General features: G+C 43.9%; 1 protein-coding gene across 3 annotated transcripts; it reads left to right on the top strand.

The window, feature by feature from the left end:
- The first annotated feature begins 8,955 nt into the window (after positions 1-8,955).
- On the top strand, positions 8,956-49,922 carry LOC136623227 (odorant receptor 131-2-like). Of its 3 annotated transcripts, none has more exons than XM_066598159.1 (2): positions 8,956-8,979; positions 46,847-49,922. In XM_066598159.1, the coding sequence occupies exon 2, from the start codon at positions 46,853-46,855 to the stop codon at positions 47,789-47,791; it is 939 nt and encodes a 312-aa protein (XP_066454256.1). In that variant the 5' UTR covers positions 8,956-8,979; positions 46,847-46,852; the 3' UTR covers positions 47,792-49,922. The 3 variants fall into 3 exon arrangements, with proteins under 3 accessions (XP_066454256.1, XP_066454257.1, XP_066454255.1); XM_066598160.1 differs by lacking the exon at positions 8,956-8,979 and adding an exon at positions 12,448-12,507; XM_066598158.1 differs by lacking the exon at positions 8,956-8,979 and adding an exon at positions 12,839-12,896.
- Positions 49,923-52,240: the final 2,318 nt, after the last annotated feature.

Below are 52,240 nucleotides of genomic sequence, written 5' to 3'. Positions count from 1 at the left end.
CAGAAAGTGATCTTCCTAGTGAGGACAGCGATGTGTTGCATACAGGTACCCTGGCACACATGGCTGACTTCATGTTAGGATGTTTTTCTCGTGACCCTCACATTAGACGCATGCTGGCCACTACGGATTACTGGGTGTACACACTGCTCGACCCACGGTATAAGGAGAACCTTTCCACTCTCATTCCCGAAGAGGAAAGGGGTTCGAGAGTGATGCTATACCACAGGGCCCTGCTGGACAAACCGATGGTAAACTTTCCATCTGACAGCGCTAGCGGCAGAAGGCGCAGTTCCGAGGGCCAAGTAGCAGGGGAGACGCAGAGATCAGGCAGCATGTTCAGCGCATGCAGGAGAACACTCTCCAAGGCCTTTGCCAGCTTTATGGCTCCCCAGCAAGACTGTGTCACCACTCCCCAGTCAAGGCTGAGTCGGAGGGAGCACTGTAAAAAGATGGTGAGGGAGTACGTAGCCGATCGTACCACTGTCCTCCGTGACGCCTCTGCTCCATACAACTACTGGGTGTCAAAGCTGGACACGTGGCACGAACTCGCGCTGTATGCCCTGGAGGTGCTTGCTTGCCCTGTGGCTAGCGTCTTGTCAGAGAGGGTGTTTAGTGCGGCTATGGGAATCATCACGGATAAGCATACCCACCTGTCAACTGACAGTGCCGACATGCTTAAACTCATAAAGATGAACAAAGCAGCGGTACCTAAACAATCTTTTTGCTGCAACCGCGGATAAAAGCACTCTTCTCTATCACTGTAAAAAAGGGACATTTACCTTTGTCAATCTGTCTATGATATTAGTCCTCCTCCTTCTGCTCCTCCTCCTAAAACATCCTGTCAGCACGCTGAACTGCCAATTTTTCTGCGGCCCAAAAGGCTCATATAACTTTTGTCTAACAATATTTCGACTTTTCTAACTGAAGCATTGAAACTTCAACATGAACCAATTTTTTTAACAGGGCTGCCTCCAGGTGCAGTTACCAATTACTAAAATAGTAATGGGTTTCACCTGCCCTCTTGGTTGAGCAATTTTTCTGGGGTACATTTGTACTGTTGGTACAGCAATTTTTTGGCCCCTCGCCTACACTGTCATCCAAGTAATTTTTCTGGCCTTCGCCTACACTCATGGTACACCAATGTGTCAGGGGTTGGCCTACACTCTTGCTACAGAAATGTCACTCGGGTCTGCCTGCCTATACTTTTGCCACAGTAATGCTACAGGGGTCTGCCTATACTTCTGCGACAGAAATGTTACTTCGGTCTGCCTATACTTTTGCTCCTGAAATGTTACAGTGGTCTGCCTACACTGCTGCTACCGACATGTTACTGCAGTCTGTGTATACTGCTGCAAATGAAATGTTACTAATACTGGGCTATGCCTATAGTGCAGCTACAAAAATGTTACAGGGGTCTGTCATACTGTTGCTACTGAAACGTTACTGGGGTCTGTGTATACTGCTGCAAATGAAATGTTACTGGGGTCTGTCTATACTCCAACTACTGAAATGTCACTGGGCTCTGCCTAAACTGTTGCTAATGAAATGTTAATGGGTTCTGGCTATACTGCTGTAAATGAAATGTACTGGGGTATGTCTATACTGCTGCAAATGAAATGTTACTGGGGTCTGTCTATACTGCTGCAAATCAAATTTTACTGGGGTCTGTCTATGCTGTTACTACTCAAATGTTACTGGGTTCTGGCTATACTGCTGTAAATGAAATGTTACAGGGGTCTGTCTATACTGTTACTACAGAAATGTTACTGGGCTCTGCCTACGCTGCTGCTACTGAAATGTTACAGAGGTCTGTCTATACTGTTACTACTAAAATGTTACTGGGGTCTGTCTATACTGCTGCAAATGAAATGTTACTGGCGTCTGTCTATACTGCTACTACTCAAATGTTACTGGGTTCTGGCTATGCTGCTGTAAATGAAATGTTACTGGGGTCTGTTTATACTGCTGCAAATGAAATGTTACTGGGGTCTGTCTATACTGCTGTAAATGAAATGTTACTGGGGTCTGTCTATGCTGCTGTAAATAAAATGTTACTGGGGTCTGTTTATACTGCTGCAAATGAAATGTTACTGGGGTCTGTCTATGCTGTTACTACTCAAATGTTACTGGGTTCTGGCTAAACTGCTGCAAATGAAATGTTACTGGGGTCTGTCTATACTGTAAGTACCGAAATGTTACTGCGCTCTGCCTACGTTGCTGCTACCGAAATGTTACAGGGCTCTGCCTACGCTGCTGCTACTGAAATGTTACAAGGGTCTGTCTATACTGTTACTACTGAAATGCTACTGGGGTCTGTCTATACTGCTGCAAATGAAATGTTACTGGCGTCTGTCTATACTGCTGCAAATGAAATGTTACTGGGGTCTGTCTATACTGCTGTAAATGAAATGTTACTGGGGTCTGTTTATACTGCTGCAAATGAAATGTTACTGGGGTCTGTCTATGCTGTTACTACTCAAATGTTACTGGGTTCTGGCTATACTGCTGTAAATGAAATGTTACTGGGGTCTGTCTATACTGTTAGTACCGAAATGTTACTGGGCTCTGGCTACGCTGCTGCTACTGAAATGTTACAGGGGTCTGTCTATACTGTTACTACTGAAATGTTACTGGGGTCTGTCTATACTGCTGCAAATGAAATGTTACTGGCGTCTGTCTATACTGCTGCACATGAAAGGTTACTGGGGTCTGTCTATACTGCTGTAAATGAAATGTTACTGGGGTCTGTCTATACTGTTAGTACCGAAATGTTACTGGGCTCTGGCTACGCTGCTGCTACTGAAATGTTACAGGGGTCTGTCTATACTGTTACTACTGAAATGTTACTGGGGTCTGTCTATACTGCTGCAAATGAAATGTTACTGGCGTCTGTCTATACTGCTGCACATGAAAGGTTACTGGGGTCTGTCTATACTGCTGTAAATGAAATGTTACTGGGGTCTGTTTATACTGCTGCAAATGAAAGGTTACTGGGGTCTGTCTATACTGCTGTAAATGAAATGTTACTGGGGTCTGTTTATACTGCTGCAAATGAAATGTTACTGGGATCTGTCTATGCTGTTACTACTCAAATGTTACTGGGTTCTGGCTATACTGCTGTGAATGAAATGTTACTGGGGTCTGTCTATACTGTCAGTACCGAAATGTTACTGGGCTCTGCCTACGCTGCTGCTACAGAAATGTTACAGGGGTCTGTCTATAATGCTGCAAATGAAATGTTTCTAATACTGGGCTATGCCTATACTGCTGCAACGGAAATGTTACAGGGGTCTGTCTATAACGTTACTAACTTACTACTGAAATGTTACTGGGGTCTCCCTAGACTTCTTCTGCAACATAACTGTTAGTGGGGTCAGCTTATACTTTTGCAACAGTAATATTACAGGAGTCAGTGCATAGTATGGGTGCACTACGTTTTCCCATCGCGGTGACAGAGTAGCAGCAGGCACATATCCTTGGTGGAAGCAGGCCAGCTGAGAGCCACATACTCCCAGTCTGAGTTTGGACTGATTGAAGTGGCCTTTACTTGTGATCATCTTTGGGAATTCCTTACAAAGATGAGTGGTATAGCCAGAAACTTGCATTGCTAACACTTTGCAATGGTCAACAGAAAACATAAGAATGAAGCCTTTCCATATTTCTGATTGAGATGAGGAGGAGTGCCGACTTTTAGTTCCTTGTATTCTGTGGCTTTACTTTTGTCCAGTGGCTCTTAGTCGGATCTGAAGGTTTGATTTTGCCCATGGAGGCAAAATCCACGGTGGAGTCCCGGAACCCAACCTGAACCTGGGCCCGCTAACGTGCTTCCCACCAAGACTATAGCGGGTCCAGGTCATGCTGTCTTGGCCTTGTAATGCCACCTCCTCCTCCCGCTTGGGGTCAGGGGGTCAGCAATGCGCATCATGTATTGGGATACAGTAATGTACCGTCGGTGGGTTCCAGGGAGCCGCCCGTGCTGTGGGTGCACACAGAATTCCCATAGCTGAGTTGTACCTGCCTGTGACTATTAATAAAAAAAAACAAACAACAGTGTGACTGGGGCATGCAGTGTGGGCCAAAGCTGTCCAGGGCACTGCAATGGGATTTATTTATGAACGGTTGGAGGCTTCCTGGGACCCACCCATGCTGTGGGAGCACACGGAATTCCCATTGCGGAGTTGTACCTGCCTGTGCCTATTTATAAAAAACCCCAGTCTGACTAGGGTATGCAGTGTGGGCCGAAGCCTACCTGTATTTTATCTGACGTTAGCTCTGCTGTGCGGGGCACTGCAATGGGATTTATTAATGTACCGTCTGTGGCTTCCTGGGACCCACCCATGCTGTGGGTTCACACAGACTTCCCTGAGTGGAGTTGTACCTGCCTGTGACTATTAATTACAAAACCCCAGTCTAATTGGGGCATGCAGTGTGGGCCGAAGCCCACCTGTATTTTATCTGACGTTAGCTTAGCTGTGCAGGGCACTGCAGTGGGATGTATTTATGTACCGCCGGTGGGTTCCAGGGAGCCACCCATGCTGTGGGTCCACTCCACACAGGCTTCCCTGAGTGGAGTTGTACCTGCCTGTGACTATTAATTAAAAAACCCCAGTCTGACAGGGGCATGCAGTGTGGGCCGAAGCCCACCTATATTCTATCTGACGTTAGCTCAGCTGTGCAGGGCACTGCAATGGGATTTATTAATGTACCGTCGGTGGCTTCCTGGGACCCACCCATGCTGTGGGTCCACACAGACTTCCCAGAGCAGAGTTGTACCTGCCTCTGACTATGAAAAAAGGCCAGACTGACAAGGGCATGGAGTGTGGGCCGAAGCCAACCTGTACTTTATCTCACGTTAGCTCAGCTATCCGGGGCACTGCATTGGGACAAACTAGAGGAGCAATACAGCGCTAATTAGCTGTTCACAGCTAAGCTAACATTGGAGTCCGCTGTAGGCCCGCGATTACTGAGGGTTTGTGCAGAGGCGTATGTCCTGGGTGCAGTGAAAGTCCGCTTCCTGCCTACAATTGCTGAAGCTGTGGGCCGAGGCCTATGTCATCGTCGCGTGGTGCAAGTCTGCCATGTTTGGCCGCTCTGATTTATTTATTGTTCATGTCTTGGGTTGCCTAGGACCCACCTATGCTGTTGGTGCACACTTAGTTCCCATCGCGGTGTTTGACCTGTCTGGCACAAAGATACTGACTGACTTTGCTAGGGGGCAGAGTGCAGATGGCTTTCCCCTTGCAGTGTCGATTGAGCTATGCGACACCTAAACAAAATGAATACTGTGTGGCCACATGGATTCCCCATTGCTATGTAACTCATGCCCACGTTTGCATCTCCTGACGGAGGTGGCACAGGGTTGGAATGAAGATCGAACGTCAATTTCTCTTCGATTCTCTACAACATTGTGGGCTTTCGCCCTGCCCCTTTTTAAAGAGGGTCGCTGCCTAGCCGTGCCAACCCTCTGCAGTGTGTGCCTCCGGTTCCTCCTCATGGCAGACGCACTTATAAATAGACATGAGGGTGGTGTGGCTATGAGGCCAGCGTGTGGCATGAGGGCAGCTGAAGGCTGCATAGGGACACTTTTGTGTGCGCTGCGGACGCAGGGTCGTGCGGGTGGGTGGGTGGGGGGTTGGGCAGCATGTAACCCAGGAGAAGAGGCAGCGGTGTGTCCCGCAGGCAGTGATTGTGCTTGGTTGGAGGTAGTATGGTGCTTAGCTAAGGTATGCCTTGCTAATGAGGGTTTGTCCGAAGTAAAAATTGTTAGGGCGGGGCTCACTCTTGCCGCTATTGTGGCTTAATAGTGGGACCTGGGAACCTGAGATGCAGCCCTGCATGTTGCCCCTCGCCTGCCCTATCCGTATCTGTGTCGTTCCCATCACTTTCGTAGGTTTTGAAGATTTGCACAAATGAAAACCTTAGCGAGCATCGGCGATATACAAAAATGCTCAAGTCGCCCATTGACTTCAATGGGGTTCGTTACTCGAAACGAACCCTCGAGCATCGCGGAAAGCTTGACTCGAGCAACGAGCACTCGAGCATTTTGGTGCTCGCTCATCTCTATTATCTGTGAACACAGCTCACTGTGCAATTCACAAATGCAAATTAAGGCTGTATCATGCAAAGAAGAAGCCATATATCAGCACCTTCCAGAAATGCTAGCATTTTGTCTGGGACAAAACTCATTTAAAATGGACTGAGGCATCATGGAAAACTGTTCTGTGGTCAGATGAATCAAAATTAGAAATTATTTTTGGAAACCACAGACACCGTGTCCTGCGGACTCAAGAGGAGAGTAACCATTCAGCTTGTTATCAGCACACAGTTCAGAAGCCTGCATCACTGATAGTATGTGGTTGCATTAGTGCCTATGGCATGGGCAGTTTACACATCTTGAAAGGCACTATCAGTGCTGAGCACTATATATAGGTTTTAAAACAGCATATGCTACCATCCAGATGTCTCTTTCAAGGAAGGACTTGCATTTTTAGCAATACAATGCTAAGCCACATACTGCAGCCATCACAACAGCATGGCTTTGCAGATGAAGAGTCCAGGTGCTGAACTGGCTGCTTGCAGTCCAGACCTTTCACCAATAGAAAATATTTGGCGCATCATAAAACAGAAAATTCAGCATAGAAGACCCAGGACTGTTGAGCAGCTAGAATCCCACATCAGACAAGAATGGGACAACATTCTTCTCCCAAAACTCCAGCATTTGGTCTCCTCAGTTCCCAGACGATTACAGACTGTTGTAAAAAGTAGAGGGGATTCTAAACAATGGTAGACACCACCCTGTCCCAAGTTTTTTGAGATGTGCAGCTGAGATGTGTAAATGAGTTAATTGTTTTTTTAAATGAAATTGTATTTTTAAAAATGGGGTCATTTGTGGGGGTATTAGAGATGAGCGAGTGAGAGATCTCTCTCTCACTCTCTCCCCCCCCCCCCCGCTCCTCCCTGCTCACTCCCGCAACTCACCGCTCTCCCCCGCCGGAACCTGAATCTTTAGAGACGAGCGGGCAGGTACTCGCATAAGGCACTACTCGCTCGCGTAGTTTGCCTTAGCGAGTACGCTCGCTCATCTCTAGGGGGTATCTATCATTTTGACACCTATACACCTTTGCAATCTTGGCTTGGTGTAGGAAAACAAAATGTTCCTCAAAATGTTGATAAGTAACGTTAAATTTGTACGTCTCCTAAATGGTTAAAAAACTAAAGTTTATCAAATGTGCTTTCAAAATAAAGTAAACAGATGGAAATATGTAACACATAAAAAATGTGTACATTATTTTTGCACATACTTGACATATTACAGTTGAAAGTGTGAAAAAAATGACAATTTTTTCAAAAGTTTCCCTATTTTGGCGCTTTTAATAAATATACACAAATTGTATCAGTCTATTTTTACTCCCTAAATGACGCACAATATGTGTCAAAAAAAAATCAATAGCAGAATTACTTGGATATGCAAAACCTTTACAGAGTTATTCTATGTTAGCGTGACACATGTCAAATTTACAAAATTTGGCCTAGTCATTAAGGCGCAAGCAGGCTTGGTCACTAAAGTGTAATAATGGTATAATTGTGATGAGACAACCCTTTGAAGTTTCCTGTGCTTTTTTCTGGTTCTATAGGTTCCATAGTTTGTTGTCCACCATTCAATTACAATGTTTCTTCTATGCAATTGACATTTCACAATATTGCTAGAATGGGTGATATGGCCCAAAATGCAAAACTGTATCAATGAAAAGAACATTAGTTTGTTATGTAGACATTTGCACATGCGGCGTCCCATAGGGAGATCCCGGACACCTGAAATGTGTGGAGAGCTGGGAAGGTATAGTGCTGACATGTCACGGTGGCACTTAGCAGACTCCTTACCGAAGGGAAACACGCAGCCAAGGTCAGAGTAACACTGCAGGCCACGTGGGACACCCCTAGGATAGGGAATGCCCATTCAACAGTATAACAGGGGTTGTAGTTGTCACGGGTGACGCTACCGTTCCTTCACACACCGGTATGACCCTCGGCGGATAATAAACTCAGTCACAGACAGTTCTTAGTACCACGGGTCTCTAGAAATGGTTAGAGCTCGGCAAAGTTTACTTGGAAACTTAAAACAATTACTACAAGGCAGTTCACTTACAGACTTCACAGTGCAGGTAAAAGAATAGTCTTGAGAATGTAGTATCTCCACACAGCTCTCACAAGCTCAAAGATGCACGTGTGTGAACAGTGATTATTATCTTGCAGTACCTCCACCCAGTCTGGAAGACGCGTGGGTGTGACAATTAAAGGCTGTACCTCTACACAGTGATCCAGGCTCCAGATGGCCGCGTAGGAAAATTGGACAATGAGGCACTCTGCCTGGCCTTGAGAAGAAGTAGTTACTTACAATCGCTCTCTCTCTCTCTGGGGCTCACTCCATTAACATCCAATCATACTTGGTACGGGAAATCTCTCCTTCTCCTCCATGCTTCAATACATGAGGACTAAAGGTGTCCCCATGTACCTGGACAGACTTGATACATTTACATGCAGGCTTTGGATTTTATTGAACATTAACCCTTCTAGCGCTGCAGCTGTGCAACATACATACTGGAAATGACAGGACAGCTTTGCACAATGCATCAACACAGGACAAACATGTATGACATTTATGGGGGGGACCAGGATGATGTACTGGGTCACTACATGTAGATATTTCCATATTGTAGTCAAACACAGACTATTGCCGGCTTCATTAATAAATAGCACAATGCCAGTTAATTATTAATAAATACAAAATGCAAAATATTAGTATGACAACATCACTGTGAACAAAAGCAGAAATAGATGGTGCATTGTGTAACAGTAGAAACTGGACACTGCTTAAACAATGATACTTCTCCTATTTCATGCAGAAACAAACATACTTATTTTTCTTGCTAGACACCGTTGACTCATTCAAGAGGAACCATGCTTAGCGAGCGATAGAAGGTAAGTGCTGAGCCCGTTGACTTTGTAAAGCAATTAAATCAGCCCATAAGGAACAAACACCGAAAACATTTAGTGTATGCATTTAATTTTACTATATTCCATAGATATGGTGTACAGATTACACTCACATTGATATTCCTTTAGTGTTTTCTCAAATAGTATTATTGAACATGGCCAGTCTTAGCTACATGTGACTCGTGTGGTCACACAGGGCGCCGGCCACCAGCTTGTAGAGGGGGGCCCATCAATGTGAATGTAGGCTAGGAGCAATTGGCCAGATCTTCCTTTGTGCTTTTTGTAGAGCTACATGAATTATCCTTCTCTTGGCTCTGTCTTCTCATCTCTGATGTTCTAAAGTACTGCTGTGATCTCATTGATGCCTCTATAATGCAATTGCTTATTTCTGCTACTGTATTTATGTTATGAGCTTGGTTCTAGTGCTGTATTTAGGTTATGAGCTTGGTTCTGGTATTATATCTATGTACTGAGGTTTGTTTGTGCTGTATTTAGGTTATGAGCTTGGTTCTGGTATTATATCTATGTACTGATGTTGGTTTGTGCTGTATTTATGTTATGAGCTTGGTTCTAGCGCTGTATTTATGTTATAGGTTTGGATCTGGGGCTGTATTTATGTTATGGGCTTGTTTCTTCAAGAATCAAGAATAGAGGAGATGTCAGCACTTCCATCTGACCCATTCAATTATTTTAGATGAAGACCAGATGAAGATGCCAGTATGGCGCTGAAACACATTGCGGACGGGCAGGGATGGAAAAGGGGGAAACAAGTAGTGGGGCACAGATACAACATAGGCTGCTCAGTGGGAGCTTTCTGCCCCATCCTTCCCCGTAAAAAGGCAGGTGGAGTGCGAAGGTTAGTGGACAAATTGGTACAGACCACATTGCACAAGGATAATTGCTCCAAAACAATAAGGTCGGGCTCAGACGTCCATATTTCACAGCCAGACGCATGAGGAGAGACGCATGTGATCAGGCAGTAAGTACACAATGACATGCGTTTGGCTGTATGCCGCCAATCGCCATGCACTATTTTGGCACTGTACTCTTACGATGTATTTATGCCATGAGTATGTTTTTTCTACAGTATTTATTCTCTGAGCTATTTTGGCAGACTGCCTATCAGTGTAATATATCACTTTTTTTTTTTATGACTGGGGGTGAACAAAAAAATTCTGCAAGGGGTGAAATCTAATCTAAGGCCAGCACTGTTCTTGAATATACAGTAATGGGATATAAGACTATTGGAGTATATATGTATAAATATGTCAAGGGATAATGATTCTCGTGTACTTTTTTGCTTTTCAAATACGTAAAAAAGTTTCAGAACCTGAACCCTTTGTGACTTATTTATTTGGTAAAGATTTGGGTATTTACTAAGAAGTCAACTAGTGCTATGTAGATAATGGGGGAATTTGCCTCTTGGTTCCACATGTGTTTTTTTATGCAGGTAATAATATCACCTTGACTAGAATGTGAACTACTATGTCCTACGAGCAGCTTGTTCTTCATTTTCCCACATCCGTGGAACAGGATTTGATTTTGTATGCAATGTCACTTTTAATTTCACCATGTCAAATCATAGCTGCAATGTGACAAGCTATCACTCATTTTCATGAAAGGGAAATTGATTATAATAATTACAAGCATAAACTTAATAAATTGTATGCTCATCACTAATTTCAAGAATGGGTGACCATACGGGATAGGAATGGCTACCTTGTGAAAAAGAGCAGCGCTGCTGCTCAGGACATGGCCACTTTGCTTTCGTTTATGTGAATGGCCTCACCGATAATCTTCACTCCAGTGACAAGGATTTGCAGTAGCTACTGTGGGGCCTTAAGGTATCCCTAGCTGGGGAGAGAGAAGAGGGTAATTGCTGCGGCCATGGTGAGCGTCAGACAGCCACAAATAACATACGCATACTAGTGCCCCAGCAAAAGACACTGTGCGCATGGGAGGAGAAGAATCTACCTCCCTTCCTGACAAGACACTGCTGCCAATGACGACATGATGGCAGATGATGCCCACAGCAAAATGGTGTTCAGGTGATCTCCAACTAGAGAGTGAGAAAAGAGTACAAAGAATGAAGAGTCTGCTCAGTAAGTCAGCTTGAGTTTGCCTGGACCTCCTCCTAAGTGTGCCAGGGGATGGAGAATGGGCCAAGGGATGGAGATTGAGCCAAGGGATGGAGAGTGGATGGAGAATGGGCCAAAGGATGGAGAGTTGATGGAGAGTAGGCCAAGGGATGGAGAGTGAATGGAGAGTGGGGAAAGGGATGGAGAAAGAAGTGATGCATAGTGAGCAGAAGCCTCTCTGCAACCTGCATACACGTTCTGAGGACCTATAAGAGCTGTCTGCTTCTGGCTCTGTCCACACCGATAGCACACCCGGCAAACCACTGATCCACAGAGTTCTTGAGCAGTGGACTCTCAAAGATAAACTATTGATGACCTATCCTGAGCGTAAGTAATCAATAGTAAAGTTCCAGAAAACTCCTTCAATATGAAGCCCATACTGCACTTTCCTGTCTGATTTCTTCATATTCCATACATTCCTAATAAATCTCTGAACAAATCACCGTAGGTCGCCAGCATGCATCAAATGGAGTTACAAGCCTTCATACATCAGCATACAGGGTTTGCCATGTGCAATATCCCTTAAAGGGGTTGTCCCGCGCCGAAACGTTTTTTTTTTTTTCAATAGGCCCCCCGTTTGGCGCGAGACAAACCCAATGCATGTGTTAAAAAAAAAAACGTTTAGTACTTACCCGAATCCCCGCGCTGCGGCGACTTCTTCCTTACCTTACTAAGATGGCCGCCGGGATCTTCACCCACGATGCACCGCGGGTCTTCTCCCATGGTGCACCGTGGGCTCTGTGCGGTCCATTGCCGATTCCAGCCTCCTGATTGGCTGGAATCGGCACACGTGACGGGGCGGAGCTACGAGGACCAGCTCTCCGGCACGAGCGGCCCCATTCACCAGGGAGAAGACCGGACTGCGCAAGCGCGTCTAATCGGGCGATTAGACGCTGAAATTAGACGGATCCATGGCGACGGGGACGCTAGCAACGGAACAGGTAAGTGAATAACTTCTGTATGGCTCATAATTAATGCACGATGTACATTACAAAGTGCATTAATATGGCCATACAGAAGTTCTGAACCCCACTTGCTTTCACGGGACAACCCCTTTAAGGTACTGTGTGTGTATTAAGTCCTAGAGATTGGGTGATAAATGAAAAGTTCATGAAAATATGTAATGATTGCTGAAGGTTCACCAATAGACATGTGAGATTCAGAGATTGCTTATCAGGGCATCCTGTACTGATCATGTCCCTCTCCTGTTAGCTGCATGCAAGCACTGCTCCTCCTACACGTCTTATACACACAAGGCAATATTGGGCAGTAGCAGCTAACCAAACACATGTATGTACTAATTCAGAGAGCTTTATAACTTCGCACTGCCAGTTATGAGAACAAGCTGGAATAGTCAGATTGCTGCAGCCAACAGGTATGTAAATTGCAATGATTTTGACTCCTAAAGCGTCATTTATTGTTATGCTTGTGATAAGTTTTATAGTCTGGTTTTTCCTTAACTAAAACATTTAGAATCTTACGTGAATCTCTGATTTGGGCTTCTGTCACACATGCTTTAATGATGTTTTTTTGACACTTTTATGGTGGCTTTTAACACACACCGCATTTTTTGCTATACAGAAATCTGTGGAAAAACATCTGAAATAAAAAATACCATAGGGTGGTTTCACATCTATGCTTGGGATTCCACTTTCTGACTCAGTTCGGATGTCTCCTTCTTAGGACAGAATGGAACAGCGCCGAACGGAAGCCAATGACTACAATGGGGTCTGTTTGCTTTCTGCCCAGCTGCCCGGATTTTAGGTGGGAAAAAAGCAATGCATGCCGTGCTTTTTCTTCTGGTATTTTCTGATGGATCTGCGGTGGAACAACCAACTGGAAGATTCAAACGCAGATGTGTAACCACTCTTACCTTGAGCATGCTGTGTAGAAAAATGCACCATGGAGCACATTGCTGGTCAATTTACACTGCAGATGTTTTCCAATTGAATGGATGATATTTCTTTTATCTGTCATCCACTTCATACTGTAGTATGCTGTGTATTTTTCCACAGCGGTGGCGACTCTCTCGCGGAGGTAGAACTACAACTGTCAGCCTGTGTGTTAGGTTGTGCAGCTGGGACCTGGGGTTCCATGAGCACACCTTTACAGGTGGGGGTTAATTGAGCTGGTTGGGTGTGGTATTTTCCAGCCAGCCAATCCCCCTGGTCTGTTGTACATAAATAACAGCTTCTCTTGTCAGAGAATGATGGTAATTTTATCCTGTTTATGCACTCCGTGTTAATCCCACTCCGTGTGTGGTATTATGCGTGTCCAGTTTGTAGTGTCTCTCATTTTCCCTGAGGACTGTCTGGACACCTGTAGTCCCTGTCAGCATCATATGCAGACCCCCTCTCCCTTTTTCCTTGACAGCCTGTTTTGTCAGTACGGTGTCTGACTCCTTCACCTTGGTGTGAGGACACTTGCACTAGCAATGGTTTATCTGTATGCATATGAGCTCTGAGTGGGATTTCTGTGTTGGATTTCTCTGTCACCCTAGGGTTTTGCTTTTATGCATGATGCGTTGTGCGTGTCTGTGCAAGTGGCCAGACATATATGTGAGCAGTGTTGTGTTCATTGGGTCTGTGCAGGTGCCAGACAAGGTGTATGAACAGTCCTGTTCTATCTTGTGTGCAAGTTCCTGGGGTGTTGGTGTGAACAGCAACATGTTCAGTGCTTGTGTAGGTTTCCAGACAGCAGGTGTGAACAGTCCTGTTCTGTGAATTGGTGTGAGCTACGTCCTGTCCTGCTGTCGATTGTTTATCATCCAGGGATAGGTAGGTCCCTAGGTTCCAGCACAGGGTCGTCCATATCGTGGTGGTTGTCCTGTTAAAGTAGAGATATGTTATGTCTGCCCATGAGACCAGTATGCAGTCCTACCTTTGGTGTTCAGTGTGCATTGTGTGTGTGCTTCTGGCATTTGTGTGAACGCTTGGTGCCCTGGTGGTGCGCTGACATAATACTGTGTCTGTCGTGCCATGGTGAATGCTGTAGATTTACCACAGCTAGATTTAATGATACGCTGCCATACGGATGAAGACAATTCGCTGCATAAATACATGTCATTATATTAGTAAAGAAGAGACACCGACCCAGATATCAGCATTTTTGAACAGTATATAACTTTATGCACAAGCAACCAGCTCTGTTTTATTATAGTCATGTCCTGTAATGTATACAGTAAGGCCTTGTCCATATGTGTGCTAGAGGCTCCTCTTAGGGCCTCTACTGCAGGTCCAGCACAAAATGTCAAAAAAAGTAGTGCAGCATGCTGCGCTGTTTTGCTCAGGATAATGCCGGAGGGCATGCCCGAAGCTTTGAAGGGCCCATTACCCAGCGCTGATCTGGCATTTAGTGTTTTCAGTTGTTTAGCTTTTCTGACAAGGACAAACAACCAAAAATGCTGGTGTGAACCCAGCCTTATGAGTACAGTTTACTATGAAAACTAGTGAAAAGTTAGTTATTAGAGATGAGCGAGCGTACTCGGAAAAGCACTACTCGCTCGAGTAATTTGCTTTATCCGAGTATCACTGTGCTCGTCCCTGAAGATTCGGGTGCCGCTGCGGCTGACAGGTGAGTCGCAGCGGGGAGCAGGGGAGAGCGGGCGGGAGAGAGGGAGAGAAAGATCTCCCCTCCGTTCCTCCCCGCTCTCCCCTGCAGCTCCCCGCTCCGTGCCAGCACCCGAATCTTCAGGGACGAGCACAGCGATACTCGGATAAAGCAAATTACTCGAGCGAGTAGTGCTTTTCCGAGTACGCTCGCTCATCTCTATTAGTTATACAACATGCAGGAGAACTTTTGATGCCTATGAGCTGTGGTAATTGGGGGTAATGAATGTATCAAGTGATGTACACAACTTTTATGTCATTAAAAAGTTGTAAATTATGATGCATGCCATATTTGCTCTATAATTTGAAACTTTTGTTTCTTTTTGCTACTTGAGAAAAATGTGTGGGATTTAGTGGAGGCGGTGTGGTCAATCGTGGTCTGACAAATTTCTTAAAGGGTTTTTCCTGGACTTAAATATTAATGTCTGATCTGTAGACTACATCCTCAATGTCATAGCAGTAGACGAATGCCTACCGGTAACCCTGTTGCTCAGCTGTTTGAGCTTCCTAGGCCTGTGACATCCTGTTCATTGGTCATATGGCATTTTTTGCAGCTTAGTCCTATTCACTATACAATGAAGAAGATGACTGGGGTAGGGTTGCCGTGAGTCGGTCCTCCACCAATCTGATATTGATGACCTCTTTCAAGGATAAACCCTTTAAGGTTTAAGCCATAAAATGACACAAAAAACAGTACAAATCTATGCCTTCCGATCACAGTTGTAGATGTCATATTTTTGCCTTTAGGATAGTCTAAGATGGGTCAAACTTATTAAGAGACGTGCACATCTTAAATAATTTACCACATTTTATTACGGTACAACACACTTCAGATTAAGACTGGTTTCACACGGGCTACAAAATTGCGCGATTTTCTCGCGATGCCATAGTGCTACAAATCACATGTATGTAAAGCCCATGCTTTCCTATGGGTTCCTTCACATTAGCAATGTTTTGTAGGCTGCTACATTGCGAGAAAAAAAAATTGCGGGTTGCTGAATATTGCTGCGATTTGCTTTGTTTGTAGACCATGTCTCCCTATGGAGCCTTCCTTTCTGTTGCATTGCACGAAAACTGTTTTTGTGCGGTTCAACTTTTACAGTAGGAAATCCTACTGTAGAAGCCCTAAAATAAGCCCTATCTGCATCCAAAAATAACCCAAAACACAATACATTAACTAATATGCGCTGTCGGCTCCGCCGTGTGTCTCCTCTGCACCTCCGTCAGACTTGCTTGTAGTTTTCATTCAGCGCTTCCTGGTTTGGAGGTTCAAATTCCCCACCTCTAGGAAGCGCTGGCTGTGATTGGTTCTCAAGCGCAGCGGCTCAGCCAATCACTGCAGCACTCAATGAACTAATCTCAGCCAGTCAATGTGATGGCAGTGATTGATTCATCAAGAGCTGGCTCTGATTGGTTTTCGAGCCCCACGGCTCAGCCAATCACAGCCAGCGCTTCCTGGAGGCAGAAAATTTGAACCTCTAAACCAGGAAACGCTTGCTGTAAACTACAAAAAAAATGTGCCGGAGGTGCACAGGAGAAGCGTGACAGAGCCGACAGTACTTGTTAGGTAATGTATTTTGTTTTTAGTTTCTTTCGATGCAGCTAGGGCTTATTTTTGGAGTAGGGCTTATATTTCAAGCCTTCCCCCCAAAAAAACTCCCAGTAAAAGAGCGCTACAAAGTTGTGCGCCTTTGATGATATCGTGATATCGCCACGAGAAAACGCAGTGCTATCGCATAGAACACAGATCGATATCGCTGTGATTTTTTTGCTGTGATATCACTGTCGCCCATGTGAAAGAGACCTAAGACTGACTCCTGAAACACCACTCTTAAGTAGGTTTTCCAAAAAGCTCATATATTGGTGGCAGTGGGGAGATAACATTTTTCTATAAAAAATACTTACCTCTGCACTGATGCTCTGTTGTCCCACTGCTGCTCCAGTCCTCCGGTAAGTCTGCTTACTCTCTCTGCAGCAGTCACATGGTCAAATGTGACTGATGCAGCCAATAGAGTCCTTGACACAGATATCATTAGTGACATTCTGTAAAAGGGCTGAGGCTTCTACATTAGAAGCCCATGTGACCTGATTATGGGACATCATGGGGCAAAAGACTGGGTGATGTGATAGGTCACATACCATGGTGCTGGAGCGCCGACTTGGTGCTTTGGCACCACAGTAAGTATATAAGTAAAATACAATTTGAAGCCCCCCTGTCTCAAACTATAATTAAAAAAAATAATTTGGACAACCTTTTTAATAAGTCTCCTCCATTCACTTACTGTAAAGGAAGAGGAAATTTCTGTTACAGGAGATGATGTAGAATGATTAAAGGGGTTGTCCCGCGCCGAAACGGTTTTTTTTTTTTTTCAATAGCCCCCCCGTTCGGCGCGAGACAAACCCGATGCAGGGGTTAAAAAAGAAAACCGGATAGTGCTTACCTGAATCCCCGCGCTCCGGTGACTTCTTACTTACCTGGTGAAGATGGCCACCGGGATCTTCACCCTCGGTGGACCGCAGGGCTTCTGTGCGGTCCATTGCCGATTCCAGCCTCCTGATTGGCTGGAATCGGCACGTGACGGGGCAGAGTTACGAGGAGCCGCTCTCCGGCACGAGCGGCCCCATTCAGAAAAGAAGAAGACCGGACTGCGCAAGCGCGTCTAATCCGGCGATTAGACGCTGAAAATTAGACGGCACCATGGAGACGAGGACGCTAGGAACGGAACAGGTAAGTGAATAACTTCTGTATGGCTCATAATTAATGCACAATGTACATTACAAAGTGCATTAATATGGCCATACAGAAGTGTATACCGCCACTTGCTTTCGCGGGACAACCCCTTTAAGTGAAAGGTAAGAACTGTGGGTATCGGAATCTTAACCAAAATAGTTGATTCTGTTTGTGGAAATTATCATCTGCTGTGCTGAATTTGTCAACGGTCAAAAGTTCATGATCAGATTGGCCAATTGATAGTGGATTGAAGGGCTTTTGTTTATGTTGCATCTAGATTATTTTCCGTACATGTTGGCAAATATTTTGCAGTCAGCGTATGGGCACAGGCACAGGAGCACAGAGACTGTACGGCAGTGCACAGAGGTCATGCGGTTCCTGAGTACAGGACTGAACAGGCTGTCAGGTGCAGTATGTATGGAGAAGGACAGCAGGGAAAGGGTGGATTCAGATGAGCATAGGTGGAACTACATTACTCCGGAATGAGGGAAAGTTCTTCACCGGTTTTTCAAACTTCGCGCAATAGCGCAAAAGTTTGAAAAGAAACACAGGAAGAAAGGACTTGCCCTGTCTTTCCCACTAGTAGTATTCACCACCTGCGGGAGAGATAGGGCAGGTTATATCTTTTCTTGGCCATATAATTCACAGCCGAGAAAAGAGCTAATAAAAAAAGAAACCACTGAACTCCTATTGAGATCAGTGTTTCGCTTTGTCCCGTTACACGGCTGTGATTATCACGGCTGTATAAGCGAAAAACCACGTTCATCTGAATCCATCCCATTTTGAAGTTTCTAGGGGCCAATTCAAAATCTGTAACAGGGTCCTCCATTTATTATCTGCCACTTATAATACTGGTGTCTTATTACGTGCTAGGCGGCTTCACACGAACGGGCATATTGCGCGCACGCAAAATTTGTACACAATGTGCAGGGAATAGAATTCATTGATTTCAAATGATTCGTTCACATATGTTTTTTTCCTGCGCATTTCGGTCACACAAAAAAAATGCTGCATATTTTCCTGCACATTTCCAGCACCAAACGTCCGCATAGAAATCAATGCGGATGCACAAATGCGTGTACAACATGCTATGAGATGCGTAATACGCTGTGCCATTGTACAGGAAAAGAACACCTCTTGAACACATTTCAATGGCTAGGAGCAGCAGTGAATATTTTTTGCCTTCTGCGTTAAAAACAGGGGAAAAAAGCAACATCTGTTCCGCAAATATGAATAGCATGCGCATAAATATGCTTACGCTTGGGTGATGCCGGCCTTAGGCATCCTACACACGGCCGACCACAATATCAGGCTGTGAAATTTCTGTAGAACACACCTCCCATCACTTCTGGGAAGTTGCAATCCTGAGGAGCAACAAGTGTTTCCCATTGTTTTCAATGGGAAACCTTGCATCGCACGTGTTTTCCTCTCTCACTGAAAACAATGGGCGATGTGTTCCGAGGGAACGCCCAAAGATAGGAAATGTCACAATTTTTTCCTGCACTGTGATGCGTATATGAAAGCATAAGTGTAAATATATATCTCTCAAGTATGATTCAAAAGAATGCGGTTCATATTCTTGTGAGATTTGTTTTGCTCACAACACACAAATCTTGCACAATTTTTGCAGCTGCGTGAAAGCGGCCTTAAAGTGGGGTTTTGGCCTCCTCAGACATCAGGACCTGGGTGCAACTACTATCTCTCCACCCCCAATAGCTACGCAAATGGATCTAGGGGAGATTTCCTCTCTACATATAGTAAAGTCAAATCATAGCTATTCTCCGCTCACGGGATTTAAATCGCAGCGTGCTGTGATTTGCTGCGATTCTCCATGGTCAGATAGGCTCAGCGTGGAGAGCTGTCAGCTCTCCCCTTCTCCCTGGCAGCGGCTCCCCCCGCACGGGATATCGCTACGCCCAAGGATCGGAACCCTTAGGGTATGTTCAGACAGAGGGATACGTTGCAGATTTTCTGCCTTGATTTTTTTGCGGTCGGAAAATCAGTAAGCAGCAAATTGGACGAGACTTTAGGAAATGTCATCAACAAGTTGTGGGAAAAACCTGCATGAAAATGTACTGGTGGTGTGAGTAACATTTGTAGCTTGTGAATTTATGTTGTGAATGATCACTGTGGATTTCACTTCTTTCAATGACTAGGTTACACTCTGAAGCAAAGTCCACATTTCATACATGCAGATTTTGATGAGAATAGCTCTAAATTCCGTGGTCAATCCGCAGTAGGTTTTTCTGTTGCACATTACGTTTTGTCGGAACTTGCCCTTGTTCTCATGTGTTTGGCCACTTACGATTTACAACAGTTTAGGGGACTCTGTATCTAGGCAATTCTCTGTGAGTCAAATACATCTGTAAGGGTGGACACCCACTTGCGTTTTTCTTGCGCGTTTTTTTCACACGATATCGCTGCATTTTTTCACGCGATTGTCAATGGGACTTTCTAATGGTAAAAACACATCGCACGAAAATTGCAAAGCACAAACTTGCAATGTGTTTTTAACATTAGAAAGTCGCATTGACAATTGCGTGAAAAAAACGCAGCGATATCGCGTGATATCCTACAGTGATGCAGCCCAATGACTATAGTGGGTTCTGTCCGGTTTCTGTCATTTTACCAGCATGCTCAGCTATTTTTTTCAATATTTACAATGGGACCATGGAATGGATCAAGGGAGCAGAAGTTTGGTCTATATGTGACTTTTGACCTACACTTTTTAGCTCCTTTATACCTTTAAATTGACAGTGTAATATATGGTGATGGTGATATCTGTGGCAATGGTTGTACAACTACTTTTGAAAAATAAAGTGTAGTATTAACGTCTGTCCGGGAAGGTGTAGTATTGCATTCCGTCTTTCTGATACTATATATCATAGTGTTAACTGCACTGTGAGTCTCAAGTTCATGATGCACCTAACCACACATGCACATTTCACTTGACCCTGGAGGTAGGTCGAGGGCTAATCATCCCTTCTGCTGGTTTTGCTTTTGGGCTGATAGGGATGATATCAGCTCAGTTAGTCAATCAGGTTCTTTCTGGTGCTATTTAGTCCAGCTTCCAAACCCCTTAGTGACGGCCCCATTGCCTTTTTACGTCCTGAGTTTGTGGCCTTTAATCCTCAGGGATGTAAAAACATGCTACAACTTCTTTCCCACGCGCGCATATCGGACGGCCGTTTTCACAGCCGGCCAATATACGCTACGTTGGAAGTGAAAAATCTGGTGAACGGGCGCACAAATCAAACGTTTGTTCGCCCGTTCATATGGCTCATATGGTTCATATGGCCATCGCCCATTTCCCCTTCTTCCCCATCGCAGGCTCACCTCTCGTTCAAGCAGCTCGTTCTGTGCATTGGAAGAGGGGCGAGACAGCGGTGGAGTTAAGCGCTGGTCCACCCCGCCTCCTCCCATTGATGGCTATGGACAAGGAGCGGGGAAAGAACGGGCGCTTAGCTCTGCCCACACCCTCCCCCTTGTCCATAGCCATCAATGGCTATGGACCGTTGCTTAGCTCTGCCCCGCACATTGCACAGAACGAGCAGGGAGGAATGAGAGGTGAGCCTGCACAGGGGGTAGGAGAACAGAGGGATGGAGCTTAGCAGCCACGCTGCTAAACTCCCTCCCACCTACAGCCGCTGCCATGGGCTCCCATAGGAGCTCATGCAGCGGTCGACGTATTCTGGCCCAAAAGATAGTTCCAGGACTATCTTTTGGGCCTGACGTAAAAACGCCCAGCGCTATATTGGCTTGGCTGGGCATTTTTACGTCTCAGAAATACGCCCATGTGATCTGATGCATTGGAATCCAATGCATCAGATCACAGCCGTGAAAACGGCCGGCCGATATGCAGTCATGTGAAAGAAGCCTACCCTGTGGGCTGAGGAAGTGACAGCTCTATGCTATCGGCTCCTGGAGGTAGCCGACAACCTGAAGCTGTCATGGGGGGCCACGGGAATCCCCCCTCCCCCGATCATGTGATTTGTGCTAGGCAATAGCGCCGATCACATTTAAGTACATTAAAAGTGATAAAAAGTTGGAGTTTCAGCTCCCCTCACAGATCACATCCATGAGGGGCACTGAAACTATTCACCCACACCCTCGGCAATAATCTGGTCTGAAAAGGACCTTCAGTAGTCTTCTGCGCATGTATGCAAAAAAAAAAATGTCAATGCATGTGCAGAAGACAGGATCATCGTGGGACATTTGAAATTTCCTGCTTCTCAGCTACTGAAGGTAGCCGGGAAGCAGGAGATATCACCAGGGACCACGGTAACCAATCCTCAAGCCCGTGATCGCCGGAATCCAATGGATAGCGGCGATCACGTAAAAGTTCTAAAAAGTAAAATAAAGTTAAAGTTTCACCTCCCCTAATGGATCAAATCCATGAGGGGAAGTGAAAATACTCACCCCCATCCTTCGCAATGTCCCGCGGCGTTATGGTCCTTCCAGGACCTTACATCACTTCTACGCATGGGCACAGAAGGGCTTGCGCCACCGGAAGATTTAAACTCCCTCTGCTCCCGGCCAGCATATGCAGCCTGTAGCAGAGAGATGTCGCCGGGGACCGCTGTATGCGGTTCTCGGTCACATGATCATTGTTATCCAATGGATAACAGTGATCACGTAAACTAACAAAAAAATGTAAAAAAAAAAAAGAAAAAGAAAGTTTAAAAAGTTAAAGTTTCATCTCCTTTTATGGATCATATCCATGAGGGAGGATGAAATTATGTACCCAAGGTCCCCGGATTTATCTGCGAACCTTACCCCGGCTTCTGCGCACACACCTGTCGTCAAAATGGCAGACATATGCGCAAAGGCCGCAGATTGCCCAGGGTAATTTAAAATCTCCCTGCTCCTGGCTACCAAACATAGCCAAGAGCCTGGAGATCTTACGGGGTGCGGCAGTATGCGTTCCCTTTTATCGTGATCGCCGCTATCCAATGGATAATAGTGATCACGTAAAAGTAAGAAAAAGTAAAAATTTCACTTTCCATCACGGATCCGATCCATGAGGGGAGGTCAAAGTACTTACCTAAGGCCTCTGGTGATGTACCCTAACAGGATTTTTATCCGTGGACCTTTCCCCAACTTCTGCACATGCGCAAGCGTAGAAGCTAAGAAGTGCCCGGGAAATTTAAAATCTCCTTGCTCCTGGCTACTAAAGGTAGCCGAGAGCCTGGAGCAGTGACCGAGGGCCACAGTGAGCGGTCCCCAGTCACATGATCGCCGATCACGAAAAGTTAAAAACAGTTGAACTTCAATGCTCCTTTCCATTTGAGCCCCTTTGTGCAGCCAAATATAAGATTAGGTCCACAACCGGTATCTTTCTGAACACGGGACAAATGGGGCTATCCAATTTGGGGTGCAAGTCTTCATTCATGTGTATGCTGTACAAAAAAAACTTTTTTAAAAATGACACGGTTGCCAAAAAATGAAAATCGTAATGTTCATTTGGGGTCATTAGTGGGGGTTCTCTCTGTCGTTTTGGCCACTCAAGGGCTCTACAAGTGGGCAATGCGGCCTAAAACACCTTCAAGCAAAATGACTGATCTGAAAGCCACCGGCTGCTCCTTTCCATTGTGCATATGGACATAAGATAAGGGCCACAACGGGTATGTTTCTGAACACAGGACAAACAGGGGTATCCATTTTGGGGTGTAAATCCTCATTTTCCTGTGCATTATAGAGAAAAAATATGTCTTTAAAATGACATATTTGCAAAAATATGAAATTTTATTTTTTCTCTTCTAAATTGCATTAATTCCTGAAAAAAAACTGTGCGGTCAAAAGATTCATGATACCCCTCAGTGAATACATTAAGGAGTGTAGTTTTTAAACTGGGGTCATTTGTGGGGGTATTTATCATTCTGACACCTATGAGCCTTTGCAATCTTGGCTTGGTGTAGGAAAACAAAGTGTTCCTCAAAATGTTGATAAGTAGTAATGTTAAATTTGAAAAGTTTTACCAATGTGCTTCCAGAATAAAGTAAGCAAATGGAAATATATATCTTAACAAAAATTTGTACAGTATGTTTGCACATATTTGAGATATTACAGTAGAAAATGTGAAAAAATATTTTTTCCAAAATTTTCCCAGTTTTGGCACTTTTAATAAATATACACAAATTCTATTAGTCTATTTTTATCACCTAAATGAAGTACAACATGTGGCGAAAAAACAATGTTAGAATCACTTGGATATGCAAAACCTTTACAGAGTTATTCTATGTTAAAAAAACATGTCAGATTTCCAAAATGTGGCTCCGTCAATAAGACGCAAACAGGCTTGGTCACTAAGGAGTTAAGGTCTCAATGAATTCTCCTTGATCCCTCATGCATTACTTTATAGTGTTGATCATCCGCTTTCCATATTGGCACAGAAACATCTGTTTCCCTCTCTTTTACAGGATTGATTGGCGACATGATAATCTACAGTAGTTACGTCTCCAGGTTTGATTTGTGTGTTTGCCAATACTGTTATCTAGATTTGTTTTCACAATATGTTCCGTCTTCCTGAGCAAACAGCTCTCTCAGCTTCATCTTCCATCATATATATGTCTACAAAACCTTTTATTTCAGGGTTTAATAAGCTTGATTGGAGCAATACACGGATGTAGTACTGCCGTTACTGAGTAATGGGCAAGAGTTTGCTTTAAGAATAAAAAAATGAGTTCTAAACTATGATTCTGCCTGACTCTGGAGATAAAGCAACTCAGATTTACACTGTAAATTTCGTTAACAATTAGGCTAGGGCTACACGGTGACTTTTGGCCGCAGTAGGGATTGCGCAACCAATGACCTACAAAAAAACATGGAACATTCTTGAGAAATAAACACCATTACTAGGGCCATGTGTTGATACCAACTAAAAGGCAGTTGGTGATCAATAAATGTTAATCTTAGTTTTAATTTTTATGTCAAAATTTCCTTATTTTCATATGTTTTATTATTACTCTTTGATTGGTAATTACAGATGCTTTTGTAGAGATTTGGATTGTATCTTGTTATATACAGTAAGTAGAACATACATATGAGCAATGGATGGTACGGCCTCACGGGAAAAGCAGTCAAAATAATCAGATATTAAAATATAACCTAACTACGGAATTTGTTATAAAATTCCACCATCTTTTAGTTAAGGCCAAGAAGAATGAACTCTTGTCCCAAGATGAATTCAAATTCATCTTTAATTCTACTCCTACCATTGGCACTCTTTATGCCTTACCCAAGTTGAATAAAAAAGTGCTTCCTCTTCCAGGACGACCTATAATTTCTGGCAACGACAACCTCATGTCACATGCAAGCACATATATAGATACCGTTCTATGACCTTTCGTGATGTCCTTCCATCATATTTACAAGATATAAAGGACACGATCAGGAGGATTCAGGATATTGTTGTCACTGATGGAATGTTATTGGCCACAACAGACGTTGAGAGTCTCTACACGAACATTCGTCACGATTGGGGTCTCAAGGCCGTTGAATACTTTCTACGAACCAGAGGAAATCAATTTAAGTCACATAATACATTTATTTTGGAGCCACTTTCATTCATCTTGCATGACTATTATTTTTTATTTGATGGCACCTTTTATCTTCAGTCACGCGGTTTAGCAATGGGTACGCCCCGTGCACCTAGTTCTGCTAATCTTTATTTGGGGTGGTGGGAATTCCCAGTTGTTTTCACTAATGAGCCTGGGATTCCTTCTGACCGTGTCCTTTTCTGGGGTCGGTAAATAGACGACATACTGGAAAGGTGATAGTGATTTATTTGTGCAGTTTGTTGAATTATTTAATACCAACGATATAGGGATGAAATTCCCCTACCATTATCGTGAATCTGTGATCCAATTCCTTGATCTTAACATTATGCTGGATAATGAAGGTAGGATTTAGACAGATATTTTTCACAAGGAAATTGCCACAAATAATTTTTTACATTGGCAGAGTTGGCATCCACCAGCACTAAAGAAGAATATTCCCGATGGACAATATCTAAGGGCAAAAAGAAGTTGCTCAGACCCTGAATCATTTAAATCTGAGTGTGAGAAGGCATCCTTCTACCCACTTACACAAAGCTTTTAATAAAGCCAAGAAAATCGACCGTAATACCCTCTTGAATTCAAAGATTAACAATCCAAGTACGATGTAAGAGAAGAATATGATAAGATGCATCGGTACCTATGAGAGGTACACTGGTCACATATATAGGATCCTTCAAAAATATTGGCCTATCCTTCAATCCGATCAAGAAGTCTCAGACATTATCACAATCAATCTTAGTATCACTTTTCGTCGTGGTCGCAACATCACAGACATGTTAGTTCACAGCCATTACTCTTCCCCCTTCACTGATTGACCCCTCACAGCTAGAAGATCTATAGTGAGATGCTATCCTTGCAGTAATTGCCCTACACTTCTGAAAACAACAGCCTTTCAAAATCCCAGAGACGGAAAAAACAATACAATCAAAGCAATGATCAATTGTAGGAACAGGCATGCCAAGAATTTTGTGGCATCTCACAGATCGGTTTGGGTCCACGTAAAGGAAATTTAGGTAAATAACAAATTATTAAAGGAAGAAGCTAGATGGACTTTCCATCTGAAAAGTAAAATCCCTTTGGGAGTGAATAAGGGTTTTTCTTTTAGCGTCTTTACCTAGCGCAGGACATCTTAGGCCGGCTGCACATGGCCGGGTCGGATTCCGCTTGAGGGAACCCTGTACCCAGCTGGCATCTGTACGCACCTGTCATTTCTTCTTTTTACTGTACTGCGGATGGTCTGCACAGCGAGCCGTTGAACAAGCGCAATACAGTTTATTTTTTTTGCAAATCCCTGCTTTTCCCATGTCTTCGCTAGGGATGAGATGAAATCCGCGACCATTCCGGCCATGCGAAATCTGCACAGAAATAGAGCATACTGTGATTTTTCCTACACGAGCGCAAAAACGCAAATGATTTCCACTCGGGTAGAGGAAAATGGGTTTTTTTCATAGCATGCTATGGGCGGTATTTGCTGCAGAATCCGGAGGCAGACATCCGCTATAGATTCCGTAATATAAATCCGTCCGTGTGGAGCTGGCTTTAATCTGTAATATATGATAAGGAAAGAGACTTTACAAAAGTAATAATTTACATTTAGTCAATTCTTCATATATTGGTTTGTTTCATTTTATTTACACTGTTCCAGTACTTTGACAGTAAATTAATCATCGTTATTTTAATTATTTTTGGCGGACAATACTTAGTGATGTAATGCTACATAATTGAATTTTATGGTCAGCCTGCTATCTGACAGCATATGTAATTTTTATTTCCAATGTTCCCCAAATTACCAAATTGAAATATTCAATCTGAAATTTAGCTCCTAATCTCTATTCTTTCCAACCACATCATTCCTATATGTTCAGAATATTGCCTAGGATTTGGTAAATATATGGAAACATGACAATCACATTTCTATGCAGGCAATTGTGGCATATTGTCTATATTTTACTAATGGCCTTCCAAACTTTTTCAAATGTTAGGTGCATTTGGTGTACATATGGGAACATAACACTGACATTTTTGTGCAGCACATTTCCAGGGGGTTTCTGCAATATTTGTAGTCTTTTTTCTGTCACTTTTCTGCTACTGCACATGCTGTGATGGTGTTTCTTAGATGCCGTCCCATTAGCTGTGACAAACATTTTCTGTCATTGGCTGTGATAGCAGTATGTCAGAGAAAGAATCCTGAGTCCTATTGAGGCCCAATGTCCACAGGCCATAGGGAAGCATGGGCGTCCACACTGGAAATAAAGCATGCGGTTTTGTTTTGCGTACCTTTTGGTCCGGAAAACAAATCACAGCATGCTCCATTTCAGTATGGTTCCCGCACCTCCCTTCTCTCCTAACCCATGCACAGCTCACACGCACTCTTCACCTTCCTCAAATGCCTCCATTCGCCTCACACCCCCAAGAGGTATCATAGCCACCCTCATAAATCCCCCAATTACCTGCTCACCCTTGCTACCCTATTACTTCTATCTCCTGGGGACATCTCCCCCAACTCAGGCCCATCATGTACTGCTCCCTACCAAGACACCCCCCAATCATATCAAGATACCCCCCAAACCCTACTTGTAGCCCAAACGCGCAACCTTCCCCTGTCCCCACCACCTGTTCCTACGTGTCACAGCTATCTAACGATCCCTGGATCCCAGCCGCATGTTCCTAGATCACTTCGCCGCCTGGCTTCTCCACTTCTTATCCTGTGAAATCCCAACCCTGATCCTCGTTGACTTCAACGTCCCCATTAATGAACCTGTCTCCCCATCTGCCTCCCAGCTTTTACCGCTCACCTCCTCCCTCAGCCTATCACAACTCTCAGCCTCCCTCACTCTCAACCTAATTTTCCTCCACCTCTGTTCTGCCTCCTACTTCGCAAACTCCCACTCTAGGATCATAACCTCCTCTCTTTCTCCATCAGGCACCCTAGCAACTCCCCTGATCCTCCCATCTATCGCACCTCTAGGAACCTCCAGACTGTCATCCAACAGTTCGCCGTGACCTTACAGTCCTCCCTGTCCCCCATCTCTCTTCTCTAATGCCCCAACCTGGCTACCGAACACTACTTCACCACCCTCAGATGCATCCTTGATGAAGTGGCACCCCCCCGTAACCTGAGCTATGAAGCACAGACCACGGCAACCATGGCTCACGCCCCAAATGCACTTCATCTAGGTGTGCTGAACGACTGTAGAGAAAATCAAAGTAACCCGCAGACTTCTTCCACTTCAAATTTATGCTCAAAACCTACAACCTCAGCCTCCACATGCCAAACAAACTTATTTCACCTACCTCATCTCCTCATTAACCCTTAAACCCAAATGACTTTTCAACATATTCCACTCCCTACTCAGCTCCAAAGAACTGGCCCCCGCAATGGAACTCAGCGCTGGACAACAACATTTCAAAGAAATCTAAAAATCTAAAAAATCTGAAAAGAGATCTCCAGAAACTGCACGGCTAGCCCTGATCCCGCTTTCTTCAGCACTCACTATCTATACTAGAACCAACAACTGAGGAAGAATTCTCCATACTACTTTCCACTGTTCACCCCACCACGTGTGCCACCTGTTCCCTCACACCTCAAGTCCTTTTCTCCAGCTGTCATTACACACCTCACCAACACACCTTACACACCTCAACACCATCTTCAACCTCTCCCTGACCTCTGACATTTTCCTCTCCTCATTCAAACACTCCATCATATCCCCATCTCAAACCTCCCCTTCAGCTCCAAACTAATAGAAGGCCTGGTTTATTCCCATCTCAAACGCTTTCTTTTTGATAACTCTCTCCTCGACTCACTCCAGTCCGGCTTCCGTCCCATACACTCAAGCGAAATAGCCCTCACAAAAGTATGTGACGACCTGATGATGGCAAAGTCGAGGGGCGACTACTCCCAACTAATCCCCCTTGACCTCTCCACTGCGTTTGATACTGTTGACCATGACTTCCCCCTCGCTATGCTTTTCTCTATCAACCTTAAGGAAACTGCTCTTTCCTGGTTCTCCTATCTTTCTAATCGCTCATTCAGTGCCTCCTTCACTGGCTGTACCTCCTCTCCACTTCCACTTGCTGTTGAGGTCCCCCAGGTCTCGGTTCTCGGTCCCCTCCCCTTCTCTATCTACACAGCCGCAATCGGACAAACCATCTGCAAATTTGGCATCCAATACTATCTCTATGCTGACGACACCCAGGTATACACCTCTTCCTGTGACATCTCAACATCATTCCTCCAAAATATCACCGACTGTCTGTCCGCTGTCTCCAATACTATGTCCTCCCTCTTTCTCAAACATAACCTTTCAAAAACTGACCTTCTCGACTTTCCACCTTCCAGCTGACATCCCCCCAACATCTCCATATCAGTATCTGGCACCATCATAACCCCCATACAGCATACCCGCTGTCTTGGGGTTACACTGGATTCTGACCTCTCCTTCACTACTCCCATCCAATCTCTGGCCCGAGCATGACACCTACACCTCAGGAATATTGCTAAAATCCGGTCGTTTCTCACCACGGACATGCTAAAGATACTCATTGTCGCCCTCATCCATTCCCAACTCAACTACTGCAACTTGCTGCTCATCGGCATTTCCCGCACCAGACTCTCCCCTCTCCAATCCATACTAAATGCGGCAGTAAGACTCATTTACCTATCTAGCCTCTTCTCAGATGCCTTGGCACTATGCCAATCGCAGCACTGGCTGCCTATCTATTACAGAACAAAATTCAAACTCATCACCCTCACCCACTGCGCCACCATACATCACCTCCCTTGTATACAAATAAAGATTATTATTAATGAACTGGATGCTTACAATAACTAATTTTTATTAATTTTCAGATTTTAAATGTCTCCTCTCATTCTGGTCTTTTCGCAACTAAAACAAAAGCTACTGAGTCATTCAGCTGCGGGGGCAGTAGGGAAATACATGATTCTCAGAAATCTAAAATGGGGAGGGGTCTGTAAAAGGTTAATTGAATGTTAAGTGACTGTTAATCATTAATGGCTGTATGGCTTGCCTAAAGCAGTGGAGCCAAGAGCAATCAATAATCAGTTAAAGGGGTTGTCCAGTTGTAAACGATTGATGGCCTATCAGCAGGATAGGACATCAACAATAGATTGACAAGGGTCCATTTGCCTATCAGCTGTTTGCTAGGTAAATGTGCTCATGCATTTAGCTGATTTCTGCAGGAAGCAGACAGCTCCATTCCCACTGCAATGGCCAGGCTTGATATGGCAGACCCTATTAACATCAACACTGAATGGGAACTTAGCCTGTAATACTAAGCCTGGCCACTGCAATGGGAGCAAACCTGTCTGCTTCCTGCAGAAACCAGCTCATTGTATGGACAAACTGACTCAGCAAGCAGCTGATAAACTGGGGTCCCAAATGGTGGACCCCTACACTGTGCAACAATTTTTTTAAAACATTTTCATAACAGAAAGTAATTGATATGTTTCTGTGAAATTAAAACCTGCTGATTACGCTGGTAATTGAATACTAGCAGCACGTCTCACTTTCACGTTATGAACCATTTCCTATATTTAAGACTATAACAGTTTGGACGTGTCGTAATATTACGGTACTATTCAACAATATTATGCTTGGATCTTGACTTCGTCCTGTAAAAACCAGCCATTATATTTGGATTGCACTTCCCTTTGTAACAGGCTTCAATGCCTTGTGCGTAATATGCAGTGAATACAACCCATTGATTTCAACGTTTACATGAGCGTATTTTTTTGCACGATGTACAATCATGTGAAAAAAAATGCAGCATGACATTGTTGGGGTGTATTACACAGTGCAATAAGCCATTGAAGTGAATGGGCGGGTACAATGCACAGTGAGTACGGAGGAAACCTGCTTATTTGCACAACAATTCAATGAGCCGGTCTACGTTCTTTTTTTGCATGCGCAAATATGCAGTGTATTTGTGCACTCAAAAACACGCCTGAGCAGGCGAAGAAACATGGGCGTAAGCAATTTTTGGTTGTGCAAATACATATTGCATGTGCGGCCGAAAATCACATCGCCAGTGTGAAGGAACCCTGAGGCTTCTTTCACATGAGTTTTCACGGCCGTCTGATATGCGCTGTGATCTGATTCATTGGATTCCCATGCATCAAATCACATGTGCGTATTTCTGAGAGGTAAAAACACCGGGCCAAGCCAATATAGCGCCGGTGTTTTTACGTCGGGCCCAAAAGATAGTCCTGGAACTATCTTTTGGGCCAGAATACGTCAGCCGCTGAACGGGCTCCTATAGGAGCCCATGGCAGCAGCCGTAGGTGGGAGGGAGTTTAGCATCGCCCCCTCCCATTACACAGAACGAGCGGGGAGGGACGAGAGGTGAGCCTGCGACGGGGAGTGAGAGGAAATGGGCGATGGCCTTGTGAGCTCGACACATTTGCGCCGGCCTCACCAGGCCATATGAATGGGCACACAAACATTTGATTTGTGCGCCTGTTCACCAGATTTTTCACTCCCAACGTAGCGTATACCGGCCGGCTGTGAAAACGGGCGGCCGATATGCGCTCATGTGAAAGAAGCCCAAGACTGTATTTTTATTTATAGTTAACTATCACTTTAGTAATGAAGACATAATTATAATTGTTAAGGTTGCTATGACATAAGCATTAGCAGCTTCCACTAACTTTCACAGTTTAGCGCTAATTTTCTGGCCCAACAGGATTTGCAACTTCAGCCTGGAAATTAACGGAAAATGGAGAGCATTCGCGGCAGCCGCTGGCACTCATGTTTGCTGTCTCGATCACTGATAATTGTCAGCAGTAAAAAAAGCCACATCCTGTTGTCACTTTTGGTAAACGGAAATAGAAGAATCAGATATAACTAAGCAACTGCTGCATCCTTTTTGCACAATTTCATATATGTGTCCATCTACTATTTTTACTCTGTAGAATTTTCACCAGATTTCACCCCAAAAGCCTCAATGATTCTGTGGCAAAATCCACACGTGTCCGATGCAAGTTTGTCATGGATTTTGCTGCAGATTTGCCCTGTGCGCGGTGCGAATTATGGATCTGAACCACATGTCAATTTTTTAATGCAGATTTTTTTTTTGCAGCGTGTGCATAAGGCCTGTATCCACCATGTGATCATACCTTAACACAAATAGAATTAAAGGGGCACTTTTACTATTGATGACATATATTCTGCTTGGACCTTGAATGGCAGCTGGTAATGACTTATACTCCTCCTATCTCATCAATAGGAAACTCCTGCAGCCCATATAATAAGTAAATCTAGCTACAGCGTAATTTGCATGATGTTTTGTGCTGATCATTTAATAAGTCATTGCTGGTTTAGGGAAACGTTGCTGTGAAGAATATAAATGAATACAAGTTCTTTAGATTATTCAGGTTTGTTCTGTAGAATTTTTCATATAATGAAATTAAATACACTACCGTTCAAAAGTTTGGGGTCACATTGAAATGTCCTTATTTTTGAAGGAAAAGCACTGTACTTTTCAATGAAGATAACTTTAAACTAGTCCTAACTTTAAACAAATGCACTCTATACATTGCTAATGTGGTAAATGACTATTCTAGCTGCAAATGTCTGTTTTTTTGTGCAATATCTACAAAGGTGTATAGAGGCCCATTTCCAGCAACTATCACTCCAGTGTTCTAATGGCACAATGTGTTTGCTCATTGGCTCAGAAGGCTAATTGATGATTAGAAAACCCTTGTGCAATCATGTTCACACATCTGAAAACAGTCTAGCTCGTTACAGAAGCTACAAAACTGACCTTCCTGTGAGCAGATTGAGTTTCTGGAGCATCACATTTGTGGGGTCAATTAAACGCTCAAAATGGCCAGAAAAAAAGAAGCGGTCATCTGAAACTCGACAGTCTATTCTTGTTCTTAGAAATGAAGGCTATTCCATGCGAGAAATTGCTAAGAAATTGAAGATTTCCTACAACGGTGTGTACTACTCCCTTCAGAGGACAGCACAAACAGGCTCTAACCAGAGTAGAAAAAGAAGTGGGAGGCCGCGTTGCACAACTAAGCAAGAAGATAAGCACATTAGAGTCTCTAGTTTGAGAAACAGACGCCTCACAGGTACCCAACTGGCATCTTCATTAAATAGTACCCGCAAAACACCAGTGTCAACATCTACAGTGAAGAGGCGGCTGCGGGATTTTGGGCTTCAGGGCAGAGTGGCAAAGAAAAAGCCATATCTGAGACTGGCCAATAAAAGAAAAAGATTAAGATGGGCAAAAGAACACAGACATTGGACAGAAGAAGACTGGAAAAAAGTGTTGTGGACAGATGAATCCAAGTTTGAGGTGTTTGGATCACAAAGAAGAACGTTTGTGAGACGCAGAACAAATGAAAAGATGCTGGAAGAATGCCTGACGCCATCTGTTAAGCATGGTGGAGGTAATGTGATGGTCTGGGGTTGCTTTGGTGCTGGTAAGGTGGGAGATTTGTACAGGGTAAAAGGGATTCTGAATAAGGAAGGCTATCACTCCATTTTGCAACGCCATGCCATACCCAGTGGACAGCGCTTGATTGGAACCAATTTCATCCTACAACAGGACAATGACCCTAAACACACCTCCAAATTGTGCAAGAACTATTTACAGCAGAAGCAGGCAGCTGGTATTCTATCGGTAATGGAGTGGCCAGCGCAGTCACCAGATCTGAACCCCATTGAGCTGTTGTGGGAGCAGCTTGACCGTATGGTACGCCAGAAGTGCCCATCCAACCAATCCAACTTGTGGGAGATGCTTCTAGAAGCGTGGGGTGCAATTTCACAAGCTTACCTCAACAAATTAACAGCTAGAATGTCAAAGGTGTGCAATGCTGTAATTGCTGCAAAAGGAGGGTTCTTTGACAAAAGCAAAGTTTGATGTAAAAACAATGTTATTTCAAATACAAATCATTATTTCTAACCTTGTCAATGTCTTGACTCTATTTTCTATTGATTTCACAACGCATGGTGGTGAATAAGTGTGACTTTTCATGGAAAACACAAAATTGTTTGGGTGACCCCAAACTTTTGAACGGTAGTGTAATTACTATGATTATTACTATTTACTATTGAAATCTGGACAGTTTTCTGGTGTAAATTACTTTAAAAAGCTGTCTGAAAGTGTCTTACATGTTTTTCACACTTTTGGACAGTTTTTATTCTCTTTGTCTGAGAAAGGGTTATTCTTTTGTTGAAAAGGAAAGTGTGACCAAAACTACACCAAAAATGAATAGCGATGCAAGAATTGTTGCAATTTTTGTTGTAAACTAAGCCAACTAAAAGGTGATCTAAAAGCATACTAGACAGCCTTGAAATTGACACATTTGTCATCCAGCAGCGCTAGTGTAATAAATGTAGTGCATTTTAAGACACAGTATTACACAGTACTGGTAAATAAGCCACAATGGTTTTAGCTTAGTTTTTGGAAATTCTTTCTATTAGCACCAGATATAACCTTTCTTGAAATCAGTGCACTTTGGTAGTGTCTTTCCTTGATGACCTTATCATGCAGATGTTAGAGAGATCATTATGTATTTTTGGAGTGAAATATGGTTTGTACCATTTTTTTGATACTTGTCTTAGCAGCAAGTGACACAGAATTACTTTGGCAATTTATTTGCACTAGGCTATCCTGTTGAGTCACATTTTACTGCTGTTAATCAAAAAAATATCGGGAGCTTAATGTCAAATAAATCAGCTACCTAAGATAGACTTCCTGGAACTATAGCCCTGGCTTGTTGGTGATAAATGTGCTCAACCCTGCATTCACCTAACCTGCCAAAAAGGATCTATGATGGAAAAATACTAATAGAGACTTTCCAGCGACGCACAACGTGACGTCTCATCTGTACCAAGATATCCCTCATACTGCACTGACAATACTTAAGAACTGAGATGTAGCAGTGACGACCTCTGATGAGAGGCTCTCGATGTTTCCCATATGCAGTACAGTGCAATATGTTAAATTGTGAAATGGGACAAAGTACTGCAGAGTGTTGGGTCATATACATATAATTCCCAAAGTGTTACTGCAAAATATAATAACACAAAAATGTAACACAAATTTACGACTATTACATTATCCCATATGTTGGCCGATTTACAATCCAATAAAAAGAAATATTATTTTCATTGTCCTCCAAGGTTGGATACATTGAAGTAGATTTCCGGGTTGCGTAGACTGGTTCAGGGTGGCATCAACATAGCAACCCTGGACCATGTGAAGCGCAGTGTCATTCTGCGCTGGACCCCAAGGGAGTCAGTTCCCCCGGGGGGGCCTGTGGTGACCGAACCGGTTGTCTTTAAGCCTAGTCAGCCTATTAGTCTCCATGTCAATGATTTAAATCAGCCCTTGGTGGAAGGGGTGCTGGTTATACTTCCAGTAATCTGGCCATCAAGCTATGCCAGTGAGTACAGTGGTTTAAGGTTCTTGCATTTAGTGTTTCAGTGCAGTTAGTTACGTTTCTCTAGTGTCCATAGTTTAGTGATTAGTGTCAGGTGTCGCCACTACGCTCCAGACTCTTCCACAGTGGTATCGCCCTTTTTGGTCCACTTGAGAGACCAGTCCGCTTTGGGCAGTTCTGGTATACTAGTTTGCAAATTTCCCTGCTTCCTGCTGCACTTTATTATAGTACTCTTTTCTAGTTTCTGTAACATCTGTTCTCCGGTCTGACTCTTTCATTGGATCCAGAATTTGTCACCTGTGATTGAGCTTCTAGACATACTAGACATGACAGTATCACAATGAAATAAAATTAAAGGAATTTGAAAATAAAGGCATGCGTACAGTGAAAAATAAAAGAAAAATCACAGTTCTCTTAGTTCCTTATATGCAGAATCTAGTAGAGCCTTCCATTCAAGGTTGTCATCATTGTCTTGCATGCTTCAGATACAGTGGAGCAGCAGCTTGGTCACTATTTCTACAATCCTGATATCTCACACTCCTCTAAGGACTTCCCTATTAGTACACCCCTACACACAGCTAGAAGTAGAGTTAAAGGGGTTGTCTCGCGAAAGCAAGTGGGGTTCAGCACTTCTGTATGGCCATATTAATGCACTTTGTAATATAAATCGTGCATTAAATATGAGCCATACAGAAGTTATTCACTTACCTTCCCTGCGCTGGCGTCCCCGTCTCCATGGCTCCGTCTAACTTCAGCGTCTAATCGCCCGATTAGACGCGCTTGCGCAGAAGGGTCTTCTGCCTTCGGGTCTGTCCGGCAGCAGCCGCGTTCTGGCTCCGCCCCATTCTACGCGTCATCGCGTAGCTCCGCCCCGTCACGTGTGCCGATTCCAGCTGGAGTAGGGCTTATATTTCAAGCATCCTCAAAAAGACTGAAAAATCATTTTGCATCCTCAAAAATTCTGGAAAAGCATGCTATGTCTTACTTTCAGGGTATGTCTTATTTTCAGGGAAACAGGGTAGTAGTATCTAATTTCTATTCTGCTTTGTTTTTATTTTAACCCCTTAGTGATGAAGCCTTTTTGTGACCTAATGAAGAGCCCAGATTCTGGACATCTGACATGTGGCACTTTAACATAGAATAGCTCTGTAAAGGTTTTGCATATCTAAGTGAGGGCTCCAACCCACTTGCGTGTTTTTTAACATTGCGATATTTTTTTATCGTGAATGTCAATGGGACTGTCTAATGTTAAAAACGCATCACAAGTTTGTGCTTTGCGATTTTTGTGCGTTGCGTTTTTAACGTTAGAAAGTCCCATTGACATTCGTGTTATTAAAAAAAAAGCAGCGATATCGCAGCGTTAAGAAAATGCAAGTGGGTGGGAGCCCTAAATCTGACATTGTTTTTTGACCACATATTGTACTTCATTTAGGTGGTAAAAATAGAATTTGCGTATATTTATTAAAAGTCGCAAAATTGGTGACATTTTGAAAAAAATGTTATTCTTTCACATTTTTAACTGCAATATCATAAAGGGGTTGTCCCGCGGCAGCAAGTGGGTCTATACACTTCTGTATGGCCATATTAATGCACTTTGTAATGTACATTGTGCATTAATTATGAGCCATACAGAAGTTATAAGACGTTTTTCACTTACCTGCTCCGTTGCTAGCATCCTCGTTTCCATGGAGGCCGTCTAATTTTCGGCGTCTAATGGCCAAATTAGACGCGCTTGCGCAGTCCGGGTCTTCTTCTTTCCTCAATGGGGCCGCTCGTGCTGGATGCCGGCTCCTTGTAGCTCCGCCCCGTCACATGCCGATTTCAGCCAATCAGGAGGCTGGAATTGGCAATGGACCGCACAGAAGCCCTGCGGTCCACCGAGGGTGAAGATCCCGGCGGCCATCTTCAGCAGATAAGTAAGAAGTCACCGGAGCGCGGGGATTCAGGTAAGCACTCTCCGGTGTTCTTTTTTAACCCCTGCATCGGGGTTGTCTCGCGCCGAACGGGGGGGGGGGGGGGGGGGGTTGAAAAAAAAAAAACCGTTTCGTCGCGGGACAACCCCTTTAAATAATGACAGATTAGGACTAAAACTTAACTTTTATTTATGTACATATTACAAAATAATAAAGACTACGACACACTACATACAACTAATGAAGGGATAATAGACTCACAGTGATCATACACCCCTCAAAGCATACAAGTTTTGTGTATGCATTGAATAGAATATTTTATTCAAAATATGGTGGTCCCTCTAAAAGACAGATAATAGATAATGAGGAACTACTGGTGCTGTCAATCATGTCGGTCAATAAAAATCCAGACCGCTATAGTTGCAGATACTAGGTCTAATATAGAACATGTATTCTCATTGATCTTACAAGAGAGTGTCCCTACCGGGATTGACAATCTGTAGGTCCAAATAGTATGATCAAGCAACATGTGCATCAATAATAATGATGGTATGTCAGGGAATATTCCTCTGATAGTGTCATCTGGAATGACATTTGATCAAATTTAAGCAAGATGCGTCTATAATATAAAGGATATACTGATATTGATGTGTATCCTATGTTCTAAAGGGATGCCATGCATATAAGTAAAGATGATTATAAATGCTACTAGCCACTTAAATTTGTCAGCTGGCTAGTATTGTATTTATCAACATAGTCTTCCATCATGATTCTTTTAATATATCAGAGTCATGGAATAGACGCGATCCTATATTGAGATCAAAGTAACCACTTGCCTTAGGCCGCCTGCAGACGGGCGGAAATTCCGCGGCAGGATTTCCCGTGGGATTTCCGCCGCTGGAAGCCTGCATAGGGTTGCGTTAGCAAATGCAATCCTATGCAGACGGCCGCGGTTTGGCAGCGCGAAATCTCGCGCGGCAAACAAACCACGGCATGCTCTATTTCTGTGCGGGGCTCTGCGAGAAACTTTACTCACCCACCGCCGGCTCTGGTCTGCGCATGCGCCGGCAGGCGGCACATGAAAGAGCCGGGGCCGTGGGTGAGTACCCACTGCTCTCTGCAGGCACTCGGGTCGGGTCCCGCAGTGAGAATTCTCGCTGCCGGATCCGACCCGGCCGTCTGCAGGCGGCCTTAATGTCACTACAAGTGATGCAAAAACTCTACATGTTTATTGTTTGTAAATAGGGTTCCTAAATAGTTCTTTTAATATCCGTTCCTTATTTGACATGCATGCAACTTGTCTAGCCTATATATAATGGCCAGTGCGTGCTAAGTCACAAGTATAAGGAACCATTAGTTTATATGCTAAGTTGTTCTTGGCATATTATATCCCCTATCTTAGCATATTAGATGGCCTCTCAACGCGTTTCCCCAGCCACATATATTTTATGGCTGGTTCATCAGGAGGGCTAAATTAACTAAGGAAAGATTTTTCCTAAAAGTCCCTAGTGCAGCAGCCAATGTGGCTCGTGATAATCGTTATGCAGAGATGGTAAGAGTGAGTACGATGCACGCTTAAAGTATTGGTGTCTCCGCCTCCCTACCAATCAGAATCCGGGGGTCAATACCATAAACACCATTCAGGTTAGAGGACTGGTGAGCCAGCAGAGGTCTCCGTAATAACGTGATACTGAAAGAAATCCCGCGCATACGCGGATTTCGGACCTCTGTGAACTATCGCGATGTTTTGTATGGGAAGATCACGCATCTGCGCAGAACAAAATCATTGTCGTGACGTCCCGTAATCCATAGCGCAAGCGCAGATAGAGTCAGACGTAACGTTCGTGTTCGTACATCAGCGCTTGCGCAGATGTAATGCACAAAATTTTAAGATTCTAGCGCATGCGCAGAATGTCTAAAGTCAGACTTAGTGCAGACAAGTTAATCAATGACTGACAGTACTCCAACCCATTCTGTGGAGTATTATTATATGGATATATATAATGACGATCCTAAGAATGAAGGTAAATCAGATAATGTCCTATACATACTCAGGGTATTCTTTATTGTTGCCATTAGTTATTATTAGATCCATACCCTGTTTCCCTGAAAATAAGACATAGCATGATTTTTCAGAATTTTTGAGGATGCAAAATGATTTTTCAGGCTTTTTGAGGATGCTCTACTCCAAAATTAAGCCCTGCTAACAGTTAATTAAAAAAGTCAATTGAAATAGTGTCCAGACAGCTATACATGTAAAAAAGTTAAGCCTTTTTGAACAAAAATTAATATCAGACACTGTCCTATTTTCGGGGAAACACGGTAGTAGCTAGTCCTGATAGATCTTTCCTCTTGAAATATTTTATTTTATTTCATTCCTTATATAGATAGATCATTGGTGGTCTCATCAGAACCTATAAATATAGAGTCATGAATGAAAACACCAGCACTTGATGTTATCCTCTGTCGGGTTTTGGTAAACTGATTGTATTTCCCCAAAGGGAGGGATATTTACATAGTGAGAAAGTCAGTAAATTATTATTCCAAATGTATCCTCAGGAAAAACATATAGCAACCCAAAAGAGAGGGGACACATAGATATTTGGGTCCAAAAACAGAAGATGTTTTCCATAGTAGAATTTATAATGGATTCTATCATTTCTTGATAAATGGCAGGAAAGACAGCTGCTCATTAAGGCCTTAAGGCCTCATGTCCACGGGGAAAATCAGGCCCGCTACGGATTCTCCATGGAGAATCCGTAGCGGGTCCTCCTGGCCCGCGGACATGAGGGCTGAAAATAGGAATTAACTCACCTCTCGCACGCTCCGGATCTTCCCTTCGTCGCGGCTTCATCTTCTCTCCGTCGCGGCCGGATCTTCTTTCTTCGGCCCAGCGGATGTGCACGGCACGTTGGTTGCGTGCCCCGCGCATGCGCCGGCCCGAAGAAAAAAGATCCGTCCGCAACGGAGAGAAGATGAAGCCGCGGCGAAGGGAAGATCCGGAGCGGGTAACTATATTCTGATTTTGGTCTCCCGCGGATCCGGGCGGCTTCCATAGGCTTCAATAGAAGCCTGCGGGAGCCGTCCCCACGGGAGACCCGCACGAAAATGGAGCATGGTCCGGATTTTTTCATGCTCCATTTTTAAAAAAATCACTTTTATTGACCATCCGCGGGTATTTATCTACCCACGGGTGGTCAATGCATCCCTATGGGGTGCGGATCCACATGCGGGTGATCCGCTGTGGATTCTAAATCCTATTTTGCCCGTGGACATGAGGCCTTAGGTGACAGAGATTCCATGCGATAAATCCAAGTACTTTCCTTCTGTAATAATTTCAGATCTAAATCACCACGACGTCCATCTGACCTCAATAATTCAATCCCCTGAAATTTGATGGTAGTGGGTAGAGATTAGCGAACGTACTCGTTTCGAGTAATTACTCGATCGAGCACCGTGATTTTCGAGTACTTCCGTACTCGGGTGAAAAGATTCGGTGGGCGCCGGGGGGCGGGGGGAAGGTGTGGTGGAGCGGGGGGTAGCAGCGGGGAACAGGGGGGAGCCCTCTCTCTCTCCCTCTCTCCCCCACTCCCCGCTGCAACCCCCCACTCACCCACGGCGCCCCCCGAATCTTTTCGCCCGAGTACGGAAGTACTCGAAAATCGCGGCGCTCGGGCGGAAAAGGGGCGTGGCCGAGTAGGTTCGCTCATCTCTAGTAGTGGGATCATTGTCATGGAAATCTCGTACATGAACTGCCAGGCTTGTTTGCTCTTTTCTATTGATGTTACCAATATGGGATAGCGCCTGAATTGCTGTCTTGTCTTGCCTATGTAATCAAGCGGACATGGGCATGTCGCCAGATAAATGACACCACTTGATTTACAATTTATAAAGTCTCTTATTTTATATGTAGTTCCTGTTGTCGAACTCACAAATTCTGCGCCTCTCTTAATATATTCACATGCTTTGCAATGTGCGCATGGAAAACAACCATTTATTGGATTACTCATTAACCAAGACAATGTTGATGATTGCTGTGTAAAATGGCTATGTATCAGCCGATCCTGTAGATTTCTTCCTCTTCTATACGTGATCATTGGTCGTGAGGGTAAGTATGATGCCAGATCTTTGTCTCTAAGGAGAACATCCCAGTATTTCTCAATTATCCCTCTCACTTGCTGTGAGCGGTCATCATAGGTTCCAATGATGCAATATCTTAAATATGTGCAAACATACTATATAAATGTTTGATAAGATATATATTTCCATCTGTTTACTTTATTCTGGATGCACATTTGTAAAAATTTGTTTTAACCATTTAAGACATGTATAAATTTAACATTATCAACATTTTGAGAAACACTTTGTTTTCCTACACCAAACCAAGATTGATTGAATAGTGATAGATACCCCCACAAATTACCCCATTTTAAAAACGATACCCCTTAATAATAAGTAATTTGATCACACAGCTTTTTTCAGGAGTTAATGCAATTTACAGGAGAAAAAATAAAAGGACGCCATTTTGAAAACTAGACCCCCTAACGAATTCCTCTAGGGGTGTAATAAGTATTTTGACCTCATAGTTTTTGAATGAATCTAAGCAAAGCTGAAGCAAAAAATTACAATTATCATTTTTTGGGCAATTGTGTCATTTTAAAAACATTCTTTTTGTACAGCACATATAAGAATGAAGACTTGCACCCCAAATTGGATGCCCCTGTTTGTCCCGTGTTCAGAAACACCCCATTGTAGCCCCAATCGGATGTCTTTTAAATTATGTAGGCATTATAGGTAGAATTAGATTGCTACCTTTTAATAGCAGGCTCTGGTCTTTCTGTTCACTCGGTACGGCTGAAGCGCCTGGTCAGACAGGTCTACACCCTCATTAATTTATTGTGGTCCCTGATGCAGACAGATTTTATTTTCTGTGTTGCAACCCCCTCTCCCTTACGGCAATGGAGGTGTCTGCGTGCATGGTCGATATCATACAGATATCATATATCTTTCTTGTCATGCCACTTTACTGCAAGCAGTGGGCCAATTGCCAGCGGATATGACGCTCCCCTTTCCACGCACCTGGCCACCAGGGGTTGGGGGAATCCCACTATATTTTTTTGTATTGTCTTGCAGGCCACTTGTATTTGCGTCACAGAGGGATTTCTAAAGTGGAACACTAGTATAATAATTATCGGTATACACATGGCACCCCTTATGTAAAAATGGGCCCATGAGCTCCCAAATGATTTTTCCATTTGTGCCGATGTAATCTGGGTAGTTAGGGGGATTTAGGTGGCGGTCTCAGCCTTCATAAATGAAAAAAATCGCATGTATACCCTGTTGTACTGTTACACACTAAGTATAACTTAACGCCATAGCTGGCGCGCTAAGAGCAGATGAACAGGCGGAATGAGAGACGGCCCGTGAAGCTCATTAGGGACTCGTCCACGAACAGATTTTTATCAGGCGTGTATATATTTTTAAAAGATTCTTTTAACAGTGATATTAGGGGCTACATTTTACATAACCTGTTGTACGCAGGGTCTTCTCCAGGGGGGACTTGGATATTATCAGCAAAATGCAAGAAAGGCATTATATTTTAAATTGGTGATAGGTCATAGCTTGTGCAAATAGAGGGGTTGTGTGAACAGCACTAGTGGACCAGTATGACCGTATGGAGGATTTTTTTTACTAATCCCACTAATAGGGCAATTCACAAGAATTTTTTTCATCTCTGGGACATTTTTGGCGGGCAGTAGTCTGGAATACACAGGGGTGGGGTCCTCTTTAATAAATTGTCCAGCATATATGTTGGTCTGCTAGACAATTAATTCCAGGACGTTGTCGCTAATAAATTTAAAAAAATTAGGGGGCAAAATTAGTGACATCCACATTAACGCCCGGAGTCGTAGTAAATTGGGGTATCCCACATTGTGGGAGGCAGCGCACTCCTCGGCCCCTCTGCCCCAACCACTACTTCAATCTCCAAAGGTCTAGCGGTAGGGTCGTCGCTGTTGCAATATATGTCTTCTTCCCAAGCAGTTTCGGTATCACTACCTGAACTGCTAGTGAACAACAGCACACTGTAACGTCTACGCTCCATTTTAGAACAACATTTTTTTCATGGGCGTAGACCAAATGAAAAAAAATTAACCCAAAAAAATGTACATGGGTATTCTTTACTTCGTGGGTGAAGCGGGGTGATCATGGTGTGAGGGGCGGTAATAACGGGGTGATTGTGGCTTTTTTTCACTATACAGCACAGGATTTTCAGTTCTTAACTCTCTCCTCTTACAAAACTGTCTCAGTGAGGTGACAGAGATACGCAGGACTAATCCTGTACCTTATTTATTAAACAAATGACATGGATGGCTGTGATAGGTATATGTAAAGCTCTTCCCTGGAAAAGAATGCATAGGGTGCATTCACACAAGCATATTTTTGTGCGTACATACGCACGCACAAAAACACGCTTCTATTTGCAACAATGCATTCCCTATGGTGTGTGCACATGTCCGTACTTTGCAGGTGCGTGCCTGCAAAGATAGGACATGCATGCACCATAGGGAATGCACGCATTGCTTTCAATGGAGCCGTGGCTGCTGCCGGCGGCTCTATTGAAAACAATGGTCTGCCGGCACCCCTGCATTCTTTTTCAGGGAAGAGCTTTACATATAAGCTCTTTCCTGAAAAAGAAAAATTTTAGTGTGAAAAAAAAAAATGCAGGCATTCTGCTGCCGGCGGCTTCATTGAAGACAATGGTCTGCTAGCACACCTAAATTGTTTTTCAGGGAAGAGCTTTACATATAAGCTCTTCCCTGAAAAATAAAAATTTTAGTGCAAAAAAAAAGCAGGCATTCTCTTCAATGAATCCGCTGCTGCTGCCTGTGGCTCCATTGAAGCCAATGGTCTGCTGGCACACCTAAATTGTTTTTCAGATGAGAGCTTTACATATAAGCTCTTCCCTGAAAAAAAAATTTTAGTGTTGAGAAAAAAAAAAAAATTACTTACCTGTCCGCCGCTGCTGTGTCCCCCGCAGGAATGAGGAACACATCTGATATTTCCTTCATCCCCGCTAGTTAAAAGAATTCCCTGCTGCTACATCTGCCACATCTGTGGCAGATGCAGCAGGGGAATTCTTTAATTCTCTACCACAGCTGTCACACGTCAGCTGCGGTAGAGGATTCTGCTGCTGGCAATTGATTTCACGGGAGGGCTTTGAATATAAGCCCTTCCCTGAAAATCAAATAAAAGTGGTTTAAAAAACAAAAAAAACAGATACTCACCTCCCCTCAGCTGCTGGGGGACAGCCGCGTCTTCTCCTGCTGTTCCCTGCACTGTGGTGCTGATCTATCAGCAGGGGGGGGATTTAAAATCCCTGCCTTCTGAATGAGCTGAATGTGATTGGCTGAGGTGCTTAGCCAATCACAGGCAGCTCTCCCTGAATGAATGGCGGGCGAGAGCTGCCTGTGATTGGCTAAGCACCTCAGCCAATCACATTCAGCTCTTTCAGCAGGCGGGGATTTTAAATCTCCGCCTGCTGATAGATCAGCACCACAGTGCAGGGGCCAGCAGGAGTAGACGCGTCTGTGCCCTGGCAGCTAAGTGGAGGTGAGAATCTGTTTTTTTGCTTTTTAAACCACTTTTATTTGATTTTCAGGGAAGGGTTTAAATTCAAAGCCCTCCCCTGAAATCAATTGCCGGCAGCAGAATCCTCTACCGCAGCTGACATGTGTGACAGCTGCGGTAGAGGATTAAAGAATTCCTCTGCTGCATCTGCCACAGATGTGGAAGATGTAGCAGCAGGGAATTCTTTTAACTAGCGGGGATGAAGGAAACATCTGCCGCATGCAGATGTATTCTTCATCCCCGCGGGGGACACAGCAGCGGCTGACAGGTAAGTAATTTTTTTTTACTCTATCTTTAATTGGCTTTTCAGGGAAGGGCTTATGAAGCCGCTGTCCCCGGCTCTGTAGTGCTGCTGAGCTATCAGCAGCCGGGGATTTAAAATCCCTGCCTGCTGGTAGCTCTGATTGTGATTGGCTGAAGCGCTCAGCCAATCACAATTAGAGCTACCAGCAGGCGGGGATTTTAAATCCTCGGCTGCTGATAGCTGAGAGCTACAAAGCCGGGGACAGCAGCAGAAGTCGCCGCTGAGCCCCGGCAGCTCTCAATGGCTTTTCAGGAAAGGGCTTCATAAGCCCTTCCCTGAAAAGCCAATTAAAAATAGAGTAAAAAAAAAAAAAAATTACTTACCTGTCAGCCGCTGCTGTGTCCCCCGCGGGGATAAAGAATACATCTGCAAAGCCACTGACAGCTGTTGGGGCTCAGAGGCGACTTCTGCCGCTGTCCCCAGCTCTGTAGCGCTATAACCACAATCAGAGTTACCAGCAGGCGGGGATTTTAAAGGTGAGTATTATTCGTTTTGTTTTTTATTATATTTTTTTAAATAGCTTTTCAGGAAAGGGCTTATAAAGCCCTTCCCTGAAAAGCCATTGACGGGATGCCGGCAGCAGGATTCTCTACCGCAACTGTCATGTGTGACAGCTGCGGTAGAGAATTAAAGAAGTCCTCTGCTGCATATGCCACAGATGTGGCAGATGTAGCAGCAGGGAATTCTTTTAACTAGCAGGGATGAAGGAAACATCTGCCGCATGCAGCAGATGTGTTCTTCATACCAGTGGGAGTCGCGGCAGCGACGGAGAGGTAAGTTTTTTTGTTTTGTTTTTTGCACTAAAATGTATCTTTTTCAGGGAAGGGCTTATATGTAAAGCCCTTCCCTGAAAAAGAATGCAGGGGGCCGGCAGAGCATTGTCTTCAATGGAGCCGCCGGGAGCAGCCGCGGCTCCATTGACAACAAGCACGCAGCTGTGCTCACGCGAGTTTTTGCTCGTACCTAGATGCGGACGTATGTATGCACAAAAGCACGCTCGTGTGAACGTATCCTTAGGGTGTGAACGCACATACTGGATTTAGTGCAGATTTTCCACAGCAGAAAATATGTACCAAAATCCACACGACTTCTGCAGATTTTGCTACAGATCCACAGCATACTCTAACTCCACTCAATACATATCCCCTTTAATTGACAAGGTGAAATCTGCTGCGGAACCTTGTCAAAATCTGCCACATTCGAATGCACCCTTAAGTGGGATTGTGATTGTATTTACCTTTACCTGCGAGAAACAAGCAATAGTAACAGAACTGCTCACCATGTCAGGTTTTGTGCTTGATTACACAACACTATCAGCATATGAATCCGGTATCAGACTTGCTGTTCTACATGTACTTTTTAAATACTTTTTCCCACTTTTTTCTTTCGTTTTCCCTATTTCTCTGTAAAATTTCCCTAAATAAACTACTAGAACCTGACAGCAGGTTACATATATGTAACAGTTATGTTATGATATATATGTCTGTGTGTATTAGACACTGTATATATCAATATAACCTATTTAATAAATACATATCTCCTTTGTCTTGTAGATTTGAATGTACTATCTTTGTGCTATGAACACCACCAATGACTCTAACTCCACTCAAACACTAGAAACAATCAAAGCCTCCTTCTACCTGCTGGATTTCCTCATCTGCTCGGTATTCACCTTTCTGATCACTCAAACTGTGTGGAGTAGCACCGTCCTGAAGAATGAAGTGCGCTACTTTTTTTTGTGCCACCACCTGGTGTGCTTGACATTATTCTTTGGCCTAGGCACCATTTTTAGCTATATCCGAACTTTCGAGGTCTTTGCCCCAGTCCTAGTTTGCTGGCTTCTTTTTGCAGCGCAGATAACATTTGGAAAAGCAGCCCAATTGACTCTTGCCATAATGGCTTTGAATACTTGCATAGCTGTTTGCTGGCCTCTTAAATATTTAACATTTGTTCATTCTATAAAGTCTAAACTAATTCTATGTTTATGGATTATTTCCTTGCTAGACCCGGTAGTCTCACTTTTTTATGAAGGCATACAGAAAGGCCCCCAGGAAATAGTTCGACTGGATCCAACTTGCCCGACTACTTTATCAAGTACATTGTCAAGAATAGCTGGAGTAGCTTTCATCCTGTTATTAGCCATTATTATCTTGGCATCCTATATTATTATGTTTAGAGAAGGAAAACGAGCAGGACATTTTACAACATCCAACTGCCAAGCAAGAAGAACCATCTTGATTCATGGACTACAGATTGCTCTACATATGTTTCCAACACTGATCAACATTTCTATAGGGGGGACCAATAAGTATATTATTTTGCATTTGACTAGTTTTATTATTTTCTCCTTAGCTCAGTGTCTCAGCCCTGTTGTATATGGACTAAGATGTACAGAACTGAGACAGAAATTTATTGAAAGACAACATTGCTGTGGACTGTGTAACATATATAGTGCTGAAAGTTATCAAATGAACACAACATCCAAAACTGAAGACTAAAGGAGAGATCATAAATGTGTAGCAAGATACCACTGGTAAGACAGGTGCAGAAATGCCAATTAACACTAATGGGATGGTCAGATTGTCTGATTGTATCTTCACTATAGTCCATTGTACTGTTCGGAGCGGAGAATTGTGGCTTTCAACCATGCCTGTGTTACCTTGCCCTATCCATCGATGAATGATAACAATTAGTGGAGATTAGTAGCTGTCAGGCAGACAGATGTGGATCTACCTTGCCATACGCTGGTTTGGCTTTGGGTTATCTGAGATGGTAACATGTGGAGGATGTTGGTTTTCACACTTGACCACTCAAAGGGGGATACCAACTTTCCTGCGAGGTCCCCAGCTATTGCACACACAGATAGTCCCGGTAGCGTGGCGGCTGATACTGTACTGGGCGAGGCACAGTACCTAAAAGTCTGAACAGGAGTCTTGCAGAAATACAGGCTGTAGTCAGAGCTGGCAGCACAGGTGCATAAATGAAGTCTAGGCTGAAGGTCAAGGGATGCAGCAAGCAATAGCAAAGTCTAGAATACAGAACCGAGGGGATTTTTCACAAATGGCTAATAAGAAAAAATTGCTTAGGCATCCTTCATTAGGGTAAGCTGCCTAATATAGCAAGGGTTGGCTGGTGATGGACGGGATGAGAGAGCGCTTGCTGGTCCTTTAAGAAAGGCGGAGTCCAGGAAGAGAGCAAAAGCAAAGGTGTGTTGTGCAGCATGTGACAGGCGGCCGACTACAATTGCAGAACCAAGTAAGCAGCAGCGATAGACCGTGATGGTAGCAACTGCAAGACTAACTGCAGTGCAAACTTCAGTGTCTCCGTGTCCTGCTTAATTTTCCATACTTTGGAGGTCCTCTTACATGTGGAAGCAGGGCAGAAAACTAGAGAGCTGAATAAGTTAAAAGCTTTTATATAGAAGTCCACCCTTCATAGAAAGACCAATATACCCATCCATAATGTCTCATGAGGACAACCAGATAACCCATTTCCACATGCCCTGTAAGGGTATGTGAACATTAAGGGGGGCAGTGTGATCTGCTTCCTCAGGCGGACCTAGCCAGCCTATTTAATACTTGATTGGCCATTCACTTGAACAACTGGAGTGTAAAATTATAACTTGAATTCAGTGGCTGCTGCCGGGGAAATGTGTAAGGAGCCTGGGTTAATCTGTGCGATAACCATTGAGCGGCTGTGCTTCTGAAGCCGAACCTGAATCAGCTGTTTTCCAGGCTGGCTTCAGTATAAAAAATGATTGTCATTAATGAGACAACCCCTTTAATTAATTTCAATGAAGGGCTCGATCCCACCACTGTTACCATTATTATGAAATCAACAGCAGTGCAGTATTGGGTATATATTGGATAAGAGCATTGCTCGACAGACCCTATTGACTATATCCTAAGTGCTCGTTACCACCATCTTTGTTACGTTGCATGGAGCAGAACGAGGAAATCAATGGTGGTGCAGGATCCAGCATATGTCGGACAGCAGCAGTGCCCAATAGACCCCACTGACTATAATGGGGTCTGTTAGTTTATGTTTCCATGCAGGGCTAAGACTCCAAACTGAACCTCCTGTGCAGTTGTGAATGAGCCCTAAGTTCTGCTAAAATTTGCCCTACTACTAATGCTCCCGGGGTCCATGGCAAAGATCAAAACCGAACTCCTGAGATTGGCCATCCTAGCGGTCAGGATGTCTGTCCCGGGCTTATGGCGTTCCACGGCCCCACCCACAAAGGTTATATGGACAGAAAAATTTAATACTCTTATGAGATACGAAATGGAGGGAGCAGAGGAGGAAAAAGACCGCAAAAGGTCCTATGATCTTTGGAGCCCGTGGATTGCCATGAGAGCATCTAAACCTTTTGAAAACTGGTTATATACAGGTACTATAGACCCTTAGGGACCCCTGAGAGCCTAAAAAGCCTACAAGCAAGACCTACACCCCCCCCGACCCCTTACCCCAACACCCCCCCCCCTACCTGCCACCCCTCTAGTCAGACATGTGCCTTGTATTATTAACGCATCATAAAGTTGTATTTTTTTTTTTTTCTCAATTTATTATTTTTTAGTTTTTTGTTTTACAAAATAAATGTATTCTGCAGGGAAAAACCCCGATCTATGACACGAGAGAATCAGCGTGGCTATGTTTAGATAAAACGGTAACTGCAGATCAGTATAATGTACTACTGTTTAATGTTTATCGAAAAAGTTCAATAAAAAAATGATTGAAATAAGTTCTGCTAAAATTTGCTTTATTGGCTTATTTTGGCTAATCTAAGTTCTGTATCTGCAATGGCATCAGTGTATGACGCAGTCTTCTACTATTATAGGAACCAAGACTAAACTGTGCTCCTTTGAAGTTACCCACCATCATAATGTGTACATTAACCCCTTGAGTGGCACGCCCGGAAAAGTTCCGTGAGGAGCTCCACTGCTCATAGTGACATAGCCCGGAAGATTTCCGGGCTATGTATCACTATGGGAGCTGCAGAGCACAATGCCACAAGCTGTGACAGTGTGCTCTGCCTGCACAGTCCCACAGAGAACAAAGCAAGGGCTTTGAAAAACCAGCAGAAGATATTGCCGATATGTCGGCAACCTCCTGCTTTGTTTACAGGTTGCCATAGAGACCATCGGCTTGTCAGAAGCAAGCTGATGGTCTCTGTGGCAGGGAGAGCTGGTTGTTAGCTGTCAGAGGACAGCTAGGTACTAGCTCTTACAGCAGAGATCAGAGAAAAACTCCGATCTCTGCTGTGTTAACCCTTTACATGCTGCAGTCTATGTGACTGCAGCATGTAAAGGGTTGTCACTGCAGCATGTAAAGGGCTGTCACCATCGGACCCCTGGAATGTGATCAGGGGTCCTGATGGGTCCCTGTGGAAGTCCCCTAAAGGGACAAAAAAAAATAAAAAAATTTTAAAAAATTAAAAAAAAAAAAAGTAAAAAAATTATTAAAAAAATAAAAAAAACACTTGTCTCCCTTTACTTTGTAAAAAATCAAAAATACAATCACACATGTGGTATCCGTGTGCGTCGTAATGACCCAGAGAAGGAAGTTAATACATTATTTAACCCCTTAATGACATGGCCCCTTTTTTCTTTTTTCCCCATTTCTTTTTTTCCTCCCCCCTCTTTAAAAAATCACAACTTGTCCCGCAAAAAACAAGCCTTTATATGGCCATGTCAAAGGAAAAATGAAAAAGTTATGGCTCTTGAGACGCAACTGCAAAACTAGTTGAAATTCAATGATTAGACCATTTTAAAAAACCTGCCCTGGTGGGCACGACAGGGTGGTAGGAAACCTGCCACTCAAGGGGTTAAGGCAGAAATCAAATTGTATTGTTCACGCAGCATGCTGTAAAGTACACTTTCAATCCATCCAACTTCGATGAAAACACCATTCTGAGTTTTACTGAAATGATGCTTACTTTTTCAATATCAAAAAAGTTTCTATCCTCAGTTTAGGAAACATATACAGAAACATTAAAACACTGCATCTGTTAATTTAATTTGTTAAGGCCGCCTGCAAACGGCCGGGTCGGATCCGGCTGCGAGAATTCTCGCAGCGGGACGTGACCTGAGCGCCTGCAGAGAGCACCGCAGACTCACCCGCTCCCGCAGCTCCGGCTCTTTCATGTGCTGGCTGCATGGCAGCCAGCGCATGCGCAGAGCGGGGCCGGCGAGTGATGTTTCTGTGCGGGGCCCTGCGAGCCCCGCACACAATTAGAGCATGCCGGAGTTTGTTTGCTGCGTATGATTTCGCGCAGACAAACCGCGGCCGTCTGCATAGGATTGTGTGCTGTAATGCAATCCTATGCAGGCGTCCAGGGGCGGAAATTCTGCGGGGAATACCGCCGCGGAATTTCCGCCCATCTGCAGGCGGCCTCATCCTTCCCACTCCAATGTCAAGACCAGCCGCTTACTGAAAAATGTCTAAAACACACTAACTAACCTGAGAAGATGTTTAAACAGCTGTCCAGGATTTTTATTATTGATGACCAATCTTCAGAATAGGTCATCAATAGTTGATTGTTAGGGGTGCATTACTTGGGACAAAAGAGAGTTTTCTGTGTGGACAACATTGGAAGCAGATAGTGCTGTCAACATTGCCCTGAATTTAATGGGAGCCGTGCCTGCACTACCAAACCAAGCCACTGCAATATAGATAGTGCTATTTGCTTCTAGCAATGTTTGCACTGTAAGGGCGCCCACCCACTGGCGTTTTTTTACCTGCGTTTTGCGTTTTGCGTTTTTCCTGCACAGGCATAGAGATAACATGTGTTCCTGTCGACTGGCGTTTTTTTTGCGTTGCTTTTGCGTTTTTAACATAGGAACTGTCAGTTGCATATGTGTCCTTATTTTTCTCCTAATGCACCCATAAAAGTCAATGGAAATTAATGGAAAAGCCGCGAAAACGCCGCGAAAAACGCGCGGAAAAAT

The sequence above is a fragment of the Eleutherodactylus coqui genome, chromosome 1 (assembly GCF_035609145.1).
Source record: "Eleutherodactylus coqui strain aEleCoq1 chromosome 1, aEleCoq1.hap1, whole genome shotgun sequence".
Taxonomy (NCBI): domain Eukaryota; kingdom Metazoa; phylum Chordata; class Amphibia; order Anura; family Eleutherodactylidae; genus Eleutherodactylus; species Eleutherodactylus coqui.
Note: the sequence above shows the minus strand (reverse complement) of the source record. Positions and strands in the feature narration are given on the sequence as shown.

Excerpts from the sequence above, each read along its gene's own strand:
- LOC136623227 (XM_066598159.1), top strand. The coding sequence starts at position 46,853 with ATGTACTATCTTTGTGCTATGAACACCACCAATGACTCTAACTCCACT.